Genomic DNA, 72,089 nt, shown 5'->3' on the forward strand with positions numbered 1-72,089 from the left:
AATTTATTAAACTCATTATATTCTGGTTGCTGAGCTAATGGCTCTGTGACATAGATATTATTTCTATTCTATCAATGAAGAAACAGTGCGCAGAAGGCACCAGTAATTTTCTAAACATCATACCTAGAAAATGACAAAGATAGGTCGGCTATCCCCAAAACCAGGTACAGAATTAAAAACTGTGCTGTGACATCCATTAACTATAGTCACACAAACAATAGCAGAATTAGGCATTGTGATGGATTATAGCACTCTGCCAATGCTTTTGCTGAATAATTGGTAAGAACTGCATGTTCCTTGCCCCATCTTCAAATCCCTTTTTTGATTTGAACCTTTTTTTTTTTTTAACTGCTGAATGGGATCAACGGACATAAAGAATTGGTTTTAACTTTTTTTAAATGAAGAGTTTGGCATACATAACTTAGATCTGACTCAGTTTTCCTTATTTTCACATTCCAAGTTAAAAAGTCCATTGATACTTAAACATGCCTAATGGAAAGTGAAAAACAAGTGATGTAACGGGAAAATGTCTAGAAAAGAGTCACTTCAATGATAAAAGTGCAAATGGATGTTCTCCAAAAGCAGATAAACTAGAAGACAAGATTCTGCTGCAGTCCTGAAAGGGGAAGGCTCTAAGCATGGGCAACACCTTTATCAAAATTAAAAAATCGTTTTGTAATATTTTGAAGTAAACATGAATGTGTTCCCCAAACCCCAGCACTCTCCCTGGGGGACATATCTTTTATACTTTATTTATAAATTCTACTTTTCCATAGCATATCCTTTACTCCATGATTATTGGAGACAGTTGTATCTATTTCTATTTCCCTATAAATGATTATAAATTTTCGAAGCCTCCTTGCCAACTTTGTATTTCTGGTTGCTCTTGCGCAGTACCATTCACTATGTATATCCTTAAAATTATTATTTAATAGAACTAAACTGTAAGTTTCAGATAAACATGGAGCATAGTTTTATGAGGTGGCTGATATATTTATGAATCTTGTTACCTTAAGAGGTGGTAATAGGTTTAAATCCTCAGCAGATACAGGAAATCTTTAGGCAGGTTAAATACTGGCACACCTATAATTTATTGTTAAGGAGTTAGTCATATGTGCAGAAATAAATTACTTTTGGAGGTGTGAACCTGAACAGTATGTCCTATCATCAAATGAATGTCTCTTGGCATATTGGACTGGATGATACTTGGTCTGACTTCATATGACATTATCTTCACTGATATTTTTACGAGTTGTACTAAATGAGTAAGGCAACTTCATGTGTTAATTTCCTTCAAGCATCCTGCAGGTCATAGTTATGAAATACTATCCTAATTGTCATTCTGGCTGATGTTACTTTGATCACCCTCAGGAGAGTGGCTTTTTGGTCAGATGAATACTTTTAGGAAGCCAATGTATTAACAAACTTTTACCTCTCTATTAACAGTGGGAATGGAGAATTCTGTTTTCCTTCCTACCGTATATCACCCTGAACCTCTTGGCTGTGATCTCTGGGTCTTCTAAGAGAGCCCTACCCATGCTGTTGACATAGATGGGTCCAAAAGAAGTCTCCAAGAATAGCTTGTGGATAGCGTCAGATTATGACTTGTGATAGTGGAAAGCTCTTACCACCTATCCCATTTTTTTCTTTGCTCTCACCTTCTCAGTATCCTGTAGAGATGTAAGTACCACAGCTACTAATAAAACAATTTGGCTTTTTTTTTTTTTTTAACAGATGGGGTGCTCCATCTGGTATAAACATGTAGAGGGATGCCCTTGGTGATAGTTAGTGGGAAATGTAGGAAGTAGAGACAAACTCCCCTCATAAACCATGAGCCAGCCCTTTGATAAGCTTCTCATTCAGTGTAGGCTGTGGCAGCTACTTAGGCCCTTGAACTTGGGCATGACCTAGGACTAGATTCTGGCTACGTATGTACCACAGCTCTGCTGTTCAAATGTAGCTACAGGTGCAAATGTGTATTATACAAATAATTCTCTTACACTAACTTAAAGTAGTAGCACAATCTCAATTGGAGTATTTGCACAGAATAAAGCTATGGCCCAGTAATATGCAAATAGTAGACACTCATGGAGTGAATGTTCAAACGGTGGCCAAAGCGTGGTCTGATTGTGTCTAGGTGAGCTGGTAATCGTAGAGGATATCAGGGATATGTTTTTCCCTTCACATCTAGAAGATGAGGGTGGAAATTGAGGTCAGAGGTGAGTTGGACATAACTTGTCTTCAAGGATGAGAAGAAGAATTCTCCTTGTTTACATTTATCACTTTTCCCCCCTACCCGACAGCTGTGTTAGATAATACAGGACAAGTTAAGTTGAGCATAGCTTCTCTACAGCTTCTATAATCTAGGAGACTCTGAAGCAAATAGTTTAGTGTGGGGTACTTTCCTAGTTGAAAAGGTATTTTGTAAATCTTAATCATTATTTTTTATTATTATCCTGTTGCTATTATTCTTGTTTCTGCAAGCTAGGCAATGTGCCATGCTTTTCTATGGGACAGATATCACTTCTCCCTAAACAGAATCCTTTGGCTATCCTCTGTAGTTAGCTATTTGATGAAAAGATTAAAGAATAAAGCTGTATCTGAGACCCATTCTGTAGCCTACATATATTTACATAAATTCCTTGAAAAGTAAATAAAAAAGAAGTACATGAATAAAATGGTGAAGACATGTGAGATCCAAAGCAACTACTTATTTGAAGGAAGGAAATCGACAGTCCTGTGTTGTTACAATTAAAGCAAGTACGCCGGTTCATTTACTATTTTCGGTGAATTTTAATTGAGTTGTGTCTCATTTTTATAAATGTTGTCAATCTTCATTTTCTCTGTCTCCCATGCAGCAACTTAAACACACACACAAATGCAGATCGACATACCAGCGTGTTTTGGGAGAGCACAGTCTGTAGATATGCCCCAGCACCAACTTCTATATAGTGACACATAGAACTATAAACACGAAAACACACAACCTTGAGAGAACACCCATAAGACTGAAAAAAAAAAGAGCCTTTTTTAAGGCATTTATTTTATAGACACAAAAGCTCAGCTAGTAATCAGTTTTGATAACTTTGGATGTCTGTTTCCCTGATGTAATGACTAGACGGAGGCAGTAACAATACTTCATTATGCTATTCAGAGTGTATGGCAGGATTCAGGCAGAGCTAGCCTCAAAACCTGGCCCACAGCTGAAGGCAGAGATGATGCATTAATCCACAGCAACACCCCCTCCCCGCCGGCCCCCCTCAGCATCCAGCCGCTAATACTGGATATCATTTTTCTTCATAAAACTGGTGGCACTTGAATCAAGGACATGACAGTGAAGGTTTGTTTAGTCTTTCAAGCAGGTGATCGCAGGATTGAACTTCCCAAGTGAGGAGCTGATGGAATACAAATAGTTAAGAACACGTTCGAAGGGGGAAAAATTGTCCAGCCCCATCTGTCAAACTGTGCGTATGACATCATCAGATATTCTGCACTTGTTTGCAGCTATTCAGGCCGGCCCGCCCTGCAGTCTCCGCTTTGTGTTCCAGTTTCCTTTACAGGGCCAGCGGGCTGGAAAATTACCACATGCTGTCACAGTTAGCTCAGCCAGGTCTTGTTATCATTGTTTCCAAGGAATCCATTCATTCCGTTATTTTACATATTGGGCAGACGTCCTGCCACTGAGGCTTGGGCTGCAGTAACTGGAAGGGCCAAACGTTAATGGGCCTCTATTGTTGGGGGAATGGCAGTGCAATACGTGGGAAAAAATACCCAGACAGCTCCCTGACACTGGTTTAGGACCTCTAGACTTAGGGGGTAGCCTGTGAAGATCTTTTATGTAAACAAGCCTTCAATAAACAATGAATATCTCCTGTGTCAATATTCATAACCCATCAATAAAAAAAAATATAAATCTTCGACTAGAAAGAAGCCCAAATGTATTATGGATGACGGAGCTTTTCCTTAAAGTAATCTATAGAATGTTGGCAAGACTCCTTCTAAACACTGCTAATTTATGGGGGGGGGGGCGGGGGAGGGAAGCATTGTTGGGGCTTTGAGGAAAGAAAAGCATTTGATTTGGGGCCGGCAGTATTCTCACTGCAATAGATAATAAAGTGTGTAAGTTTCGCGGCTTCCACTACCACGAGACAGAAATAAAGACAAGGGCCTTGGTGACACATTACATCTTCACCATGCTGGCAATTTAAAGAAAGCTAGTGAAAACATTAGAAAAGTTGCTTAGGATAAAGTCTAACTTTAAGGATGAATCATGTTATCTTGATTGATTAGAACAGAGATAAGTATAAAGTTTCCAGCATTGAGAAATCCCTAGCAATACAGAAATAGGAAAATCCATTCCTTGTGGAAAGATATACAGTGGAACTGTCGTCCTTGTTATTGTCTTTTTTTTTTTATGGGAAACAGTTTCCTGTTCCAAGATGAATCTGATCTTTTGACCGTATAGTTTATTGGAAATGGATTGTGAAGTGATATGGATGTTTCAATTCTTATTACTACCCTCAGAAGCTTCTTTCACCTGATTTTCTTTGCCTCAGACAAGAGAAGACTTGGTAACAAGACCTAGATACTCAAACTAGGACAGATATGGTAATGAGGGAAGTTCACTGGAATTTGCAAAAGCTGTAATTCAAGTCCTATCATTTAAACTGCCTCATGATTAGCTCGGCTGTTATTTTAGTTAGTTTGTTTTATTGATTCACCACCGAGCTCCAAATGGCCCTGTAGGAGTTTATATCAGAATCGTTCTTATCCCAAATCATTTCTGAAGAATTGGACATGGGGTTGAACCCTTCAAGTTGGAGGAAATGAGAGAGGGATGGAATTAGTCTGGTTCTGACAAACCCAATCTACACCATATTTAAGATAAAACAGGCTGTTTTAAGAAAGTTGCCCTATCTTAAAGTCAGTTTTGTCACTTTGTCTTCTTTATAAAACATGTTCTAATTTCAACTAAGATGATTTTTGTGTCTGGCAGCTAATTTTAAATGGTTTCCCTTTTCAGCTGACATTAAGAGCCGATTGAGATAAATTTATTTTCCATAAAAGTAATATATGTTAGGACTAGATTTCCTAAGCCTAGCCCTTCAAGCAATCACAATCATTTTGTAAACTGTTGATAATGTCATCTTTGAGAAAAAAGTTTTCTTCAGTGGATAACATGTTACATTAAGATAAATATTAAAATGTGGCAGTCTTCATTCAAATATATTTTAAGGAGTCTTATAAAACTTTGAAATTGGTATTTTTCAAAGAGTAAATAGCATCCTTTACAATCAATTATTTTATTCTTCCAATGTTTCTTTCAGCTCTTGGTTATTGTACCAGACTTCTGTAACATAAAACACAAGTTTTGACAAAGAAGTCTACTTTGACTTCAGAGTTACATTAGGCATACTACTACTTCTGAAACTCCCAAGTAATGCACTTATGCCCAGAATGAAAGTGAACTTTAGGTTTAACTCCAAATTATTTAATAAATAAGACTACTAAATGATATCACATTTAAGATGTGTGATAACTTCTTTCCATAAGCATTAAAAAACTGAGCAAATGCCCTACATTTATTACCATAGAGTAGATGTCAAGCTGTGTTGTTTAGCAATTAGTTTATTATTTAGTGATTAATAGTAACTTCCATATGAAAGCATATTATGAAGAGAAATATTACTAGTAGTAGCTTTTCTTAAAAAAACAGACACACAAAAAACACACAAAAACTAAATTGCTGCAGGTACCTCCTGCATTTAAAAACAAATTCATTTTTAGAATGAATAAAAAAATTCGTGTAATATATTGACTGAGAGAAATATTTTTCGTTTCCACCAGAGATGTCCTCATGCCCAATTTCTGCATCTTTGTCACCACCTGGTTCCTATGAAAATAATATTTCCAAGAAATCACACCAAAGTAACTTAAACTTTTTTTTCCAGATGGGCCTTCACATCATATTAGAAACTTTTTATAATATTAACAATTTTCTTTCATCTTATATTAGAATCATATAATTTTAGAATTTGAATTGCCTAACAAGATATGACCATGCAATCATTTCAGCAATTTTCATATCATATTAGTGAAAACAAATACTAATATAATAGGATGCTAACATGAAAAACCCTAATAGAACATGACAAAACTCTTCATTTTTTATTTATGCATTCTTGTTGTTCTTCTCCATTTCAACATTTTCTACTTTGGTTTATGGGAAAGTTGCATGGGCTTGCATGTTTTTGAATATCAATTAAGTGATATTGTAATGAAACAGTAATGCAAAAGTTAAGTGCTGTAAGACCAGTATACTTCTCTGGGTCATCAAATCTTTGTTTGAATGATAATGCTTACATTTGTGTTTGCTCTTTATTTCAATTAAGTTTAGAAATTGAACTATTTTCAGAAAGAAAATAAAAAACTTTATAGCTGAGTATGAAGATGCAAAGAGTTAAAGAAATAATGCAATTATCAAGATAATTTACTGCCTCTCCCCCACTCCAAGTATCCAGGTAATAGTAATAAAAATGAGCTTTTGCCTTGACTTTTGCAGATGATTGCTTTTACTTTTTTGCTATGATTCTCTTTCCTTATGCAGAGAACATTCATCCAGTCTTCCTTAAACTTAGTCCATTTGAACAGGTTTACTAGTAATGCCCAGTGAAGAAGCAAACTGTTAGGAAATGGTCAAATGTCTCATCCTGAGGGTCTACCAATAGAAATGAAGAGTGAAGACACTCCACTTTTCACTCTCTTTTGTTTGTTTTTTGATTCATCTTATTTGTATCAAGAAGAACTGCACTTGGATTAAATATAGCATTTTCTCAGGTGAGAAAATACCTTGTCCTAATAGTAAAATGCTTTGATCTTTTCAAATTCACTTTGCACACTAAAGATATCAACAGTATTCAACGGGCATAGCTAAAGGAAAAGAGAATGAACTCTATGGCGTTTGGCAGGAAACATGACCCTCTCATCACCCATTGCACCTCACTTATCTATATGGTGATCTACAAAATCAAACAGGAAAAGTTTTGGTCACCTAAGTGCCTGGAGTTTTTCTTTCCTGCCATATACCACACTCTAATGAAGTAGAGACATAGCTTATACATTTCAAGAAACAGGATTCACATAGGGTCAAAATTACCTTTGAAAAGCCCTTCCTATAGGAAGTTGCCACATTGGAGGATATATTTATTTATCTTGTCTTTAATAAATCCAGCACAACCTATTTGTCTTCTAGACTGCTATTATTAATTCAGTTCAAGATAAGATGAAGGCAGTGATTTGTATTTAGTGGCCAAACCTTCAAAACACTTAGATCATTCCATGGTGAGATGTTCACATTATGCGTGGCAGGTGGTAACTGAGATTTCATATTTTCTGGATCATGTTTATGTCAGGACATGTTATCAGTGAGAAGAATGGTGGACAGAGTTTAGATTTTTAGATTTTTTATGTTTCCCTTTTCCCCTCTGCCAACTCTTTATCTTCTTTTCCTTTTTTTTTTTTTTTTGGTCTGAATAAACATAGATGACAATGAGGAAGTTAAGTATGTCTATAATTGTCTCCACTGTAAGTACTTGGCTAACTTTCTATCTTACTTCATAGTGTAGTCTGTATGAACAGAGCACAAAACTAGGTTTATTTTATTCACTGATGTATTCTCAACACCTAGTTTGGTGCCTGCCATGAAGCAGGCATTCAGGAAATATTTAATAAACAAATAAACCACTCAACCATCTTAATGCTGGTAAAAGCTAAAACTAAAGCAGAAGTGATGTCACCAAGATGATGAAAGAAGTTGTTCTTGACTTCACATTCCCTCACAAGAAGGACAACGAGTATATATTCGAGAACAAGACACAACTGAGAGAATCCCAGAACATGAGGATGAGGCTAAAGCCCTCTTTGCACCTCAGAGACCAAGAAAGAGTATATTAGCAGAGTAAGAGAAGTGGCTACACATTGACCACTTTGCCCCTCCCCTAGGACCATGAAGCACCATGTGAAGAGGTCTCCTATGAGCCTCAGTTTCCTCTACTAACCTCCCTTAGCATTGTGGATTACTTTGTGGAAACCCCTACTATGATCCTGCACCATGGGAATTGCAGGAGAATCTTTGGGGCCCAGACCCTGGCAATCTGATTGTGACAGAGAACAAGGGAGGGGCTAGCACTAACCAGCATGTGGATCTTGGCAGACTGAGTTTATACCTGCAGAGGCCAAGTAGTAATCCTAACAACCAGTGGTTTGCATTACCTGCAGAGCCAAGTCAGGAGCACACTCTGACCAAGGAACTTGGTGGAGAGCAGATCTGCCTGATTTGGATCCTCAAATGAGGAAGTTTGCTGGCCCTAAGCCTAGTTTGCCAGCTCTCAGGCAAGGTACTGAGTCAGAGCCCCACCTGCTATGAGGAGTGTCTTCCAGCCCCATCTTATCAGAGGTCTTGTGATAACTCCTGGAAGTGGTGTGGCCCAGCAACACTCAAGCTTCAAATGAGTGAGCAGAACAGATTGCCCAGTGAGCAAAGCCAGTACAAGATGGTAGGCTTCTTGTGAGACAGTAATTCACAGACAAGACTGAGGGTAGCTCCTGGCCCTTTTTAAAGGACAGACTGGGAAATTGGGAGCCTGGAGTGATCCCTCCCTTTCCTGTTCAGGTAAGGGGGCTGAGACATAGCCTCACTCACTGTGCAGAGTGTTTTCCAACCTCCTCTGATCAGAAGGGCTGGTGAAAAACATCTGAAAACTGTGTGGCCCAGCAGCACTCAAGCTGCCGAGAGAAGGGCAGACAGACCCAATAGCTTTCAGAGCAAAGCCACTGGGCTTGTTTGACCAAGAAACTTGAGATGTGGGTTGGATTGAGTTAGAAGGGCAACAAAGAGCTTTACTGGTTTTAGAGCTGATTTTCCTACTGCACCTGGAGTGGGAATCTAATTTGTGGCCCCCCTCATTGCTGAATACAACCTTCAGCTTGTCTGATCAGTGAACCTAGTCACACAGGAAATTGCATAGTTTATTCAATAGTCCAATGTAAAGTGGTACAGAGAGCACAACCTATGGCTTCCCCTATCTGTAGAACAAAAACAGTGGCCTAACCTGATCAAGGTATTCAGTGCTCCCTCAGGCTTGAGTCAGGCTTCCAAACAATGAGCTGTACAGGCCCTAAGTCCCAGCCCACTGCCCTGCTGGAACAGGGAACCTAATTTATAGCCCAACTACTACTGAGTATAGCAACCAGTCCTGACCATCTAGTAAACCTGACTGAAAAATCCAGGCATCTGTGGAGCCTGTCCCCCAGTTTCACTTGGGTAGGGAATCAAGCCAACAGTTCTATCCAGCTGTTCTCAGCCAGTGGCACTCCTCCCCCCAGTGTATCCCCATTATTAGAGCTTGAATAGTTGCCTTGATCAAAAACAGATCATAACAGCAGGCTCCACCTTCCCAAAGACATTGCCAGCAGACACCTAGTAACCCAAAATGATGAGTGGTCTGCCAAAGCAAACCTGTAAAGTCTAGAAGTCTGCCAAAGCAAACCTGCAAAGTCATTACTCAAATGTGCAGATACCAACATATAAAATCTCGTATCATGAAAAAACAGGTAAATATGATCCTATCAAAGAAAACTAGTATAGGCTCAACAACTGACTCTAAAGATATGGAGATTTATGAACTGTCAGACAAAGAATTCAGAATAATCCTCTTTCTAAAAAATATTTTATTTATTGTTGAGAGAGAGAGAGAGAGAGAGAGAGAGAGGCAGAGACACAGGCAGAGGGAGAAGCAGGCTCTATGCAGGGAGCCCGATGTGGGACTTGATCCCAGGTCTCTAGGATCACACCCTGGGCTGAAGGCAGCACTAAACCACTGAGTCACCCAGACTGCCCCAGAATAATCCTTTTAAGGAAGTTTAGTGAATTACAAGAAAACACAAACTGGCAACTAAATGAAATTAGGAAAACTATACATGAACAAAATTAGGAGCTTGACAAGGAAATAGCAACTATCAAAAAATCCCCAAATCAACAAAAGTCCTAGAGTTGAAAAGTAGAACTGAACTGAACGATTCAATAGAGTTTCAAAAGGAGACTTGACCATACAGAAGGATCAACAATGCATAGGACAGGACATTAACAATTACTGTCTCAAAGAAGTAAAAAAGAAAAAAGAACAAAGAGTAAAGACATCCTATCCGGATTATGGGGTCACAATGAAAAGAAACAATACTTGCATTTTTGAAATTCCAGAAAGAAAACAGAAAGGGACAGAAACTATATTTAAAGCAATAATGGCTGAAAACTTCTCAAACATGAAGAGAGAATGGACATGCAGATCCAGGAGGCCCAAGTTATCCCAAACAGGTTGAACCTGTGTACAGCTACACCAAGACACATTATAAATTAAAATTTGAAAAGTGAAAGACCAGAAAAGAGAGAAGTTACATACAGGGGAATCCCATTGGATTATCAGCAGATTTCTCAACAGAAACTTAACAGGCAAGGAGAGAATGGAATGATATATTCAAACTATTAAAAAAAATAACTGTCAACCAAGAATTCAATGCTCAGCAAAGCTGTTCTTCAAAATGAAGGAGGGATAAAGGCTTTCCCAACAGAGAAAAGCTGAGAAGTTAATTACCAGCAGGCCTCCCTTATAAAAAATGCTAAAGGGAGTTTGTAGACTGGAAATAGGACATTAATAACATTATAAAAACACAAAAAGATGGTGTAAGTGTCATAGGCAATGGTAAATATATAGCCATAGATTCTGCAATTTGGTAGTAGTGGTGTATAACTCAAAATTCTAGTTAAAAGGTTAAAAAAAGGATGTAGCAAAAATAGCCATAAATTTAATAATCTGTTATTAGTTACATAATATAAAAAACATGTAAATTATAACAGCAAAAAATCTAAAATATGAGGGGGAGAAGAAATAAAAGTATGAAGTATACAAGTTCTGTTGAAATGAAGTTATCAGTTTAAAATAGGGTATTATAAATTTAAGATATTTTATAACAATTCTTTTTTTTTAATTTTTATTTACTTATGATAGTCACAGAGAGAGTGAGAGAGAGAGGCAGAGACACAGGCAGAGGGAGAAGCAGGCTCCATGCACCGGGAGCCCGATGTGGGATTCGATCCCGGGTCTCCAGGATCGCGCCCTGGGCCAAAGGCAGGCGCCAAACCGCTGCGCCACCCAGGGATCCCAATTTAAGATATTTTATGTAAGTATCATGGTAACCACAAGGGAAAAGCTTATAGTAATTACACAAAGAACATGACAAAGAAGTCAAAGCAAACTGATGCTAAAAGACATCAAAATACACACACACACACACACACACGCACACACGAGACAGGAGGATAAGAAACAAGGAAGAATGGATCTACAAAATAACCAGAAAGCAATGAGCCAAATGGCAGTCATTAAGTCCTTATCCATCAATAATACTTTAAATGCAACTAGATTAAATTGTCTAATCAAAAGACATAGAATGTGTGAATGGATGAAAAAGCAAGATCAAATCATATGCATATAAGAGACTCACTTTAGCCTTAAAGACACACTTTAGCCTTGAGAATGAAGGGATGGAAAAAGACATTTCAAGTGAATGATAACCAAAAAAGCAGGGGTAACTATACTTATATCAGACAAAATAGATTAAACTAAAAAGAGACAAGTCATTATATAGTGATAAAGAGGTCAATACATCAAAAAAGTTATAACAATTTTAAACATTTTGGCACCCAACATTGAAACACCTAAATATATAAAGCAAAAACTAACAGAACTAAAAGCAAAATAAACAGAAATACAATGATACCTGGGATTTAATATCTCATTTTCAACAATGGATTGATGATATAGACAGAGAATCAATAAAGAAAAAGCAGTTTTTAACACTATAGACCAAATAGACCTAATAGACATTATCTCCAAAGACAGCAAAATATACATTCTTCTCAAGCACACATGGAACATTTTCTAGGATAGACCACATGTTAGGCCACAAACTTTATATAATTCAAGAAGATTGAAATCATACCAGGTATCTTTTTTGCCCACAATGTCGTGAAACTAGAAATCAGTAAGAGGAAAACTGAAAATACATGAACACATGGAGATTAAATAACACTCTCTTGAATCAAAGAAGAAATTAAAGGGGAATTAATAACTTTCTTTTTTTAAGAAAGATTTTACTTATTTACGAGAGAGAGAGAGAAAGAAAGCACAAGCTGGAAGAAGGGGCAGAGGGAGAAGCAGACTCCCTACTGAGGAGGGAGCCTCATGTGAGTTTTGATCTCAGGACCCTAAGATCATGATCTGAGCCAAAGGCAGCTACTTTGACTGAGCCACCCAGGTGCCCCTCCCCCTTTTTAAATTAAAAAAGATTCTCAAGACAACAAAAATGGAAACAGCATACCAGAATTTATGGGATGCAGCAAAAGCTGTTCTGAAAGTGAAGTTCATTGCAATAAGTGCCTATAGTAAGAAACAAGAAAGTTCCCCCAAATGAATAACCTAACTCTATGCCTTGAAGGACCAACAAAAGAACAAACTGAGCCCAAAGTTAGCAGAAGAAACTAAATAATATATATATTAAAGTAGAAATAACTGAAATAGAGAAGAGAAAAATAATAGAAAAGATGAACTAAACTAAAATTAGTTTTTTGAAAAGATAAACAAAATTGAAAAACCCTTATCTAGACAAACCAAGGAAAAAGAGAAATTACTCAAATCAACAAAATTATAAATCAGAATAGAACAATTACTAGTAAGGAGATTGAATTAGTAATAATAAGAAAAAAAATCTCCAAATAAAGAAAAGATCAGAACCAGATGACTTGATTGGTGACCAAACATTTAAAGAAGAATTAACACCAATCATCTTCAAACTCTTTCAAAAAATAAAAAAGGAGGGAATACTCCCAAATTCATTTTAGAAGACCATTATCTTGATACTAAGACCAGAAAAATGACACTACTAGAAACAAAATAAAGCAAAACTATAGGCCAATATTCCTGATATATAAGGATATAAAAATTGTCAACAAAATACCAGCAAACCTAATTCAGCAGCACAGTAAAATGTCCATTCATCATGATCAAATGGGATTTATTCCTGGAATGCCAGGTTGGTTCAACATATGCAAATCAAATAATGTGATACATCCCATTAATAGGCTGAAAGAAATGATTCATATGATCATCTCAATAGATGCAGAAAAAAAGTGTTCAACCAAATTCAACATCCATTCATGATTAAAACTCAATAAATTAAAGAAAGGACACATCTTAACATAATAAAGGAAGGCCATAGCTAACAAACTCACAGCTTAACCATAGTCATAGCTAACAAGCCCACAGCCAAACTGTAACTAGAGCTAACAAGCCTACAGCTTAAACACCATAACAAGCTTGCAGCTAACATTATACTCAATGGATGAAAGCTTTTCCTCTAAGTTCAGGAACAAGACAGGATGAAAGCTTTTTCTCTGAGTTTAGACAAGTGTTCCCACTCTTGCCACTCTGTTCAACATACTACTGGACATCCTAGCTAGAGTAATAAGGTGAGAAAAAGAAATAATAAAAGATATCATAATTGAAAAGCAAGAAGTAACATTCTATTTGCAGATGACATTATTTTATTTATAGAAAATCATAAAGACTCAACCAGAAAGCTATTAAAGCTAATAAATGAATTTTGTAAGGTTGCAAGATACAAAACCTAACATACAAAAAACTGGAGCATTTCTATATACTAACAGTGGAATTTCTGAAAAGGAAATAAATTGATCTCTTATATAATATCATCCAAAAAATACTTAGGAATAAATTTAACAAAAGAGGTCAAAGATTTCTTCAATGAAAACTGTAAGACACTGATGAAAGAAATTATAGATAAAAATAAATGGGTAGAAGTATTCATACTGTTAAAATGTCAATACTACTGAGAGCCATCTATAGATTTATTTGAATTCTTATCAAGATTCCAATGGCATTTTTTATAAAAGTATAAAAATCAGTCCTAAAATTTAAATGGAATCACAAAACACCCCAAATAGCCAAAGAAATCCTGAGGAAGAACAAAGAAGGGTATCACACTTCCTGATTTCATGCTATACTATAAAGCTATAGTCATCAAAATTGTATTGAGCTAGCATAAAAATAGACATATACACCAATGGAAGTCCAAAATAAGCCCAAACAACTAATTGATAAGGGGGCCCAGAATACTCAAATGGAGAAAAAAAGACAGTTTCTTCAATAAACAGTGCTGGGATAATTATATATTTACATGTAAAAGAATGAAACTGGACCAACATTTTCACTCATGAAAGTTAACTTGAAGTGGGTTAAAAAGATTTAGATGAAAGACTTGAAAGCAGGAAATTCCTAGAAGAAAACATAGAAACAATGCTCCTTGACATGAGTCTAGGAAATGATTTTTTTGAGATGATGCTTAAAACACAGAAATAAAATAAAAAATAAACAAGAGGGATTGCATCAAACTAAAAAGCTTTTTCAGAGAAAATTAAAACATCAACAAAGTGAAAAGACAACTTATGGGATGGGAAAAATATTTGCCAACCATATATTTGATGAAAAACTTGTATACCTCAGTAGAAAAAAAAAAGGTAACCTAATTAAAAATGGGCAAAAGACATGAGTAGACATTTCTCCAAAAAAAGACATATGAAAGATTAACAGGTAAGTGGAAAGATGCACAACCTCAGTCATTAGGGAAATGCAAATTAAAACCACAATGAGATCTCACCTCAGGCCTTCAAAATGGCTATCATCAAAAAAATAAGAGGTAACAAATGCTAGTCTGGATGTGGAGAAAAAGAAACCTTTGTGCACTCTTGGAGGGATTGTAAATTGGTACAGCTACTGTGGAAAACAGAATGGAGAATCCTCAAAAAATAAAATGTAGACCATGATAAAATCCAACAATTGCACTTCTGGGAATATATCCCAAGGTAACAAAAGCACTAACTTTAAGAGATGCACTCCCATGTTCATAGCATCATTATTTATGATAGACAAGACATGGAAACCATAAGACTAGAAAAATTTAGTAAAAATTTTTATTAACTAGTAGGAAAGTGGTAAATCTGTTGAATATAGTTTTATTAGTTAGTAGGAAAATGGTAAATCTGTTGAATATGGTACATGAAATTAGCATAATAAAGTCTGACCATACTATAGGTCACAAAAATCGTTTAATTTTTTCATTCATCTGTATGTACTGAGAAAGAAAGTGGCCTATGGAAATGCTAGTAAGCTGGGATCTATCAAAGAAACTGTGTTATGTTAAAAGAACAAAGTTAATTATGCTTTTGGTTTATCACTTTTTTTTTTTTTGACGCTGTAAAGGTTAACATGGTTTGTTTTTCCTCTTCAAAAATCTTACTTGTGAAAGAACCAGAGATTACATGAGAGCTCTTATTTGAAAATTAAAAAAAAAGAAAAGCAGAAATGATGAAAGCAATATGGAATACTCTTGGTGCTATTGCTAATGTAGATCCAGTGGGCACAGGGGAGGCCACAGTACAATTCTGGCATTGAGAGAGGTTGGACTGGGAAACAGCTGATTTCTGTGCAGGTTGAGTCTGGAATTGGAATTGTGGTAGAAAATTCTCTGGTTCCTACCTTATGGCAAAGTACTCAATGTTTTTCCACACAGTCTTAACTGTGCTCATACATTCCAAGTGCTACTTTATTATTGTCTCTTCTTTTGTGAATATTCTGGAGTATGGTAGGAAGGGAATTGTAGGACCTGGGGGTCTCCCACAAATCAATTGAGTATATGATGCATTTCTCCTTTTCAGTTTTCAGAGGAATATATTTGGATAAAGTGCTCTATTGGGTGATAAGACATTGCCCATAAGATGTTGCCTTTTTACCCATTTGGGCTAGTTGACTCATACTCAAATGTATGCTCTCAATCACAGGGCATAGACCTTGCATTGGAGACATGACTTATGTCTTATGACTTAGAATTAGCAGTGAAATATTGGCAAAAGGCTTTTTTGTGATGTTTTAAGCCATGACCAGGGAGACATTCCAAAAATGGAATAGAAGTGAGAAATCTTGGGCTCACCATCATATAAATCTTTCAAAGAGCACATGAATGATTTGCATGTAATGTATTTGGTTTTCTAGAGAAAATACTTTTCTTTTTTTCTTTTTCCATGATGGCAATACTGTTCTCAGGGAACAAGCAACATAATAGTAGGCTTAACTGTTCCCCTTTTCACTTTCAGGGGAGAGCCATAGTAATTTGCCTCTGCTCCATTTTGTCTCCACTTTGGGAATCCTGGAGTCATCTTTCTACAAATATCTTGACTGTGATAGCTCTAAGAAGTTCCATATTCTAGGCAAGTTCTTTTTGCCTCCCGAGATTATCTTGGTGAGTAGGGCAGGGATAAGGGGGTGGGGATACAAGAAGCAGAAAGTCTCGTGGTAGAAATTCTTCATTTTGTTGGAGCATCATGAAAAATAAAATACCTGGTTAGGGTGGCCATATTTGGAAATTGTAGCTATGTGTAGGCAGAAAGTAATACTCTCTTAAAACATCAGGTGAAAGAGAGGCAGGAAAATGAGGTAATTAGGAGGATAACTTCAGATTAAGCTGTATTTATGTTTAAGCTTTTTCATTTCATACTTGTCTGACTTTTCGGAAGATACTTACCTCCTGTATTCTGAGGTTCTTTGTAAAATGGAGATAATATATTACTTGCCTTTTCAAATGATTGAGAAGATGAAACAAGATAATGCATCTAAAGGGTTTGGACAGTTCTCGTCTCATCAAGTATTGATGCTAGAAGCCTAGAAGCCTGCTTTAGACCACCCCTTATTTCCCTCTCCATTGAAGAAAAGGTAGTTTTGTGAATGATACTGCATATGTGAATACAAAATCTCTTAACTAGCACCAGGGGATATATTTTGGCACTTAGCTATTTTAAGAAATGGAAATTTTAGAATTGTTTCTGGACTATCTTTTAAGGTTTCAGAAATTGCATAGATTTCTTAATTTGCAGTTGTTTTAATTATTGTTCAATTGCCTTTCAAACAAATAAGTTTATAAAAAATGCCCAATTACTTAGCTTATTCAAGTCTTTTCGGAATAGATTTTAAATGAATAAATAAGACTATTCAAAATAAAAAAGCAGATGACTATATCTTTACTGATAGTATTATATTTGATAATCTGTAAATATTAAAGGAATGTGTATTACTTATACATTATGTCCTTAGCAATACATTTTGAATGTTCATTCATTAAACACTGTGCTGTGCTTATAATATTATTCAACCTTTATTTTTAAATATATCTTTAAAGGTCTTTTTTACCTTATAAAAATCATTTTCCCTTCTAATTTTCTTCTATATCTTTTCTCAAAGGTATTTATGTGATTCACATAGTCTTCCTAGTCAGATCATTTAGGGATAAAGAAATCAAACAAATTACTTTATACTCTTGAAGTAGTTCCATATATGTCCCTTATTATTACCAAGGTCTTGCCAAATTGAGTAATCTGTTAAAAGAAACACAGTTTGTACTTGGCAGAGTAGTAGCCAGGACTAGGACCTAGATCCCTTCCTCTTTCTCCACTGTTTGTATTATCCATCCTCCTTTCCTTAGGTAACAGAATTCTAGTGGGCCTGGTAGGAATGTTGTTTCTAAGACAGAAGCCCTGGGGGCTGCCCATCTCTCACAGGATTTTTTAGGTAGAGGATGACTTGAGATGTGCTGCTTCTTTGGCTCGTAGCAGAGTTCTTAAATTTTTGTCCTCACATTTCTATCCTGGTACCATACAAAGTTAGATTCTATAATGCTCAGAATGTATTTGAAAATTTTATTGTCTCATTATAATATACCTGGCAAAATTATCTAACATATCACAAAAGCTATTGATTTTGTTTAGAATATTGCAAGGAACTCACACTTTAAAAAAAATTCTTTTCTTGGATGCAAAGAAATTACCCTTTGTTTGGTGTTTGTTCATCTGTTTGTTCATCTGTGTTATTTTGTTTGTATTTTCGTTGTTCATTAAGCATAGAACTGCAATGGTGGGTTTACCTGATAATTTTACAAAGCCTAACATGACTTAAAATTTTAGTTCTATGAGTAAGAATTTTTGAATTAGTTTCAGTCTGAAGAGAACTAGAAACCCTTATTAGGGCTGACTCTTTTATCCAGAGGACAGTTAACTCTTGGAACATGCTTCTTTAGACAGAATTTAACTACTTGAAGAGATGCAGGTCTGGCTCTGAGGCTATCTCAAGATATCATTGTTAGCTTCCCATTTAGGTTTAACCATTTGGGATTGATTTGGGATTGGACTATTTCTTCTGGTTAGAGCAGGGGTTTTGTTGTGTAAAGATTCACTGAAACATTTCCTAAAAAATGTGCATGCGTGGGGGATCCCTGGGTGGCGCAGTGGTTTGGCGCCTGCCTTTGGCCCAGGGCGCGATCCTGGAGACCCGGGATCGAATCCCACGTCGGGCTCCCGGTGCATGGAGCCTTCTTCTCCCTCTGCCTGTGTCTCTGCCTCATTCTCTCTCTCTCTCTGTGACTATCACAAATAAATAAAAATTAAAAAAAAATGTGCATGCGTGTACCCACTACCAGAAATTGCTTATAGTGGTTCTAAGTTGGGCTCTGGAAATGTGTATCTTAAACATTTCCTCTATGTAATTTTGATTAATGCAAACTCTTACCAATTGCCTTAGAGAACTCCAATGACCCACCATAATCTGTCTGCTGTCCTTGTGGCTGAGCCACAAATTGGAATCAAAGATAAATTCCGGATAAATTTCCCATTCTTTGCAAAGAAAATAACAGCTTCTCCTCTCTGGAGGAATTCCTAAGTTTCCTTTTTTGGGGGACAGCATGAGGAAGAGCTAGGCAATGGCTAGTGAAGTGGAGTGAAAATCTTTCATGTTTCAAGTTCAGTTCAACTTTTGACTCAGCCATTGATTTGCTTGCTGATCAAGATTGGATGAGTTACTTGACTCTTTAGCTGAATCTAATGCTCATCTTAAGAATGGTGATAGTGTCAATGTAGGACAGGTTTAGAATAATGGATGTACATAATTGTGTCTGACACATAGCATGCACTCAAGTTTAGATTTTGCTTTCTCTTGGAAATGTAATATAACTTTTTAAAGTTTTAATTTTAATTCCAGTTTGTTAACATACAATGTTACATTAGTTTCAGGTGTATAATATAGTAATTTAACAGTTCCATATACACTCTGTGCTCATCAGAACAAATGCACTCCTTAATCCCTATCACCTATCTAACCCATCCTTCCACCTACCTCCTCTCTGGTAACCATCAGATTGTACTCTATAATGAAAAGTCTGTTTCTTGCTTTGACTCCTTCATTTTCTTCCTTTGCTTGTTTATTTCTTAAATTCCATGGATGAGTGAAATCATAAGGTAGTAATTTTGCTTAGCATCATACTCTCTAGCTCCACTCCTGTCATTGTAAATGGCAAGATTTCACTCTTTTTCATGGCTGAATAATGTTCCACATCTTTTTTATCCATTTATGAGCTGATGGACACTTGGGCTGCTTCTGTTTCTTAGCTATTGTAAATAATGCTGCTATAAATTTAGGGGTGCATGTATCCCTTTGAATTAGTGTTTTTGTATACCCACTAGTATGATTGCTGCATCATAAAGTAGTTCTGTTTTAAACTTTTTGAGGCACCCCACCCTGTTTTCCACAGTGACTATACCAGTTTGCATTCCCACCAACAGTGTACAAGGTTTCTTTTTATTCCCCATGTCCTCACCAATACCTGTTGTTCTTTGTGTTTTTGATTTTAGCCATTCTGACAAATATGAGGTGATATCTCATTATGGTTTTGATTTGCATTTCCCTAATGATGAGTGATATTGAGCATCTTTTCATGCATCTGTTGGCCACTTTATGTTTGCTTTGGAGAAATATCTGTTCATGTTTTCTGCCCTTTTTTTAATCGGATTGGTTTTTGGGTGTTGAGTTTTATAAGTTCTTTATATATTTTGGATAGTAGCCCTTTACTGGATATGTCAGAAAATGTCATACTAATATTAATTTGTCTAAGAGTGACAAAAGAAGAACTAAAAGCATACCTAGCTTAATGATTTTCAAATACCTTGAATATGCTAATATTACAGTGCAAGTGCTTTAGCATCTGAACATTTATATCATTTCCTGACAAAGGAAATTCTCAACTTTTAATATTTGTGGGCCCTGCTCTGGGGCTCCCAGGGAAGCTATACTCTAACATTTATTTATTTATTTTTTAATTTATTTTATTTTATTTATTTATGATAGGCACACAGTGAGAGAGAGAGAGAGAGAGAGGCAGAGACATAGGCAGAGGGAGAAGCAGGCTCCATGCACCGGGAGCCTGACGTGGGATTCGATTCCGGGTCTCCAGGATCGTGCCCTTGGCCAAAGGCAGGTGCTAAACTGCTGCGCCACCCAGGGATCCCTACTCTAACATTTATTAAGGTCAGAGTGACACAGCAAAACCTCAAAGCATGGGCTCTTTTTCTGCCTTGAGCACACACTGTACATTCTTCTTTGTACAAAACAAAACCAAAAAGGAGTATTCTTAACATAAAGATAAGAAAAACAAAAAATCTCTCTTGTTCCTATAAGATTAGTCATACAGTCTTGCACATACTAGCAACATGAGAAAAAACATGGAATAAAGTACATAAAATAAAGTCTGTAACTTTCTGGAATGTCCTTCATCATGAAAACTTTGATAACCCTCTGCCAAATATTCCCTCCCTGAAGCACTTTCTTCTTTGTGAAGACTGTGTATCCCAGGTAGCTGTCCCTACTTGGGCTCCAGTAAAAAGCCTCTTCCTTTCTCTTTCAAATAAAAAAAAAAAAAAAAGGTTTGTTCATTTTGCTGCCGCTTCAGTCTGAGTGCTTCCACCCAGGGCCTCATGGATGTGATCATGACTACTTCATATATAGTATCAGCAGCTGTCATAATTTAGAACTTCCTCTTTTTAATCCTTGTAAGAAATTGGCTTTTTACTAGGTAAACATTTCAGTGTGATATGGTGTGAATGTGGAGTTTTATTACAGACAAGATAATGCCCAGGCTGTGATCTTTTTGAAGGATAATCTGCAATCTGGGTACTTTTCTGGGTATTATGTGATATTTGCCTTAAAAATTAAACAACGAAAATCCAAAGAAAAACTATTGACTAACATGACTATCTTTTTATTTTTTTTCCTTTGTGGGCAAATACCCAGTTCCATGGCATTATACACTCCTCCCTCCTCTTTTTTTTTTTTTTTTTTTTTGGCTCTAAAACTCTTAATTTGGATTTTTATAGAGATGTTGGAGGTTTGGGCAATAATATTTGAGCTCAAACATCACACAAATACATTGTTAGGATTTTTTGAGATTGAATGATCTCAAGTGACTTTCTGTCTAACTTCACCGTAATTGCTTAGTTCTTTTGCTTTGGAGAGACTATTTCTGGCCATATATGTTCATAATTCTTGGCTAATCTTAGAACAGAATAGGCCAGTGTATTTTCCAAAGGCCTATCTTGATTTAGGTAGACTATATTCAGTATACATATGGCTACATTTCATTTAAACAAAACATAAGGAGTGGTTTCTATATATCGTACCTGTTTGTTCTGTTCTGGTGCTGACTGATTCATATAGATACATGTTTCTGTCTATATATTTTTTTAAAGGTTGCACATTTTTTTTAAAGATTTTATTTATTCATTGAGAGACAGCAAGAGCATGATGGAGGGGAGGGGCAGAGGGAAAGGGACAAACAGACTCTTTATTGAGCAGGGAGCCCATCGTGGGGCTAGATCTCAGGACCCTGGGATCATGATCTGAACTGAAGGCAGATGATTATTCAGCCATTCAGGTGACCCTATTTCTGTCTATATTATCAGTTTAGTAAAAAACAGTATACTCATCCTTCTCATTCTAAGTCAAATATTATAGACATTCGTCAACATGCCGGGGTAGAATGGGATGCACAGGGGATACTCAAAATAACAAATGTGACTTTGTGTTTTCTGGAATCATTCTTGAGTAACAATTTTGCTCCAGATTGGAGAACCCATTACTTTTATTTTAAAATAAATACGTGTATAGTAAAGTAAGGGCCAAAATTCATATAAGATTTTATGCTGAAGTGTTGAGATATTTAGAAAATGTTACCAAATGATAGTCCTCTTTGAGTAACATTTAGAGGCCATCAGGAGTTTAAATTCACATTTCCTGGTGGGAAAATTGGAGACCAAGGGTCTTCCTGAATGAATTCAGGGATCTTTGGGAAGCCCATTATCCTTTGCTCATTTGCATAATGCTTTGATACCTCTTGAGAAATATCTCTGGGAAAGGTAATGATTCAAGCCACCAGCATCGTATAACTTTCTTTTTTTTATTTTATTATTATTTTTTTAAATAATACATTTATTTTTTATTGGTATTCAATTTGCCAACATACAGAATAACACCCAGTGCTCATCCCATCAAGTGCCCCCCTCAGTGCCTGCCACCCAGTCACCCCCACACTCACCCCCTCCCCTTCCACCACCCCTAGTTCGTTTCCCAGAGTTAGGAGTCTTCCATGTTCTGTCTCCCTTTCTGATATTTCCTACCCATTTCTTCTCCCTTCCCCTCTATTCCCTTTCACTATTATTTATATTCCCTAAATGAATGAGACCATATAATGTTTGTCCTTCTCCGATTGACTCATTTCACTCAGCATAATACCCTCCAGTTCCATCCACATTGAAGCAAATGGCGGGTATTTGTCATTTCTAATGGCTGAGTAATATTCCATTGTATACATAGACCACATCTTCTTTATCCATTCATCTTTCAATGTCTGAACGCTATCAGAATTGTTTTCCATGTGAGGAGAGGGGTAGGAACTAGCTTCTCTCTCTCTCTCTCTCATATACACACACACACACACACACACACACACACACACACACACGTACCAAGGACTAACCGTAAGAAAAAGCTTTTCGTCATTATGTTATCATAGGTACATAAATAATCATCTTAGTTATTTCTTTAACCTCATACTGTGGTATGTGATTTGCCTTTTGGTGTATTTAGCTTTATTAGGATTATACTCTGTTTTAAAATTCTGTTAATCACACTATGCTGTAGGAAAAAAATTTAATTTCATAATGCAAGCCTTGTGTTAAGTTCATAAACAACTGCCTAAACCTTTAACCCTTAAACATCATCTGAAAGATATAATTTCTTTCATTCCTAAATTTGTATAGGTTTGTATGTTATAATTTAATTACAAAGTTGTTTATGTTATGGTTTCTTATATCTTCTCTGATAGATTCTACCATTATCTATTATATTTAATCCTAGTAGTTAAAATTGTTTTGTCTTTTTTTTCTCTTAGTTTCCCATATACTTATTAGTAAAATTAATAAATTGTAAAATTAAACCTTTCCTATTCTGTAATATATAATTCAGGTGGTTGAAATCATACCTTTTTGGCCTATTGTAGTTATTTTCATTTAATTTCTTTTATCTATTTTTTACTCTACTTCCTGCTAATCTACAGGAGCCATAAACACTACATGGCTGGGTGAATATGATGTTCTTAAAGAGAAAAATTATCAATGGTCTGTTATCTGGGGGCGGGAAAGACATTGTTTTGCTCTGTGCTTCATACTTTCCAGATATAAAACTGAGATAGCAGTAACTTGTTTGGAACCTAATTCAATTGTAGAATGAGAATGAACATATATATATATATATAAAGTTCACAGAATTGCAAAGTTGCGAGATATATTATTGTTTAATCATTTATCTGCAAAGTACTTTTCACTTCTTGATTCTGAGGAATAGAATGCTGTCTTTATGCATTTAGTTTAAAATTGTTCTTATTTTCTTGAAAATACAAGAAGTGATTAATATGAATTAATTTGGACTTTATAAATTTTACAAATTTAATATATAAAGTGACAATCCTGAGGTTTGTGAAAGAAGTGCAATAGGTATATGTATTATTCTCTTTTAATTAAGAAAACTGAACAAATTTCTTGAATGGTTCCTACCATTCAAGGGGTATTCTTGTTTCTCACCTAGATTATTCTCATTTGTGATTCTCATTTGTGTCCTGAGGTATGTTATTCTCATCTAAACCTTTCATAGTGTCATTTATTGTGAGTCCTTGGAGATAGAGCTCTTACAATATTCTTTTACTTTTTTCTTTTCATTTACCTAAGGTTTTCTTCTGCTCAACATTTTAATGATTTTTGTCATTGATTAAAAGCCAGTATTGTTGGGGCACCTCTGTTGGTTAAGTGTCTAACTCTTGATTTCCACTCAGGTCATGATCTCAGGGTTGTGGGTTGAACCCTGCATCAGGCTCCACACCTGTATCACTGGGGGAGTCTGCTTGATATTCTCCTTCTCCCTCTCTCTTTGCCCCTCCCCACCATGCATGCACATCCCCCCCCCCCCAAATAAATAAATAGGGGTGCCTGGGTGGCTCAGTTATTGAGCGTCCGACTGTTGGTTTTGGCTTGGGTCATAATCTCAGGCTCATGAGATTGAGCCCCAAGTCAAGCTCTGTACTCAATGAGTAATCTGCTTGAGGTTCTCTCCTTCTCTCTCTGCCCCTTCCCCACCAATTACAAATAAATAAATATTTAAAAATAAATAAATAACTCTTTTAAAACAACAGTATTGTCTTCAGGTGAACTGTTAAATTTTTATCCTATTTCAATTTAAGAATTGTTATGATTCAGGGTTTGGATGAGTTTGTCTTCTTGACACAAATCTCTGATATAGAATGTATCATAAGAACTTTATTTCTGATGCTGAGGAAAAATTCCTCTGCAGAAGATCAGATTAGGATGTTTTTTATCTAGGTTGGACTTTTTTGTTTGTGTTTGTTATTTTGATTATTTCTCATGTATCCATTAAAAGAACATTGTTTAGAATTTATGGATGTATATACATAGATATCTTTAAATGTATGTTTAAAATGTAATTTTAACTGCTAATTCTCCATCATGTTTGAGTAATAGGAACTAGCAAAAGTCACATATTATGATAGTGTGAGAGCTATGTATTCTTTCTGCTTACAGGGACCTGAAGGAGCTAAGAGAATAGCCCCAAACTGCTACTCCAGAAACTGCAACAGACACAAGGTGCTCAACCTTTAGATCTAAGAATCATAATTTTTTTTAAGATTAAAAAAAAAATTCATGGCAGACACAGGCAGAGGGAGAAGCAGGCTCCATGCATGGAGCCCAAAGTGGGACTCGATCCCAGGTCTCCAGGATCAGGCCTTGGGCTGAAGGTGGTACTAAACTGCTGAGCCACCCGGGCTGCCCTAAGAATAATTTTTAATGAAAAACTTAGACCTCTACATTTCATCCACAGTACATGGCATTAAGTAGTTACTTTTCCTTTGGAGGACCACTATAATAATATCTAAAAATTTGTAGGGATATGAGCCACATTTGAGAGCTTTAAAAAGCACCCAGAGTACTTTTTTTTTTTTCATACTGCAACATTTTACTAAGGAATATTTAAATGAGATTTTTGGAAAATAAAAAAATTTAAAGCCTTTAAAGGTTTTTTTTTCTTCCTGATCCTGACAAGCAGGGAAGGGAGCTGAAAGCTATAGTGCAGTTAGTACAGAGGTATGACTCATCTGTTGAATGCAAGAAAGGCACTTAACTTTTTAATTTCGGTTCTTATGATATGATCCTATTATGTTCTCTGAAATCTGAGCTCTAGTGACTGTGACAAAGGATATCAAACCTACAGCCTTTTTTTGGTCACTTTAGTCTCTCCCAAATCTACAGTGTAGTAACCACTGTTTCATTCGTCCTCCTGTTAAGGGATTACCTTAATTAAAAGCATTTCAGACACAACCCAGACCCTTACATCAGGCCTAAGAGATCACTGGAATAAAAGAGCAGGAGGTATAGTGACCTTATGTTGCAGGTGGATTCTTTCTGACAAAGAATTTTAATTTTTCTTGATCCCTGCTATAGCTTCTGATGCTGGGAATCTTGGTGCTCTATTGGTGCCTGGAATTCACTGTGGACTTTAGAAGTACAGTCCTGCTTCAAATTTTCATCTCTGTTTATTTATGAGGAAATAGTTTGGAACTGATTTTATGCAGTTCCCAACTTCATGGGGAAAATGTAGTTGCTTTGGGGTTTCTGTATTAGAGTCAATATCTTTTTATTTTTGTAACTATGTTCTTCTGGCATTTTTCAGTGAACATTTCTGTATCACATTGTCATGATTTTACTTATAGGACATTTGCTCATTATTAATTAGGAAGGCATTTTATGGAAATATACTCTTTTATCTGACAGAAGAACCACATAGCTTTGGTATAGGTAATTTTCAACACTTGAGTACTTGGAGATTCTATTCAAAATTTCAACGAAAACTTCTAGGAAAAAAGATTCTATGAAAACATTTCTAGGAAAAACTATGCTTTTCCAGCCAACAATTGTTAATATAACAGAAAGAAACATGGGATTCTTCCTGTAAAGGGAGAAAATTTTCTGAAAAAATGAATTATTTGACTAGTCTGTTTTCCTGTTCAAATTTGAAAGAAAATATTGTGAATTTTAAAAATAGATGTACAGAAAATTAAACTGTTTGACATGACCAGTACAAGACAAACCTGTGAATTAGAAATTTTAATTTTATTTGGCAACATTTCTGTCCTTTTTTTTTTTTTTTAAGATTTTATGTATCCATTCATGCAAGACACACAGAGAAAGAGAGAGAGAGAGAGAGAGGCAGAGACACAGGCAGAGGGAGAAGCAGGCTCCATGCAGGGAGCCTGACTTGGGCCTCGATTCTGGGACTCCAGGATCACGCCCTGGGCTGAAGGCGGTGCTAAACCGCTGAGCCACCCCGGCTGCCTCTCTGTCTGTCCTTATATGCCTTTTTCTTCTTGGCAATATGTTCCTCTTCCAATTATCTTCTAGGCAAATTCATGCCAAGGTTTTACTTTCTTTCTAATTTGTCTCTATCCTTCAAAATTTACCTGTATATATCTTTTTGCTTCTCAGTCAGCAAAAAAAAATAACAAGGTTTTATCAGCAGGTAATGGCTTAATGTAATAACTCTATTGAGAACTTTACACTTTCTGAGGACTTCTAGAGATAAGCATTCTAAAAATTAATTCAAATAAATTAAAAGGTAATGATGGAATTAAAAGTACCAAGGAATATATATTTTTGTCCTGACAGAATTTTTGTAAGCATCTTTCAAATTACATCTTCTGCTACTTACTTTTGTATGATAACTATTCTGATAATATTAAACACATTGAATTCATATAACAGAAATGGTTCACTTGTTATTTGAAAATGGAATTCGTTAATTATTGGAGTGGTTTATATTTCTAAAGTAGTTTCATATGCATTTTCTCATGTAATTATCTCAATAACCATATGAGGAAGAACACATATTTTCATCTTTATATAAATGAGAGAATTGAAGCCTTATAGAAGTTAATAGATTTGCTCAAGGTGGCCAACCATTGTATGTTAAAAATAGGAAGAGAAGCAAAGTCTTTGGTTTCTTGGACAGGTAATTGTTCCATCATTATTAGTTAAAAGATACAAGTTATTGAAATTCAGTCAAATATCCTTCCCTTTACCCAGTATATATATGCTGTAATTGCTTTGATCCATGGGAGGTAACAGACAGGTAAAGATATGACTTTGCCCAAAAGGAGATCCAGTCCTGTATGGGAAGGTTAAAGCGTCCAAACAGATTACAGTGATACAAAGTAGAAAGTTAAAAGTGCCACAATTAAGGAAAATAAAATACTGAATGAGTCTAGAAAATTCTATAGCTTAGAAGGGAATATTATAGCCTTCATGAAGGAATGTGCATCTAGGCATGACTTTGTAGGATGTCTAAGATAGAGGCACATAGAGATAAAAGAGGAAGAGAATATGCAAAAGCAAAGACAAGATTGAGAGCAAAGATACAGAGAGGGAAAAGGGTATATGATATAGAACTTGTCTGCATTTTGCTTGCTTCAGTGCAATACCCTTTTTTCTGTTAACATTACCCTAATAATTATTTATGTGTTTTCAGGGAGAATCACAGAGGGCCTGGTGCTCAGGCTTGGTTAGAGTTACTGTGTTCCAGGGTTGTGTTCTGGACTATGTTTTCAAATATGTTTGCTTAGCAAACAGCTGTGGGAAGAGAGATATGGATCCTGAGCAAAGGAAAATAATCTTTACTGCCCATTTTAAAATACTCAAGTTCCTTAAACTCAAGGTTCCTCTCCTATAACACAACATAATGCCTATGGAGGCATCTCCTTGAGCTTGTCTGTGCCAGACCTGTGGGATCTGGGGGCAAGGCAGCTTTGCAGAAATATGCTGATGTTCATGCTGATGGCTGTGCCATGAGTAATCAAGTCTATTGTCTTTGCTTCAGGAGTCTTATGTCTTCTCTCAGTATCAGGGGACTGAGGCAGGTTAACTTGTTAGTTTATAGCAGGATAAAATTTCATCCTCTTATTTTCTGATGCTTTCCAGATAAATAAGCCAACAGAAATTTTTAGAAGGATATGGAGAGAGAGAGAGAGAGAGATTTGTCACAATATATTTTTTCTAAGGTCTGGAAATTAAATTGAGCCTGAGTCCAGATGTTACTATACTTTTCAGTTACATGAGCCAAATCATTTCCTTTCTTGCTTAAGCTTTCTTAATTTCCTGCCACTCACAACCAAAGAATCCTGAGTAATCTTGTTATATGTGAACCATCAAAATAATTTATTTTAACTGAAAATATAAGATGTGGGAGTGGGACTACATAAAAGATTAGATTGAAAATGGACTTCTGGAAGAGCTGTGGATTTGACTTACAAATTATTCTTAGAAAGAATTAAAAGAATGGGATCTTCCCGTTAGACTGAAATTTTTTTTGTATATATTTAATTCTTGAATATATATAAAACTTTGTTCCAGTGTGTTCTATGTACATATTCAAGTAGTGAAAAAGATTATATAGTCTTTATTATTACCTTTGAGAAGACAAGAAATTGACCCATAAGCAAATTCAAGTCAGGGACCTACCTGAAACTTTGTTGAGGCCTGAGAGTAAACCATAGTTTTTGTGATTGCTTTTAGAGATTCTGTGTCTTCTTTGGCATATTTCACTTGAAATGATATCATCAGGCTAGTAAATAAAAACATAAAAATGCACATTAATTGCATATAATAATAGAATATTTGATATATACATTTTAAGTAAAAGGATAGTCTTCAGACATTTTTAGAATTTATTTATTTATTTTAGAGAGAAAGAGACAGCATGAACAAGTGAGCCACGGGTAGGGTCAAAGAGGAAGCAGGAAGGAATCCGAAGCAGATCCTGTGCCGAGTGTAGGGCCCTATGTGGGGCTCGATTTCATGACCCTGAGATCACCACCTGTACCAAAAACAGGGGTCCAAAGCTTAACTGACTGAGCCACCCATGCGCCCCCCAATGATAATCTTTAAACTTAAGGGTTTCATTTTTTTTAAAGTATGGGACAAGATATATGTTATAATTTTACCAGCATTTTTACTGGAAATCTGGGTAAGACATAAATCTTCTTAGTCTTAGATTTCTTATGAGTAAAATAGGATAATTAATCCTATCTTTATAGAGTGACCAAGGATTAAGTGAACTATACTATTTGTGAATGTATTTAGAAAGTACTTAGAAGAAATATGGGAGGTACTTTATCATATTTCTGTACCTTTCTTTTGGTGAGGTGCAAATATTAGAGGTGTTTTTTGAAATGCTCAAAATGATAAGAGGTGATTTTAAAAAAATAAAGGCTTAATCTTTTTAGAAAAGCTCTGAAATTCTTCAGATAAATTCATCTGAAAGATTGATACATAACGTATGAAAAAAGAGTACAATATGCATATAAGAATCAATAGATTAGTGTAATAGGTTAGATCATCTTAAAACAAAATGCTAATATGTAAACTAATTTATAAAATGAAACAGATAAGAAAGAGATTTAATTCAATACATGTTAGAAGAATTGGCTCCTTGGGGGAAAATCATTGTATCATTTATTAACATAAGTTTCATTTGGATCTAGAAAAAAACTCTTAACTCTTAAAACTCTTAAAAAAACTTAAAAATCTCTTAGCAAGGGATTTTTTTTAAGCATAAGAGCAATGGAAAAAACCATAAGGGTAAATATTAAGTAATTTGACCTCATAAAACCATAATGCTTATGTATGTCAAAATATAAATAAAAAGCAAATAATGAACTGGGAAAATATTTACAACAAATATGAAAAAAGTAGAATTATTGCAGATGATTGAAAAATAACCACTTGGTGGAAAAATGAATAAAGTTCATATACAGCCATGTAATAGAGAAAGAAAAACAAAGGGCCTAGGAACATGGAAAAAAATTCAGCCTCACTAGTAATCAATAAAATACTAGTAAAGTGAGATTACCTTCATTATTACTGGAAATTTTACAGAGATCTGGATTGCTGATATTTGTGTAAACTGATATAAATGTTCTATAAAAAAATCTGTTAATATACGTTAAGAAACTTAAAAATGTTTATTACTTCCCAGATCCTAATCCTACATCTAAATCTAATTCTACCCATAGCCATTGCTACAATATCCATACCTGCTTTTAGCTCACTATTCAAATAAAATAATCATAATTCTCATTCAATTTACTGTATGTTTGTTATAGCATGATTTATAAGAGAAAAGTAGACAATGAAAATAATATAAAAGTAGCAAAATAATTGAATATTATGCCACCATTAAAAACACATAGGTAAAAAGTGTTATGCCACCATTAAAAACTAAGATTTCAAGAATCATTTGGGGAAATATTCATGATATAATATTAAATAAAATACAAAAGCAAACATAACACAGACAAGTACACAGTCTGGTACCTATTATGATGGACCAAATGCATTTAAAAAGAAGGAGATAATTGCACCAATAATGAGATCATGCTTATTTCAAAATGGTAACTTCATAGGTGTTTTTAATTTTATACTTTTGTGTATTTTCCAAATCTTTTTTTAACACTACAATATGTTTCTATAAGTAGAAAAATAATCACTATTTGAAAAATAAAGTCCTCAAATGAAAAATAAACATAACATTCTTCTCTGGGATCAAATCAGCCCTACTATAAAGCTTCATACTTCTCAAATTTCAGAGCATCTAATAAGGTAAGAAAAATTAATTTGATTTTATGGTACAAAGGTTCAAAAATGAGATGCACACTACATGTTTGTGATATGAATATTTCTAATACTGGAGCCACCAACCGAGGGTACACTATTTTGCATATTTTAGCTCTTTTTTCCTAGCATTACGTGACCTTATGCTTGATTTGCATAATTTAAATGACTCCTTTGAGTGGCATGTAGTTGCATAATTATTCTTTTAATTACTGTTATTAACCTGTTTGTGTAATAGCAGATAATTTGAATAGATCATTTTCATCTTTCAATTTTTGCAGCTTCATATGCAATATAGATAGACTATATCAAAATGACAAAATTATGTGAATAGACATGAAGAGAACTGGAGAAAGATCTTTAGGATCATAGACTTGTCTTTTTTCTGAAAAGCACAAGAAAGAATCTACATTATATTTCTAAAAAAATTTTTTTTAAGTATCTGTTACATCTTGTGTAATTGTGGCAAACCATTTGCAACAAAAAATAGAATGTATATTAAATTGTTTTGAATAATTTTATTTATTATTTATTTATTATTTCATTTATTTATGCATGAGAGACATAGAGAGAGAGAGAGAGAGAGAGACAGGCAGAGGGAGAAGCAGGCTCCATGCAGGGAACCCAACATGCGACTCAATCCCGGGTCTCCAGGATCCCACCCAGGGCTGAAGGTGGCACTAAACCGCTGGGCCACCGGGGCTGCCCTCAAAAAAAAAAAAAAAGGTTTTGTAATATAATGAATATGAGAAGAAAATCATGTATTGATAACATATATAGGGTCAATTCTAGACAACTATAAAAATCATATTTAAAGTCAGATGAATTTTGATGCTATTTTCATTTTCTGGAGTTTTTAGAAAGCAAACTAATTTGTTACTTGTAAGAATCTTTAATATTTAAATGACCTAACAACCTTTTCCACTCTTAGATTTATTAACACAAATAATAAAACTCTTAGAATTATAGGGCATGTCAGATCCTTTAAATTTCCTAATTTATCTTCCAAATAGATTAGGCACAAGGATTGTGGAGGTGATGCAGATGTCTGATATACCATGAGGCATAGAACATGGTTCTATAACTTGGGATCAGATGGGACTGGGTGGCTAAGGCTGGGATATTACAGCTGTCACCTCTTATAATTAACCAACATTTCTTTAAATTTCCCTGCATTCTGATCTGCCATAATTGAAGTCAATTTTGTTTTCTTTGTACATATGTCTGTCAGGTGTTGTGAGGACAATCGAGAGATAGAAGGCAGGGTCCCGTCCCTCTTGTAAAGAGCTTACACTTCCATCAGGGGAGGCCAGCCATTGTGTATTTCTCTTGCCCCCAAATAACAACAGGGCAAAGTTGTATGCTCTCAAGCATCAAAATATATCATATAGACAATAGATTGTCCCAAAGGCAGGTCACAAGATGCTACATTCAGAAGGCAAAGAACAAATTGAGGGGTTTTTATCAAGGTAGAAGGGTCAGAGTTTGCCAGGACCAATGAGCATTCAGAATCAAGATACAGAAGTGACAACAGACTTAGAATCAATTATACTGAACAGTAAAATTACCCACTTGAGCCAGAAAATCTTTCTAGAAGTATCCCTTTCTCTCTTACTTCCTAATTCCAATAAGTTACCAAATCTGTCAGTCCTGCCTCTCTAACATCTCTCCCATCTGTCCCCCTACACCTACCATCCTTGCAGCTCTTGCCTTAATTCAGTGCCCCATTAACTCTCAGTTCAGCTATTGGAATAGTCTTCAAACTGATTTCCTTGCTTACTGCTATCCTATATTCTGCTGTCAGTATGATCATTCTGAGGTGCCAATTATGACCGTGTTAATCCCTTGCTTAAACTCTGATCTCTTCACGATAGCTCTGAGGTTGAAGTATCTGAAATTACGGATATTGAACTGTTTTTTTTTTTTATATAGGTTTTGACCTATAAAAAAAGCAATTTCATAATGTAGCTGCTTAAAATCTGTATCAGAAGATTTTGGGCTTCCAGTAACAGAATATCCAACTAAAAATGGATTAAAAATAAAAACATTAATTATCTCATGCAAAGAATACTTACGTTACCTTCAAGGTTGTGTTCCATATTCTCTTTTTTCAAGAATTTCTCGTTTTCTTTTCTCTAGGTAGAGTTGAAAATAGCACTTATTATTAAGGATTATTATTCAACTGATCATAACCTTTAGTATCTTCCTCTCTAATAATCACAAGTTCTTTGGGGGAAGGAGCCATGTCTTACTTATCTCCATACTTTCAGAGTTTTGCACAGTGCCTTGTGGTGTAAAAGAATGAATGACTAGGTAGACAAACAAATAATTGAGTAAATAAAATGTGGTCAGATCTTATATCCTAATTGTATAGATATAATACAAGTGTTCCTGTTATTTGCCTGGTGCTATGGGTTGCATAGTGAAGATTTTTAGAACAGCATATTCGTTTTTCAGATTATGCCAAATGAATAGTGATAAATGATATTGTTGCCAAAACAACAATTCTTGTTTTCAGGTTTGACAGTATAAGCACAAATTAAATTCAACATCATGATATTGATTGTGTTACTTGTCTTCCAGAAGCAGTCAATGCAAATCAGTAGTTTTTACAAAAACATATTATTCTACTCCATCCCATATAAATATTGTAACCATATAAACTTAATACTCCCAAACAATGTGGTTTAAAGTGAACTTGGATTCATTTTTTAGTGCTAAAGTTTAGCAAAATATTTATTAGTGTTTCCAGAAAGTACTTATCAAAATTTAAAAATTAAGGATTAATTTATTCATTTTAAATAATCTCTACACCCAATGCAGGGCTCAAACTCACGACTCCAAGATCAAGAATTACATGTTCCTCTGACTGTGCCAGCTAGGTGCCGCCCCAAAAGAAAGAACTTTTGAAGTTGCTGGCTACTATTCCCTGCAATATTTGTTAATAAAAAAAAGCAAGACTTGCTTCATTCAAAGAAACTTATCTAAAGACATTAAAATACTGCATGTTATAAGAAAATTAAGTGAAATATGTAAAATATCTCAATAGCAGTTCCTCCCCTATCTTGAGGGAGAAGTTCCAAGACACATAGTGGATGTCTGAAACTGTGGATAATATCAACCTCTTATGTTTTGTCCTATAATCCATACTTATAACAAAGTTTTTTTTAATAATTTTTTTTATTGGTGTTCAATTTGCCAACATACAGAGTAACACCCTGTGCTCACCCCATCAACTGCCCCCCTCAGTGAACAAAGTTTAATTTATAAGTTAGGCACAGTAAGAAATTAACAACAACAATAATAAAATAGGGCAATCATAATGGTCTACTATAATAACAGTTATATGAATGTGGTCTCTCAAAATATCTTCTTGTACTGTACTCACCCTTCTTATAATGCTGTGATTTGATAAAATACCTACATAATAAGGTGAGGGAAATGAATGACATAGGCATTGTGGCTTAGCATTAGGGTACAAATGGCCTCCCGAAGATAGGAGGATCATCTGCTTCTAGATTGGTTGATTGCGGGTAGCTGAAATCATGAAAGCAAAAGGTAAGGGGGGACTACTTTTTACATCACCAAGAGATTTTGCTGAGGTTCTCGTAACTTGTACTTAAACGAAAATCCTCTATTTGGAATTCCATATAATAAAGTTATGATTCCTAAAATTGATTGTTATTTCTAACACTCAGGGAAGTATATAGTGGAGTCAGAGCTGTCTGGCCTCCCTTATAATTCCACCTTTCCAACTTCTTTGAGAGTCATACCTTTTTTTTTTTCCAGTTGAGAATTTTTCAGAGGTGAGCACTGAAAAGAATATAACCAAGTCTTGCATTATGTAATAGAACACACAGTTAGAAATTTTATGTGGGCTACAAAAACAAACAAACAAACAAACAAACAATAAATCTGAGTACAAACTTAACACTAGGATATTCCAAGGTGACTTGTCATCATAAAATGGAAGAACATGTGCATATACATGCATATCCACATTATAAGTAAGAGTACCAATCTGCAACTTCACTGTGAAAGATGGCCCAACAATTAAGTATCCCATTTCTATCTCTTACTGATGATTTTATTTTCAGATACATTAGATAAATTCAGTCGTTTTAGTATGGCAAATTGGAGAAACCCTTGGTTTTGAGAACATCTCTACTATTGGGATGACACCATGACTGGGGATGTATCTATGAGAGGAGAAAGATATACAGATACTTGCTAGAATTCTATCAGCACTTTTATATACCATTCAGATCAGAATCAGGAGAGATAATGTTAAGCCAGACCAAGAGGGACTAAAACCAGAATCTCTCCTGAATTCAAAGTCTTAAGGGATTGGATATCTGCTGCCTGATCAGGACTAAGGAACATGGACATATCATATGTCATTGGATATATGAACCTAGGACGTAGATCAGAGACAGCATTAGGCAGATGTGGAATACATAGGAGTTCCATTGAGCAAGTCTGGAGTCATGTCTAAGATTCAAGTTGTCAACCCAGGTAGAGAAGGAGGTTCTAGGGAGCAGCAGCAATCATAAAATTCATTCAGAGAGAGACTGGAGCCAAACTTACAATGAGATCAGCCATAGGATGACTTCATGGAAAGTGATCTTCAGAGCTGGGGTCCCTTTTTCCTCCTAAGCCTAGCTAGAATTAGTTCCATTGTGACCTCCTGAGGAGCCTATAGGTGGGAGAACCAAAGGAATGCAGAGGCTGTTTCTTTCAGTTATAGTTAGTTTCTGAGGCAATACCACCTGGGCTGATTGCCAGTCGACAGAGTCACCCCCATGTCTTGACTCTATTTGCCCCAGTCAGAATCTCTGGCTGCATCCCCTTCAACTCCTTACTGCACCCTCTCCCCTAAACACATTTTCCTGGATTTCTCACTACATCTTTATGAGAATGCTTCTCGAATTTTTATGGAAATGGATAAGGAATTTTCTTCTCTCTTGCACAAGAAAACGTTAACGCTGTTCCTCTGTCAGCAATCTATCTGTCCACGTCTCACCTCCAAATGACTCTAACCCACTATCTTACAGCTTTATACCACAGATTGACTAGGCTCGCTAGTATGTCCATCTTGCTATTTGGTTCTCATGCCTCCTTGCTTTCCAGATAATCTGCCATTTCTGTTCTTTCTCTACAACAAATGTTCTTAATGTGAGTTCTATGAACCCATACAATTCAGATGATCTTTTAATCTCTTGAAATTATAATTAAAATTTTGGATATGTTTCCGAATGTGAATTTTTCTGAAAAGAGTCCATGATTTTCATTGGGTTTTCAGTGGGGTTGGTGACATAAAATAGTTAAGAACCATTAATTTATGACAATTTTATTCATTGGCTTCCTGTCATTCCCTTTGTAATAGAACAATAGTACCACTACCACAATTATTAATGAAATTTGTACAGCACTTTGCAACCTACAATATTCTTTAAAATATTCTTTTGTGTCCATACTTCCATTTGAAACTCATGACTTTCCACAAGGGAGGGCAGGTCTTATTATATCCATTTTATAGATGAGGAAAATCAGACTCAGGGAGGTTAAGAAACATCCAGCTAAGTATATGACAGAGCTTGGAACAGTGCCCAAGTATCTTGGTTTGAAAGTAAAGAGATGGCTCTTTGCATGGCCAAACCGTTTAGCATCTACCTGGAATTTTTCCTTCTCTGGGCTGCATTTTTTACTCTTTAATGCTGCCCTCAGTACTATGGAATAAGGTTGGTGTGCATTTTATCCAGTTTTCTTCTGTTTCCAAATGGACTGCTACATAATGTGATTTTTCCACAGTGCCTTGAATCTCCTCCAGTATATTTAGAAGCAAAATGATTCACTGATTTAAAACATAAGAGAGGAATCAGTAGTTCAAGAAACTAAATGTGTCCCTGGTTTAGATTTGCTGAGTTACCTTAGGCAAAGCACTTAACCTTTCTTTCTCAATTAATCTGTGAAATAGAGTTAAAATATTATCTTATACCAGTAAAATAACAGTTAATAATTCATTGAACGCTGAGAGATTTACACATGCTATGTAAATAAAAATGTTTCTGATGCTATTTTGAGCAGGTCAGTGTTTCCTGGGCTAAATTAATAATAAAAAAAAAGTCTTGTGAGTACAAGATTGAATGTGTAATTCATTTCCTGATTAGACGTTTATAAAAGAAATACACATTTTTTTCTGCATTTCTTGTTGATTATTTCTCCCACTAAATTTACTGTCTCATCAAAGCAGTGTTTGTTCATTTGTAGAATCATTTAGCATGTATTGGACTATGGGGACCTGAGATGGAACTTTTCCCATTTAAGAAAATAGCCACTCTGTATTTAGATTCCTGTAGGGGACACTTTAGGAGACTGATGTTGTTATATCATGCTTACAAATACCTCATCTGGGTTTGGAGTCTCTGATATATCTGCTCATTCAAGATAGCAGCACTTAGCAATTCAACAAGATGTAAGTTGGCTAATAAACAAAGCCAGTATTCTCTGGGGGTTTGAACAACACTTCCTGTGTTTGACTCTGGTTGCCCTGAAGTTGTTTTAAGCCCAGCCGTGCTGATGATGTTTCCCCTGGTGCACTGAACAGCTCATGCAATGTCAAAGGGCATTGACCTTTTCACTTGTAGAACAAAAAAGACTGGAAACAAATTATGCTCTGAGAACCAGTCAAAGGATAACAATAAAAAAAAGAAGAAGAAAAGAAAAAGAGAAGAAAAAAATTGGCTGACCCAAAAAACAAGAGATGAACACAAAATTCTGAGCCTTAGAGCGTATCTTCAGAGCAATAGCTCTTTAACCAACTTTTCTTTAAAGTGTAATATGAGCATTTGCTTCAGTTTACTCTGAACCCCCCCCACCCACCCCCTTGGCTCCCTTTGCAGAACATGATGCACTAACTACTGTTGTCTCTACTCCCCCCATCCAACTGACTCTATTCCAGTTTATGAGCTGTCCACCACCAAGCTGAGGCTTCCAGAAAGAATGATTCATCTTCAAGTTTTGCTCAGGCTTCTAAGAGTATATTTAGTGTGAAGAACTGGAGGATGCAGCATATCCAAACACATGGTAGGGTACAGAATTTGAGTGGGAGGAAGAGGACAAGGCTAAAATAGAACTGTAATAAGCCAAAGAATTGGAGGCCTGGTTTAGCCTTTTCAGCTATGTAGCTTCAGCAACACCTACAGTTCCCTGCCAAGAATGGCACGCCATATTAGTGCAGTGAAAACGAGGCCTCCCTGGTGGTTTCCTTGGGAAAGAAGAAAAACAATGTAAAAACATACTTAATGAAAAATAATCAAAAATAAAGTGAACAAATGATGCTGAGCTTTGCTCTTATTTCAAGCTGATAGAAAAACAATTTCTCCTTTTGTTAGTGAAATTAGACACCACTTGCCCAGGATCTACTGGTGCAGATACTTGTGTTGGGTGGGCTAATCACAGTCCTGTGATTTATGTTTATGGTTTATGTTGGATATTCCATAGTAAACCCAAGTTGAATATGACACAATTGTGGGGGCCACTCTCCTCTTCCTTCTCCCAACTACTCAAAGTCAGTAATGAAGACTCAGTTAGGATCTCATGTTTAGAATGCTAGTTGGTTCATCAGTGTTCTGCTCCTGAATCAGTATTTGAAAGACATGATTACAAAAGCTAATAATCAGGGAGTCCCTGTGACAGCACACTCCACAGTGTGACTAAGGTGGCTTGCTTTTGTTTGAACAGACACTCCCTTGGGGTCTTTAACAGCACTTACACGTTTCTACTTTCCTTGCTTTGTGGCTCTTTGTTTGTGTTTCTCTTTTCTGTGGCTTTCCCTCTATTTCTCTTGCCCACCTATTTCACTTTTCTCCGTGTCTTTTTTTCTTCTATCTTTTCGATCTTTCTTGTTTCTCTTCAACCTTTATTTGTTTTCCTTAACTGATAATGATATTCAACTAAAGACCAGATTAAAATAACTGCTGTAAATCTCTACAGAAAGGTTCATATTTTCTCTTCTTTAATAATCCATAATCAGTAAAATCAGTGTTTTACCTTGTTTTAAAAAACACTTGAAACATTGTTTTTGTGTATGAAAACATTGATTTCTTTCTTTCTCTTAGTAAAGAGAAAAAAAGGAAAAATTCTTTAATCTTAATATAAAAGTAAAATGGATTTTACTGCAGTTGCCCAAACAACCAGAAGAAGCTTGTTTCTAGCTAGTTTTTTTTGAAAATGATTTAAAAAAATTTATTCTTCAAACTGACTCATGGAGAGAGATAGTATTTGATTTACTTTATGGATAAAGCTATCAGGTTTCAGAAATTTTAATTGTCATTTCAACCATACTTGATAAATAAGTCTTGTATTATTTTAATTTTCATATCTTTTCTTGTTGGTCTAATGTATGACAAATTATATTTAGTTAAATCTTTAATATATATATAGCAACAAAATCACCAATTTCTTTCTATATATTTCATATATATATACATATATTACATATAGATATATTTATATCCTTTTATCCAATAATTCCACTTCTGGTAATGTGTCTTAAAGCAATACTTCTAAATATATATTTTTAAAAGATGTTATTTATTTATTCATGACAGACATGGGGTGGGGTGGGGGGGCAGAGACATAAGTAAACGGAGAAGCAGGCTCCATGCAGGAAGCCTGATGTAGGACTCAATCCTGGGACTCCAGGATCATGCCCTAAGCCAAAGGCATAGATGCTCAACCACTGAGCCACCCAGGCGTCCCTTAAAGCAATACTTCTAACTTTAGGGACAGGGATATACATGTTGTGATGTTTTTCAGAATTATATCTATATTTTTTGAAAAGGAAACAAATCAATACTTGATTATAGATAAATGATTAAGTAAAACTTCGTTATTTACTTAATCTACTCAAAAGCATTTTATTTAGACATAAAAATGGTAGTTTTGAAAAAGAAATAATAACATAGGTAAATACTTTCAATATGATGTTACAGCGATGCCACTTACGCATAGGAAACATCCTTGAAGGAAAAACACAAAATTATCAAAAATACTCATATTAGAACTGTTTTTCATAAAATTTTGTGTTGTCAAGTGTTTATTAATGTTCACGTATAACCTTTTCAAAAGATCTATACCAATCACCATCCTCAGTTCCTCTAGGAGAACTTCATCGTATGTAGTTATTTTTAAGAAATCTTAATGCTCTCCTTTGGGCTAATGATCTAGAGGAACATTGCATCAAAGTCTTGCAAACTTTAAAAATATTGAAAGATAATATCACTAAATTACTTTACACTCTAAGGGAAAAATTGTATTTGAACATATGACCTCTCTTGATGACCATTATTTTGCATTGTTGCAGTAGAAAGTTGCTCCTCACTTCCACCAAGTAAAAACACTGTGTTCTAAATATATTTAAAGAATTTTGAAAATCCAGTTCTTATAGCCAGATTCATACACAAATAAAAGATGTTTTGCAGTTTGATACCACCATAAGAAAAGGAAAAAAGTGAAACGCAAACACAAAAAGTGAAATGCAAAAATTGTTATGCTTCTTACAAAACTTAATTTTATTCTTAAAAATTCCACTTTACTTTTCTCTTTAGGCAATATTTAATATCTGAAGTTCGTACTAGACACAGACAAAAAACATACCTGAACAATTGTGATTATGAGTGTTGTGTTAACAACTACTGCTGTTCTATCAAAACTGTGAACAGAGAATGGATATTAATTAATGGGAGACATTACCAGGCGGGAAAAGTTGGGAGAGTATTCAATAAGCTGTCAAAACAGGAGCCGAATTCTATAGAACGGGTGTTCACATATCTGACAAAAATCGATCCTGAAACTTTGCTTTTCCATTTTTGCTTAGAAACAACATTATCCAGACTCTCACCTACTAATCTTTCAATAGCTTAGAATAATGGTGTTTATAGCATGATAATCAAATTTATTTTAGTACCTTTGAGATCAACAAAGCCACTGTGAATTGTGGCATAAAAGGGATATACAGGTATATATTTAAATCCTTGCCTGAGCGTGTCTTTATTTTTATCTTGTAGGATTAAAGATTTCAGCATGTTAGAGCATAGTTTGGTAAATATATTGTGTCAAGTACTTCAGTTAAATAAAGGCCATATAAATCTTCAGAAAGTAAACTGGTTTTTAAATTATAATTTCAAGTATATAAATTCTATCTTATCATGTGTATTTAAAATTCCTTTGGGAAAACCAGATGGCATGGTGACATGTAAACCATAAATAAAATGTCTAAGGTCAGTAAATTAGTGATACGTATTTTCAGTGAATATTATGAGAGATTACTTTGAGGAAAAGACAAAAAATTTAATAGACGAATATCCTGATTTTCTAAAGTTCTTATCTCACAATGAAATACAACCCAAGGAGAAGCTCCCATCCCCTCCCATACCATTTGGACATTTTATACAGTATCATTGTTATTCCTGGCAAAGGACTGTAAATGTCTTTGATCTGATAGACACGTAAAGGCAGATTCATTGAAAAAAGTCTTTCTCCTTTCCTTGACCCCATACCTGAAGTTCCAACATTAGTTATTTTGTTATGTTAAAAGCATTGACAGTCATCTGTTAAATGCTTGTCAGAACACTAGAACAACAAGAGAAATAAGAGAAAATATGCATGACCAATAACTCTATGAAAAGATGCTTCCTTACTAGTAACTGAAACATACACATTTCCAGCAAAAATCATTGTGCCAATATTTACAACAATGAAAACCTGAATATAGTCTAAATGTCCACCAATATGTTGAAGTATGTTATATACATTTTAAGAACTACTCTGCTACTGCTGGAATAAGTTTTATACTTATCGACACATAGAACTATGGCACATGATTGAGTTCTTATGTAAAATGATACCATTTCTGCAAAAGTGTATACCTATGTCTATAAATTTCTGTAAATGTGTATAGGTTTGATGTATCTCTGGATAACTGGTTAGCTTGGTGATTTTTTTTTTTGGCCTTTTCTATACTATTCAAAATTTAAATTACTCTAGATCATTTTACTAAAAAATGCTATGAAACTAATGTATGCCATTTGTAAATAACATGTTTTTAAGAGTGAGCTAGCCATTAAGTCTCCAAATGGACCTAGCTAAAGTTCAGCAGATCAGTTTTGCATTTACTGATGGCCTACATGCATCAATACTCTATTAGGCCTTTGTATAAAAGAATAAAACATAGTCTGTTCCAACTTTCCAGGTGTTTATGGTTTAGTGAATGAAATATACTTGTAAACAAATCATTACAAATCCATGCCATATGATTGCACATGATAATAGAAAAATGAAAAGGACAGAAAGGATATTGGAGAAGAATAATCACCTGCCTGTGGGATGGCAGCTGGAGGTTACGGAGAACCTGAGCAGAAGAAGTAAAGTGTGAGCAAAGGTTAAAAAGAAAGGATAAGACGTTGTCAGGAGGATGAGGAGGCAAGTAGTGTGAGAGGGAGAAGGACAAGAAGAGAAAAGAAAGCATGAAAGAGCATTAGGTATGGCACAGACATAATGGTGAGAACTTAAAGCTTTCAGTTTATGTATGGTGGGTATGGACCAAGACCTCCAGTGGATGCCTGAAACTATGGAGAGTACTAAACTCTGTACATCATGTTTTTTTCTCATACGTATGTACTTATGATAGAGTTTGATTTATAAATTAATCACAGTAAGAGATTAACAATAACAAACAGTAAAATAGAACAAGTGTAACAATATACTATAATAAAAGTTATGTGATGTGGTCTCTTTCAAAATATCTAACTATACTGTACTTAATCTGGTTCATGTGATCATGAGAGATGATAAAACACCTACATGATGAGATGATGTGAAGTGAATGACGTAGGCATTGTGACATTGTATTAGGCTACTACTGACCTTCTGAAGGTTTGTCAGAAGGAGAATCATATATTTCAGGACCTTGGTTGACCATAGGTTACCGAAAGTATAGTAAATGAACCTGCATATTGGTGGGGTAGGGGGCAGGGTGGACTACTGTGGTTGAAAATGAGGCTGGACACGCAGGCTGGAGAGAGACATACAAAATGTTTCCCAGGATCAGATGTTGGTTCTAACCCATTTTTGGAAGCTTATCTAATTACTGGACACATTTGTAATTTTCGTCAATTATGTCACTGTTTTATAATTTAGATGTTATGGCTTTATGGGAGTGTCTTATACTCGATTTTGTTCTTTATGGAGAGCTGCTATATGAATTCAACAGTTACCTGGCTATTCCACTGGCTCTACTCCTGGTAGATTTTGATTGATAAACTTATGCTAGTAAAATAAACAGCAACTGAGATCTACAACATTGTTCTTGCAGACACTCAGTTAGCTGTACATGTCTAGTGCTTTAAATGCTTGCAAGCTGTCATTTAGTTGGAGCAGTCATCAGCCAAGTCGGGCAGAGGAGATTGCAGCCTGAAAGCTGTCGATTTCTACATCAGTGGTCACTAAGACAAGCACTGCCGTCTGTACCATAATTCTTCATTATTAAGTCACAGATCCTTGTTCTTCTTCTCATACAATGTTATTGCAACACATATCACATAAGGAGCTGCTCAGAACTTCCATTGAAGTGGGAATTAGAAGGCTGGCCTATAGTGAAGATACTTGAAAATTACAAGTGGAAAGAAAATTAGGCTGATGTACAACTAACTTCAGAAACTAATCAGTAGTAAAAACACTTTTAGACGCAATTTCTCTCCGCACACAGACATCATTCAGCAGCTTTCTTCTCTCAGCCCATCAGTATCTTTGAATTGATTGTGATTTCACTGGCCATGCTTCTTGGAGCAGATCCTTGACAGGGGTAGCTAATTGTACCACCTGGAGGAGTGATCCTGGCACTCAAAGTTCCACTAGACTTATACCTGATTTTGAAATCATTTTATCTATGATCTATTCAGAGGATTTCACAAAACTGCTGTCCCATAGTAAGAGGGTGCTGGGAAGAACAAGTGATAGAACTGATTGTGAAACACTTGGCAACACAAAGTGCAATGTACAAACAACCTAATAATCATAATATTCTGAAGTCCCTAGAAGCGGGAGGCCAATACTATACATTAGAAATTTGAAACAATACGCAACCAGTTCAGCAATTAAAAGTATTTAATGTAAATTGTGTTTTAAAATTCACTGAAATAATGGTCATATATGTGTATATTAGGAAATGCAAGAAATTTATTTTTCATTTTAATACTTCTTTTTAAAAAGAAGATTTATTAATTTATTTGAGAGAGAAAAAGAGAGAGAGAGAGAGCTTGAGTGCAGGGAGGGGCAGAGGAAGAGGGAGATAGAGAATCTGAAGCACACTCTCCGCGCAGGGCGAAGTCTCATGTGAGACTTGATCCCGTGACTCTGAGATCACAACCTGAGCTGAAATCAGGTTGGTCAGTCAACTGACTGAGCCACCCAGGTGCCCCTATTTTTCATTTTAAAACATAAAAATGAAGGAAACATAAACAGAATAATGCAATAATTAGCAACTCTCAATAATTGTTCAACTATTTAATTGACTCTTAAATTTTACATAGAATGTCAATTAGGTCAGTTTATTTAGTGATTTTAGGGATGTGTGGATTGGGCTCCAGGTTTTGGCCCTAACTTGGTCTGACAGGATAGCCTGGAGATCAAACTCGTAGCTTCAGAGACAGGCAGCCTGTGTTCAAGTCTCTCTCCTGACTTGTTAGATGTTTGCCCTTGGGCCAATCGTATGACCTCTGTGAGCTGTCTATTAAACGGAGGTGATAGTAGCTTCTACTCTGTGGGATCATGATGAAGAAAAACACATTTAAAGCACTGGCACATAGTAAGTACTCTGGAGGTGTTAGATACTTTCATTCTTACTTACAAGCTACATCTCCTTGGCCAAAACTAGAATCATTTATCATTCATAAGGTCCACTTCTTTATCTATGAAGCATGGAGACTAGACAAGAAGACCAAAGGTAATAAGTGGATATTGACAAAAATATTCAATATTTAAATCTATTCTGTAAGCACTTCAAGCTAAAGCCCTTTTCTGGAGGTTCACAGCCTCCATCCACAGTATAGGGAAGGCTCAGAGAAGCCCTTCAGTAAAGAACTTCCAAGTTTTTTTAACCTAACATTTTACACTGTGTTTAAACACAAAATACTTCTGTTTTTCAAAACACCTATTAAAATATCTTAGAATAGTTTAAGACAAACTTGATTAGACAGTTTCTGTAGTCTCATTCTGATCTATGAGCAGATATTTAAGAGCAATTACACTTTTTATTTGGAAATAATTTGAACTTACAGGGGAAAGAAAAGCAGGAATAGAATTAAATCAAAGGAAACTCATAAAATTTTTGTTGAGAATTCACCCTTATGAACATTTTGCCCTGTTTGTTTTAGCATTTGCTCATTCTCTCTCTCTCTCTCTCTCTTTCTCTCTCTCTCTCTGTGACATGACTCTTTTTCCCTAAATAAATTTGTGTATATTTGAACAAGAATATTCTCTCACATATCCATGGTGCAATGATTCAACTTCAGAAAATTTAACACTGATACAGTACTTTAATTATTGTCCATTTTCTGATTTTTAAAGTTGATCCCATAATGTCCTCCATTATAAACATTTCCCTCCATTATAGAAGCTAGATCAGGTAATGCATTTTATTATCATTCTCTTTAGCCTTCTTAATCTGTAACATTTTCACAGCCTTTCTCTGATTTTAATGACACAGATATTTCCCTTATTTTTAAAATAGAGCATTTCTCAATTTGGGCTTGTCCAACTATTTTTTCATGAAACTTCAGATTCAGTGTATTCATTCTTGGCTGGAACATTGCATAGGTAATGTGTCCTTCGGAGGGTATCACATCAGAAATGTGTGATGCTCATTTATTACTGATTCGCAATAGCATTTTTGTTCATATGTTCAAAGTGTTATTGATTTCTCCAATCTATAATTGCTATATTTTTTCTTCCTTATCATTAATAACCGGTCTTCAGGGACATAAATTAAGACCATGCAAATATCTTGCTCCTTGTCAAAGTTCCCCTCTAGATTTAGCATCTATTGATAATTTTTGTTTGACTCCATTTTTTCTATACTGGTTGCAAAAGCTGATTTTCCAATGTGAGGACTCTTTCCACATTTATTGGCATTCAACCTTAAGCAAGAGCCTTTCCTTTTTATTTAACTGTTTATTGTTTAATTATTGATATGGACTCATGGATTCCTATTTTTTTCAACAGTTTTAAAACTCAGTATTATTTTTAATTTTTTAAAATATTTATTTATTTGAGAGAGAGCAAGCCTGAGTAGGGGGGAGAGGCAAAGGGGGAGGGGGAGAGAGAATCTCAAGCAGGCTCTCCACTGAGCATGGAGCTGGATGTGGGGCTCCATCTCACAACCCTGAGATCATGACCTGAGTTGAAATCAATAGGAGGGCACTTAACCAGATGAGCCACCCAGGAGCCCCCAAAATTCATTGTTGTACTAATCATTTTAGTCAACAAATTATCCCAGATCTGGTGAGTGAGGAGTCCCTTCAAATAGGCTTTTTATCCTTGTGACATAACCTATCATTTTCCTGACACTTTATGGCATAACAAAATATTCCAGGCTTATCTTGTATGTTCTTGGCCCTAACCCTGGAATTAGCTACTCTTCTGAGGAGTTCTGGTTTATGAGAGACTTATATGTGCTTATTGTGTTTTGGGTGTCATTGTTTCTTGTCCTTATGAAAGGATCTTTTTTTCTATCCAAATATCATGACATTAGATAGACAGATAGATGTATCATCTAATTTTTTTGATCAACTCTGAGATAAATATCTGGCAGTAGGGTGATAAAAATTTAATGATAATCTGGTCTAATTCTTAACTGATACAAGAATTTGATCCACAAATATATTGAACCTCTAATATAATGGATTTAATATCACCAAATCTTGTAGGAAATTTGCATTTGTAGTTTGGTCCTTATGATAAATATACAAAAATTTCCTATTGATTTATTCTCCACTTATACATTCAATTTTCCTCACCTTCCTCAGGCTGTTAAGATATTTTAAACAGCTTAATGAGTACAAAATCTCAATATATTTTTTGGAAGTTTGCACAAGACATAAATCAATTTTATGTAGGATAACAACAAAAAAGAATGCAATTTATTATATATATATAGAAATGTCTTGTGAAACCAAAGAGCAGCAGTACACTCATGCATCACGAAATGTGATCCAGAGACTGTTAGGACCCTCTCATTTTGGCTTCTTTTTAATTGTATGTCCAGTTTTTCTTACTTCTACAAATATGTCTTTCATAATCTTGAATTTATAGCTTGTGGGTTTTGCAACAGGTAGAAATAATCTGACTAATAATCTCTAAATCCTAATTTCATAATTAGGGTAAGGGATCTGATTGGTTGAACCCAGGTCAGATGTCCACCCTCTACCCAATCAACCCTGGTCGTGGACTATAAGCATGGCTGGCATAGGGTTCATTTCTGTGAATTGTTGAAAGCTATTTTAAGATAAATTAGGAGTCCTTGTGAATTGGGCAGAGAACTACAAAAAAGAGATATATTCATTCATATGTCATGTTCAGTATGGAATCTTCCTAAAAATATAAATGAAAGGAAGTGTGCCAGGTGAGGACTATAAGAGAAGACATAAGTACATTCAAAATATGGAAAATTGATTTTCTTTAACAAGGGTAAAGGAGTATAAAAGAGCCATGTAAATAGGCTATTAGAACCCCTTTCAAAATATGTATGTGGATTGACAATGTGAGGAAAAGTTAGAAGCCCAGTGAATTTTACTTTGCTTTTCCCCTACTTACTACAGGTGAGACAATGAATTCTGTAAACTTTACAGTGATAAATGTATCATTATTATAGCTATTAGGACAACCAGGTATGTGGACATCGCTGACATTTTACTTACTAGTGAATTCTTTTGTATCCCTTAGAGGGATCAGCATCAGAGATGCCAGCCATTGGAGAGTTTACGTGGGATTGGTCTTGTACAGGGTGAAGGTATGGTCCCAGGAAGTATGGTCATCATTCACACTACTGGAGAACTAGGTAACAGCAGAAAGTAGTAAAAGTAGTCGTTTTCATATGGATAGCACTTTATAGAACACTTACATGCATATTATTTTATGGGATTTTCACTCACAAAACCCAGGTGGTGAAATCTGAGGGCAATGGCTCTACTGAGTATTGAGTTTTTAGAGAGTTTTTAGAGAGTAAAAACTAAAGCCTGGAGAAATTGTGCCAAGTAGTTGAACCATGATTCATATGTTGGTCTCCTATGATTCATATGTTGGTCTCCTGACTCCACTGCCCCTTGTTCAATCCCCACGGTACTCAAAAGCAACAAGGAAGAGTTAGATCCTGGCCTTGTGTTTGATTGTATCTGTCCTGGTCCTGAGGTTGTGGTTGACTGGCAATTATGCAACCCATGCATGAACAAACAGGAGCATGCTGGATTTTTATTCTCGATGTCTAAGTTGAAGGAACACTCCCAGATTCTCTCAATGGGTAAAGACTTGGCCCTGCATCTATGGCATTAAAAAAACAGTTTGTTAGCCTTGTAAGATCACCTATTTTTTATTTGTACACAATAAATATTTAACTTTCTTTTTCTTCCTTCCCCCCCCCCCTTTTTTTTTTTTTACTAAAAAGACATCAAAGTTGAAATTGGTATAAAATTCAGAACAGGAATGCAAAAAGAGCTGAAATTATTGAGTACATTTCAACAAGGAGTCTTTTCGAATGAGAGGATTGCTTCCTGAACGCTGCATGAGAGAGAACAAGGTCAGAAAGATGCCCAGGAAATGGTGTTGCCACTTGCTGAATTTGTGCTCTGGAGTTACCCTCTTGCTCAAATGCTTGGTTTCCCTGGCAGAGAAAGGCATCTTCTCTTCTTTGGATGCCCTGGCACTCTCTCTTTTGTGCAGGTTGTGTTTGTAGCAGGCACTTAGCAACATGTTTTCCACCCCATGTTTTTCAACCACTGCTGTGTGCTTCCCACACTGATTTTGACTTTCATCTTTGAAGCCTACCCATACTGTTTGCTGGATTTTAAATGCTGGCGTGGTTGGATGACAATCCCCAGAAAGATATGTACTACATTTCAAGCTTTTATGCTACAGTTTTGACATGCCATTGGATGTCAAACATAGACCAGTATGACTTCCAACTCAAACTCCTTCAATGTTTCAAGTGGAAAGAAGGTGGAAAGTGGTACCCAGGGAATTGTACTTTATGATTAAAATCCCTGCACCAACTTTCTTCATATCAAAAGAGGAGGGAGGGGGAAGGACAGGTGCAGTCGTACACAAACATACTTTTTTTGAAACAATCCAATGAAAAGTTATGCTAGCTGTCAAGGCATGTTAAATCCCAAGTATCTGCCAGCAATCTGTGAGACCACACTGTTCAAAATTGGCGAGACTCCTCAAACTCATTTAAAATAAAGAGGTCATGTCTCAATCAAATGCAACTTATTTCTTGCTAGTCTAAGTGTTGAATTTGCTTTGCTGCATTTTCTGATACTGTTGAGTGAGTCAGGAGACCTCTAGCAGTTCAGCAGCAGGGAGGGGAGAAGTCTTTTTCAATGTAATGGCCGTATTTTAGTTAACATGTTGTCAGTCTTTAATGACTAGTGGTGTAACAGCTGGTTTTGATGTAATTTCTTTTGAGACCACTAGATTACAAGCAGTTTATTGCATTCTTCCTCTCAGACCGCTCCCTGGATACAACCTAAAGTCAAAAGGTTAAAGGTCTAAAGCCATAATCTAAAGGATTTGTCATCATTTAACAGGTCACTTGTTGCTATGTACTATGCAAACTAAAAATTTTTTAGTTAGCCAGCCATTTTGTGATTATGTATATATATATACATATATATGCAAATTTTTTTCTATTTCAGGAAGAGGGAATTGAGAATATCCATTGGAGATAAATTCTGAGAAATCAAACAGTATATTTTAAATGTGTATATATGTATTAGTTTTTATAAGGGTGAAATAATATATGAAAAAATTAATTTAACTTTTTTTTCTGAAAGTGTCTGAATTGAGAAATTAACTTATGCAGAAACATGTTAAGATGATAACACATCTTTGAAAGAGCTGTAGGTAACATATCCAAAACTAAAAGTGAGGCAGACAAAAGAATGGGGTCAGACAACTCAGGGAGGTGCTAAAGGTCATGTAGCCCTATTGTTGGTTCTTTGCAGATTTGTAGCTTTTCAATCTGTCAGAGTCTGACAGTTCAGCTATGCTGCACCAGCCAAGGGCCTTCTTTGTTTAAGGAAGGAGCTATTCTTTGAAGAATGAGCTTGGTAAAACAGGAAAACAGAAAATGCAGAAAAGACCATATGAAACCGAAGCTTTTTTCCTTACAGATAGCAATGGTGGGTAATGAAGGGAGTTTTGTTGAGCATACATACCTATGTAGATTTCTAAAAGAAGTTGAGCCAATTTCCATTCTGTTTGACTACATGCTAATTTATGATTTTAAAAAAATCATGTTTTTATACTCTCACTAAACACTGTAAACACATTTTTGGAAATGTTCTTAGGTGGTTTGGAGTCTTTTGAACTCATGGCTCATCCATAGCATTGTTGTTCTGGACTCTGCTTCAAGATGGTGATACATTGTGCCATTCAGTCAAACCCATTTTCTGTGTATCTGTTGCCCTCTAGGGACTCCAACATGAAAAGAAACATCCAATGTAGCCATTTGGCAGAAATTATTATACCCTTGGGTTTTCCTTCCCATCACCCATTCAAATTTAATCTCAACTTTTACTCTTGTAAAACTTGTATTTAACATTTCTGTGATCTGAGTAAAATTAGTTAAAGAAATCAACCTGAATTACTCTTTCAAACTCTACATATATGGCAAGTATTACAGTTTGGTAATCCTGATGATTTTCTATTTGGTTCTGTTAATGTGTTGGAAATAGAAAAATAGTAGAGCTTCTGAATCACTCCATCTACTCTGAAATTTAAGAATCTTCATTTTCATGGTAGACAGCAATCTACTTCTAATAATCTTGTATAAAGATAGTATGGTAATGCATATTATTGCCTGAGAAATAATTATGGAATAAAAAAGGAATTCACTAGAGTAGTAAGAGAAAAGAGCTTTCTGAATGTAAAGAGTTAGTTTTATATTTAGAAGTTCAGACTAAGTTGTATATCTAAAATGTTTAGTTGAAAGTCACATTCATGCTAAACCCATAGTTTCTTTTTTTTTTTAAACCCATAGTTTCTTTCACAGAAAAAGGAATAGCTCATATTAACCAGCCACGTTTTAGACTATGTTTTAGAATCTAAACCACGTCTTCTTGGCCACAGCTGACTACACAGGTGGCTGACCCAATAATCAACAGGCCAAACAACTGCCTAGGAGGTAGCCTGGGTTGAAAAAGTATTCTGAAATGGAAAATACCTAAACTGATCTGATGCTCACTTTTAGAAATATTTGGGAAATATGGAGAGTATCTCCTAGCTAATCATAATGATCATGATGTCAAAGTGTAGATCTAGAGTTATAATGAAGGGGAAGCTTGGAGATGGAGAAAAGATGCAGAGTTAACCCAGATGGTAAGGAGAGAGGAGAACACAGAAAAGCAAAAGATTGAGACAGAACCATGTTATTCAATGGTCAGCACTGAAATAGAATTCCATAGAGTCTGGCTGCCATGATCCCTAGAGCTGATACAGATCTGGGATGACCTTGTGGTCCAGCCTCCTTGAGAGCAGGCTGTGTGTCATTCCTTCCATCACTTGTGGTAACTTAATTGCACCTAAAAGAGCCAGACTTCATTCCATATAACACAATCTCTGTGGTCAGGGTCTCAAAGAATTTTCTGATTAATCAAGTAAAGGAAGGCTTTCTCTCATATAAAAATTGTCTGCAAGTTTAGAATAAAATTGTCTTCAGTCAGTACTTGTGAGCCTAGCTAGTTGGCATGGATGGCTCTGGTGTTAGAGCAGATAGTAGTCTTTATTATCCCCTTCTCCAATTTCCATTTCTTTTCTGCCAACAATATGTGAAGAAAACTCCCTTGTCCCCTCAACACAGGTTTTTAAGTTCTTAGAGCCTGTTTCCTCAGTGGTATTGAGGAAACTCAGTTGAAGAGAGGTTAATAAAAATGGGTGTTGCATGTGAAACAATTTTTTTTTTGTAATATAAGAAATCACCCAAATAGGAAGAATTTTAGTCTGTTTCTAGATTATTGACTGGATCACCATTCCCTGGGAGTGGGAGCCTTAAACTCTTTACTTCCTTCATCTCTTGGAACTACAGTTGTTTTACCTCCTGATCTCTGTTTCTAAGAAAGTTTCCTTAATTCTCCTTTTGTTATTAAAAATTCGTTAGTCTCCTTGTTGTTCTGTTGAGTTTTGCTTCATATGTTTTGATGCTATTGTTAAGCACATGCAAATTCATTGTTAAATTGAATGATCTTAAATCTTATGAGCAAATGTGTTTATTCTTATATGATAACTCTATTCTTAATCCTGCTTTTTACTTAAGGTCTATTTTGTCTAACATGTATATTGTGACACCAGCTTCCTTAGACTAATATTTTCTTTGGAGTACACTCTTTTCCAACTCTTTTTCTATCATTCACTTTCAAACTTCCTGTGCCATCAGGGATGTAAGGCAGGCTAGCACTGGGGTTAAGAACATGGCCTCTAAAACAAGACTGACAATTACTTCTAGCTTTGTATCTTGGGCTAGTTATACAACCTCTCTATGCTTCAGTTTTTTCATCTGCAAAATAGGAATACTTCATAGGTTTACTGTGATTATTAAATATGTACTAAGTATGTTAGAATGGGACCATCACTTAGAACTTTGTTTTAGTAAGTACTCAACAAATACTAGTTAATTTATTCTTACTCTAATAATAGTAGATGGGTAACCACAAATTTGGGCAACAGACCACTTAACTTTGAGTCCCTTTCCGCCTCTTCTTAATATCTACCTCAGGGTAGGTATTATCTAGTGTGGTGTACAAAAAAGGTCACTGGTTCATGCTAACTGCTTATGGTTAGATTTTTGGGGTTTTTTTTAGATTTTATTTATTTGCGAGAGAGAGAGAAAGAGAGAGAGCCAGCCAGAGAGAGAGCACATGAGCAGGGAGGAAAGAGAGAAGCAGACTCCCCGCTGAGCAGTGTGCCTGATGTGGGGCTTGATCCCAGGACCTGGGATCATGACCTGAGCCAAAGGCAGACACTCAGACACTTAACCGATTGAGCTACTCAGAATCAGATTCTTTATTTATCCATTCTGAGAATATCTGATTAACACTTATTTGTATTATAGCTATAAATATATTTTCTCTTTACCATATTCTTTTAAAATTTGTTTCCCCCTTTTCTCCTGTTCTTCCTCTCTACATTCTCTTTTCTCTTTTGGTAAGTTGGATATTTGCATTCTGATCCTTTTTTTAAAAATTGTATAGTTGTAAAATAACATACAAATGTGCTATATTTAACAAAGTATATAGTTAATATTTTTCACTTTTGCCAATAGGACCTTTGCATGCTTTAACTCTGCTTCCTCATTTTTCCTGGGTTCCATGTTGTTATTGTCCATTCTTGTCCCTAAATCTATAAACTATATATTGTATTATTTTATAGACAGTACTTTTTCTGGCATGTATTCATGTTTCCCTGTATTTTGCTCATACTGCTTCCTTCTGGTTTTGATTTCCCACTTAAAAATAGCTTATAGTATTTAGAATCTAAGAATGGTAAATTCTCTCAGTCTTTAAAAATAGGAAATATCTTCATTTTGCCCACTTGAGTGACAGGTTTAGATTAGCAGCCATTTTCTCTTGCTCTTTAAAGATATTATTCCATTGTTTTCTAACATGTATCATAACTGATAAATCAACTCTCATTATAAATGTCATTCATATGTGCATAATCTTTTTTACTCTAATTGCTTTTAAAAATTTCCATTTCTCTTTGAAGTTTTAAGTACGTGTGTGTGTGTGTGTGTGTGTGTGTGTGTGTGTGTGTGTTTTGTTATATCTGGGACTAATTGCACTTCCTTATTCCAAGTATTTATGGTTTTCATATATTTTTGAAACCCTTAGCCATAATCTTTGAATGTTACCTTTCTTTTGTTTTCTCTGTTCTCTTCTTCTAGAATTTCTTTGAGATATATATTGGGCTTCCTTGGTCTATGCTCCATGCCTCTTAATCTGTTTTCAATCTCTTTCACTCTGTCCTATATTTTGGGTAATTTCCTTGGATCTGTATACTTTGGTTCACATATTCTCCCTTTAGTTATCAGCTTTCAACCTATCAATTGAGTTTTTAACTTAAGTGGCTATTTTTCATTTCTGGAAGTTCACTTTGAATCTTTTTCAGTTTCAGCTGACCTTCATAGAGTATTCTTTTATTACACTTTCTTTTTTTTTTTTTTTTTTTAAGATGTATTGTTTTAAACCTACTTGTTTTGTGGTCTCTTTCAGATTATTTTATTATCTCAAAGTCTTGAAGGGGGCTACTCTTCCTATTTTGACTCTACCTACTTTTTCTCATGGTAAATCATATGCTGTATGATTTGTAGCTTTTGATTGTACACTTCAACTCTGGTTTTTTAAAGATTTTATTTATTTGAGAAAGAGATAGCATGACTAGGGGGGTGGTGTCAGGGAGAGGCAGAGGGAGAGGGGGAAGCAGGTTCCCTAGTGAGCAGGGAGCCTGATGTGGGGTTCCATCCCAGGACCCTGAGGTCATGAACTGAGCTGAAGGCAGATGCTTAACTGACCAAGGCACTCAGGCACTCCCAGCTGTGGTTGTTGTTTAAGGGTAAGTTTCTGTGCTCTTGATCTTAGAAATGTCCAAATTTAGTATATTTGTGTTAGCTTCTCCTAGGTACCCCAGAGTTTTTAATTGGTCTTTAACTAGATCTTACCCTAATCTTGTCGTGGGATTTCATAATAATTCAAGAAGCATAATTCAGATTTTAAACCCATGTGTGGGGAAGAATTAGAGACACTATTTTTTAAAAGATTTATTTGTTTATTTTAGAGAGAGAAAGAGCAGAGGTAGGGACAGAGGTAAAAGGAGAGAGAATCTCAAGCGGACTCTGTGCTAAGCCTGGAGCCTGATGCTGGGCTGAGTCTCACGACCCTATAATCACAACCTGAATTGAACCAAGAGTTGGATGCTTAATCAACTGTGCCACCCAGGCACCCTGAGATACTATTTCTTTCTCTTTTTTTTGTAAAGATTTTATTTATTATTCATGAGAGACATAGAGAGAGGCAGAGACATAGGCAGAGGGAGAAGCAGGCTTCCTGTGGGTAGCCTGATATGGGACTTGATCCCAGGATCACGACCTGAGCCAAAGGCAGACACTCAACCCCTGAGCCACCCAGGTATCCTGAGATACTATTTCTTGTGGCATTTTTTTTTGTTTTGTTTTTACTTTCCTAGATCAATAGGTAGAGTTTTATTACTTCCTTTCCCTAGAATGGAGTTGTTTCAGCATACCAGGTTTATGCAACACATTCAGTTTCAGCACCACATTTCAAGTGAGTCCAAGGCTGCATGTCTTGAAACTCTGAGTATTAAGCCCAGAGTACTTAACAATAAGTTTATAATAAATATCTCCCTGATCTAGCATGGTGCTTACTGACAAGGACACATCTGTCTTTAAGTTTTTTCTTCATTCCTGGTGTCTGAGAACTTAACTTCTTTCTTTAGAGCACACTCATGTATTTTAAAATTATTTTAAAACATTTTATGCAGCAATTGTGTGTTTATAACTGGATGAGACTGTAGTTTTCTTTAGCTCAGTATATCCGTGTAGGAAAACTGTAAAATGAAAGAGTCCACCAATATTAGGATTGGTAAATTGGTTTCAGAATGTATGCTATTACCTGATAATTGGTAGTGGTCATCTAGAGCATTGAGTCACCTGTGATGTGAAACCGATTGGGAACAGTAACAAACGTTCTGGTCAATTTGTCTTATCTTAAGAAGGTTTGAGATGGTGAGTATTAACATGCATGTCTTGCATTTACTCACAAGGGTCAAATAATTTCTAAGTATTTTATAGCGTTAAGGTCCTATGATATCTTAGTGTATAAGTGTGTATCTTTTAAATCTTTGATTAATTTTTAAAAATCAATGAAATATTCTTGATATTTTTAGTTAAAAAATGATTGAGAACATTCTATGATTTTACTATATAGTGTCTTTGTCTTTACAAATATTACCTGCTCAGATCTTTTTCTATACACAACCCACCAACATAAAGACATTTCAAGAAACAAAAAACATTAAGATACGAATATCCGCAAACAAAAACCAAGTAATTTAAGCATACGATCTTGTCTTTTGTTCAAAGAAGTATGCAAGTTCCTCCAGCACATCTCACAAGTGAACCACCAAAACCTGGACTTTCATGGCTTCTTTTGTCATTTTTAAATATGCCAGCCTTCTTTGCCCTACTATTTTTTCCCTTTCAATTCGTCAGACTCTCATGGTTTCCTCTAGTACATTTTACACAAATGTATTACTCAGACCACTGTTGCAAATGAATCAGAATCAACTTCCTGTTTCTGAATAATTCTGTACAGAAGTACCAGGAAGAAGGGTGTGGCACAAAGTAGCCCATATCCTGCATTTCAAAGGGTGTAATAAAACCGCTCTTTTTTCTTCCCTTAAGATTTATTACCTGTATACCATCATCATTCATCATATAATAAGTATCCATTGGACACCTGGAAGAATAGTTGCTATGGCAAATCTCTTCATTTGAAGATTAATACTTGAAAGCATTTTTTTATGGCTTGATAGGAAAAGGGGAAATAGATGAGTAAGGAAGTGGAAAGAGAGTTGGGAAATCTTTCTAATCTTGTTTTCCAGGTTTGTATGAATCAAAGCATTTCATATTGGGAACTCATTTGTTTAATAGTGTACTAGCTAGTTTTTGGCTTCATCAGACTCAGACAGGACTAGTGGTACACTGACAGATGTTTACAATGTCTCTTTGTAACATTCATCTATTTTTTTAAAAAGATTTTGTTTTTATTTATTCATGAGAGACACACAGAGAGAGCGAGGCAGAGACAGGCAGAGGGGGAAGCAGGCTCCATGCAGAGAGCCCGATGAAGGACTCAATCCCAGAATCCCGGAATTACGCCCTGAGCCGAAGGCAGATGCTCAACCTCTGAGCTACCCAGGCATCTCGCATTCATCTATTATTGAGCTACTTTCCATCCATGCTCAACTTCATGATAGCAATATGATGTTACTGAACATGAAGTTTGGAAAAGATGCATAAAGTCCATTCTCATGAGCTTGTAAAAACTGGCTTGTAAAAACTGGCACTCCAGTGGATAGAACACAGACTTTTAGAGAAAAGGGATTTTATGTAACCTATTATATGTAAGTGTAATAAATTTGATACATGGTCCTTATTAAAAGTTGGTTATTTAAGACCTTAAAGTTTCTCTACCAAACAAAGTATCAATTTCTAGCAATTTATAGTGATAAAAGTAAAGACTATGATATAGAAGAAATTAAATAGATGGATATATCCAAACCCTATCATTAGCCTTTAGTTGTTTTTGTATTATATCAAATTTTTACTTAAAACATCAAACAGCAAAAGAAAGCATATCACCTTTTCCTGTTTTTATCATCCATAGCAATGCCTAAAAGTCACACATAATCCACAATTTGAAAAATAAGCACTTACTAAAGCAAATCTGCAAAAAAAAACTTGGAAAAAAATGTAAAATAATTTATTTCAGGGATGCCTGGGTGGCTCAGCAGTTGAGTGCCTACCTTCAGCTCAGGGCATGATCCTGGAGTCTGGGGATCGAGTCCCACGTTGGGCTCCCTGCATGGAGCCTGTTTCTCCCTTTGCCTGTGTCTCTGCTTTTCTCTCCATGTCTTTCATGAATAAATAAAAATTTTTTTAAAAAATTATTTCATTGGGGAAAATAAGTATATTTGATCCCATTTGTGCATAATATAATTTGTTCCAAAAGTTCAAATAATATAGGTTAATTTCATTCATTCATTTGACAGTATTTTTTGAGGGCCTACTATGTGCTAGGTGCTATTCAAGATACTAGGACACAGAAGTGAACAGAACAGACATGTGGTTTACATCTTTACCCTCATGTGGTTTACATTAGGAGGAGAAAACAATAAAAAAAATCAGTAAGCAAAAAATATAATATGAAAAATTGGGATCATTGCTATGGAGATAAAGTAAGGTAGAGAAATATTATTAATTTAAGATTAAAATTGAAAATGGGTAAATAGAGAAATTGCTGCCCCCATAGGGAGAAATCACCCAAGGTTTTGACCTTTACCTTGTCTTAGTCTATGAGGAACTCTACTGACCATGTCCCCAAAGCTAGTTCTGAAAAACGGTAAATTTCTAAAGCCCTTGAGCAGGGATTTCTTTAATCTGAAACTATAGAAGAAAGAAAACACATCTAATGATGTATTTAAGAGATAGAGCCTGTAAGGGGACATACTATAATGAGATGGGAGAGAAGTTTTCTTTGTCTTCACTGAGAAAGTCCCGGGGAGGAGAAGGTCCACAGTAACAAAGGAGAGAAAAAGTCTATATTTTCCCTTGGTTTCTTATTTTTTTGTTAATTTAAGAAATAAAAAGGTTAAACATAGAAGATTTTGTGTCAAGGTTTTGAGATAATAAATTCAAAATCACTCTTTAAAGTTAAGACATATTGCTACTAACTGTGAAGAGCATCTTCCACTTATAAAAAACTTCAGAGATTTCCAGTATAACTACTATAGAGAGTCAAAACAGCAGAGGAAGGGCATGAGTACACATAAAATAGAGAAATGGGCAGAAAGCTTGGCAATATTTTGGTGAAATGTGATTACTATAACCTCTTTAAACCTACTTCTATACTTAAAAATCATTGAAGATGGAAAGTTACTACATTTATAAAGTTTACTTAATTTCAATTATATAATATGTCATGAATAGGCAAAATAAAACATATGTTTCAATGACTGAGTCCTGTCTTTTGGTTTTGAATGCAAGAGCTTTAGTATCACCTCCACAGGCTGGTAAATGCTAAGATGGGGGTGGAGTGGATATTTGTCAAAATTCAGGATATGGCAAAGGGGATGGATTTGATCTTGGTAATTCAGGGCCTGGGAATTCAAGTTGACCTCAGAGTGTGTGCTTGGGCAAATTTTATTTAAATAAATGAAAAATTGGCACATGAGATTTAGAAAGGGTTTAAGCTTGCCTCATATGCAGTCTATGGAGAGGGAGAATCCAATTTGATAACAACGTTCAAGAGAGAAAATTTTACCAAAAAAATCACAAAGGGCCTTTTGCTCTCTAAAAAGAGTTCTTTTGGCAAAGTGCCTGCTTTCACATAAGACTCCTGCTTAGATGTTTTCTTTATACAATTTACATTTTCTGCTCCCTCCCCCCTATTTCACAAGTTTAACTTAAAAGCGCTTCTACAGCATTATTTATATTTTATCTTATTCTCATTATGGCAGGTCCTAAAATAAAATATACAAATGTTTCTTGGTTTTGCATTTATTTTTTTAATACTGCAGAATGCTGAATACTGTGGATGTGGTCATACATGAAAAATTCCGTGAAAGGAGAAACATTGCAAATACACAGGAATTTTGAAAGATGCACTGGTGATATTTGTAAATTATTAATTTTAGATGTTTTATGATAAAATACATCAACTGCTATTAAATTATATGCTCCCTTCTATAAATTGCTTTAAAGAAGAGAAAAACTGAGATAACCCCTAAGATCACAGATATCTAACCAAAAACTTGCTGTAATTTGCATGGTTACACTTTATCTCAGAATTCTCAGTAAAATAAGTAAAGAAATCAATAGTTCCCTAATTGGTGGAAACTCTTGGTGTGGTTGTATAAAGTTCATTACTGTTCAGACATTTAATAAGCAAATGTCCTCTCAGCAACTCCAAATGGCTTCAGTTCCTATTGAACACAATTCTCTTTTCAAACCATTGATGTGAAATGATTCTATTGACACTAGCTATTGAAGAAAACCTTTAGTTGGAGGGAACTATGTCCAACATTTATCTCTATTGGTGGAATTTTTTCATTTTATTTATTCTTCTTTTATTTTTTTACGTGAGAAGGATAAAACAAAGTCAGATCAAACACATCTATAGAACAAAGCAACAGGGCTCACACCAATGTACAGGGATGGGAAGATTCTGCTCTCGTTCGCTCTGAAAAGCCCTGATGCATTTTCCCATACACAGGCGTAACAGTGGATGTCTCTGCCACTTTTGCACAATGCCTAAGAAATGTGTTTCTCACTTAACTTGCAGTTTCCATGCTTTTTTGGAACATATCTCTTGAACTTCTCTTTCTTTCTTAGTTCCTTTTTTTTTTAATAGAAGGTAAATTTAGAAATGAGCATGAGTTATAGTCACTTATTAGATGGAGGAGTACCTTTCATTCTTCCAGGTGAGTATTTGAAAAATGGTCTGCAACTAAATTGCTTGGACTGACTGTTTTTATTCCAAGTTAAGTTGTGATACCAATTGAGTAAAGACAGAAAAGTCCTTCTGAGCATGGCAGGTTTCTCTTTCTTATGGTATTTGAAGTCAATGCTTACTACACATCTACCATCCACTGGTCCTTTAATCAGTGTCCAGCCTGAGAATAGCCCCAGGATGATGCCCTAGACCAGGCCATGGGCAGCACCTCTTTGTCCCTCTCACAAGGATGGGACATGATTCCACAGGATTAGCCAACAATTATATGCTCTGAACTGACCAATTCAGTCAATTTACTGTGCAAAGTAAATTGATCCTTCAGAACAAAGGGTTCTGTCAGCAGGGAGCTACCTGAGAAAGCAGCATGCCTATGTAAACAGTTCTGTCCTTGTCCCAGTGTGGAGTGGCCCTGCGCCATATGGTGCCACTATGAACTTATTAGCTGACGGATTAACTGATCTCCGCATTTGGGATCCCCAGTTTCCAGCTGTGAGAATGATTGATGGGCTAACTACTGCTCCAGTCTTGGAAGTTATTTCCTCCATTTAACAGAGTCAAGAAGACAGAAAATTGCCCCCTTTGTAAATGCTAATCTCACCACTCCTTCGAACACCCAACATAGCAATTTATTCAAGGCAAAGTCTTAAAATTGGTATAGTGCACATCAAATGCATACTAATTAGCAATTTCTTTTGAAGGCTCCATCACTTATTAAGGGTCTCCTTTTCCATATGTTCATCATGCCCCACTTCACCCTTTAATTACAAAACAGCACTTTCAACTAATTGTGAGAAGGTATATTGTGTCCGGAATCTGTATTAAACACTATACCTTCTGAGGCCTAATTTAGGGTCACATCGAAGGCAGACAGATAAGCAGGCAAAAAAGCTCACAACTGTCGTCTGCAATTTTAGGCATATTTGGGCGTTGTTCAGAAGGAGCATTTTATCTAAGATGGCAGCTATGACATGCATCCATGGCCATTACAACAAGCACTGGGTAGAAGGAATGGGATTAATCTTAGGTTAATAATTGGGATCTTTTCTAGTTTGAGAGGAACTCACATGAGCCCAAAAGATAGATGATAATATTATTGGCAACCTAGCAAGTTCTTCACCTATAAAGGGGCCACACAATTTTATAAGGCTAATAATTTGTTATTGGATTAAATGCCTAGTTATTAAAGTATATACACCATAATTGCACCATAGAAATGGGAATTTTACAAAATACACCCAAATGGTAGTTAAAATAAATTCTCACCTCTTTTGAAATGTCGATGTTTTCCTTTATTAAAAAGTCGGAGACTTCAAGCTAGTCAGGTAACTCTATCCCTGATCCCAATAAGACTGTCACTTACAGTCTATTATTGTCAATTTTGTTGCATTATTGGATGATAAAGAACTGGTCAGTTCCTTTCTCTGGCCCTTGCTTTCCACAGAGTTTTTTAGACAATTTAGTAGAAATCTCCTCCTCAAAGAAAGAATTGGTAAGAGTTTGGGGTTCTGGTACACTTAGTATGCCAAGTAGGGACTGAACCAAAGAAACCTTTGTTTTTTTTTTGTTTTTTTTTTTTTTTTTTTCCAAAGAAACCTTTGGATTAGAGATGGGGAAACGGTGGGTAAGTGATCCACATTTTTAAAGAGAAGTTCATTTTTAGAATTGAGGACTTGTAGAGAGTGTCTCCATGGAAGCAAAATCCCACAAAACTCTAGTGAACCTAACATCATCAGATAACAGTAGAACACTATAAATACTCCAAGGAACCAATCAGATACATCTATTTTTAAGACTGCTTTGAGGCCGTTTTCAAAACCATCCCTAAATTTGCAGCTGGTAAAAGTAAGGGATGTGAAGAATGTGAATGGCAAAATACGGATAGTCTCTGGTTTTGTTCTCTAGAAAATAATTGTGAAGTCTCTCCAGTAGTCTCTTTGTTGTTTGCTGTGTTCAGCCACATGTCCTTGTTCAAACCAAAATTACTCCCCTTTATGATGTATAGCCAACACTTTAATTTCCAAGCTCTCAGATTCAGAATTACCTTGCTTCAGGTTGTGCTCAGGCGGATTCCAACCGAGATCTGTCTAGGATTTTGATCCTGGATTTTTTGTTTTGTTTTGTTTTAGCTGTGTGACCCCAGGTAGATTTTGACCTGTGTCTCTGCTTCCTCGTTTGAGACACATGAGGGGAAACATACCTCATCTCAAAGGTTTGAGTTAAATATGATGTGCAGACACGTGAGCACGCTGATGTGATATGGAGCAAATGTGGGGGCTAAAATGTTCCTTTTCTTTTCCTTCCTTTCATTCACCTCATCACTTTGGCAACTTGATTTTATCAATTCTTAGTACCACACTCACCACTTAGGTTCCTTTGGTGGGAAGAGAGCTTGGATATTTCTCTTCCTTAAAGCTAAGTAAGAGCTTAAAGAAACTCACAAAAATAGAAGGAAAATGAAAAATACTATAATATCTTCTTTCAAGCAATACAAAATATACTAAATATTAATGTAGTGTGGGGTCAATCATTTATTTTAAAATGGCTTTCTGAAATTTGGTTGCTCTTTCTTCTAATAAACAGTTGAATTTCCATATTGAGATTGTGATGTGTGCAAAGAGAACAATTCATGCGAATACTGGAGTTAGAGAGACGATCACCATATTTATGAAAAAGTGGTGTCAAAGGAGCTTGAAGAAGTCATCTGTGTAAACCTGGCAAATAATTGCCAGATAAGAATTATCTCAGCTTTTTTTTTTTTTTTCTGCCTTTTGTGGGTCTAACAATCTTAGCACGTTTATGTTGAATTGGGATTATATAGACAGCCAAATAGGCTTTCCCAAGTATCTTATAATTCATTAGATAGTTGCTTTAGGTTAGCTTTGGGGGTCTGACATAATAAAGGTTTATGTTATAGAAATATTATAATATTTTAAAAATTAGATTGGACATACCTTTTTGTGGTATGAAGATTATAAACTACAATATGTACTTTGAAATAAAATAGATAAATTTTGTTTCTGATTATCCATGCTAATTTAGAGGTTTACTGAAAATAGTGTATAGCAGATAAATGATTTATATTTGTTTAGAAAATAGAGACTACTATTTTTCTATCCGATTTATCTTATTCTCCCAGCCTTCTCCTTCCCATTTCAGGCAGTTCTTTCTTTCTTTTTTCTTTTTTAAGATTTTATTTATTTATTCACGAGAGACACACAGAGAGACAGGCAGAGACATAGGCAGAGAGAGAAGCAGGCCCTGGGCTGAAGGCAGACGCCCTCCCACTGAGCCACCCAGGCATCCCTTGGACAGTTCTCTTAGGCAAATGTCAGCAAGCCTAAATTCCACCTCTGTATCAAATTATTCAAGAATGATCAGATGTTTAATAGTGATAAAAATGCCACCAGATTTTAAAAAGTTGCTCTTTGTACTTGCTGTTTATTTTTGCCCCTACAATAAACCATGAATGATACATTATTCAGGGTAAAAGAACCACCCCTCCAGTGTCAGTAAAATGTAATCCCTTGGAACACCTCACTCCCAACACTTACCCTGACCAATTTTTGAATTGCTAATGACCTGAGGGGTAAGGACCCTCTTATATACACCAGTGTATGTATCTCTGGTCTTTGAAAAATAGCAAATATTCAGTAAATGTGGTTGAACACAGGAGATAGTCATGGTCTATGAAAAGCACAGCTATTTGTGGTGTCAAATAGGATCCAGGGTGCCCAAGAGCATCTGTCATATACACCAGTCCAACATTAGTCTGGACTATATATTCTAAGTTTTTAAATCATAACTTTTAGAGAGTGGAAGCCACAACTCACACCTCTTCTTATCATCTGAAACATCTACCCCACAAATATTGGGTTGCATAATATCACTGATTCTCTATGGGCTTCTTCACAAAATTTTTATCTGATCCTCTGTCACTCCACTTTAATGTGTAAATATGGGTAGGTAGATGGCAGGAGTGGGGTGGGTAAATAGGTAATCAGATGAGGAACCCTTCCCTCCAAAGACTGATTGAACTTGGAAATTTTGTTGATGAGTGTATATCAATTCATTTGATATTATAAAAAGGAACAGAAGCTCTGAGATTAGCTTAGTTTTATCTCTTATTAGTTCACAAAAGTTATACTTCACATTTTCTAAAGGTACACATTTGGAACCAGCATTAACTCTTTAGTTTTGCAAGATTTTTTCAAGTACTTGAGACTTTGAATTTTAAGTTCAAATGTTGCTACTGCATTTTGTTTGCTTTATGTCACAAATATCCTCAAGGTTAAAGTGTTATGTTAAATGACATATGTATTTACAGTATAGAATGTAGAGTAGCTAGGTCAACATCAGAGATTACTCAGTATTAAAAACTGTTACAAGTTTATATACTGAAGTTTTCTTGAAAGAAGAGAATCAGTGTCAGTATTACTTTGTATTTCCTATAAATGTATCAGCCATATCTGGGGAAAGGATGCCAGACAATGGCCATGAGAGAATTAAATGTTTACCTCATATATGCCATAATGTGGATAATATACAGATACACAACAAGCAGTTGACCGAATCTATAATTCCTCCTCAACCACAAATATGGAAATGCTTTATTAAGCAGGGTGAACAGTACTGTGTTGTTGGCACTTGGCATTATTTTCATAACAAAAAAATAAGTGGTCTCTAAGAATTGCCAAATCAGAAGGGTGCCTCAATTTATCAATAAATACACTATCAGTGAAAAAGGTTACATAAGGGATGAAACATATATAAGAGTCCAGCATTTTAAATTTGGTGCAAAAATTTAAATTTACTGCTAAAATTTCTGAAAATGAATGCAAAATTGCTTAAGGAAGTGATTAGTACTATTAGAAGTATACTAGAAACTATTCCAATGCTCAGGAGTGGATGAAAACCAGCATTTCTAACTAGACATTTTATAGATAGTTTTGTCTTCTCTTTTGAAAGAACATTGCACTTCTTCTCCCCTTTCAAATATTTGTTATGACAGTAATCCCCATTCAAATGAATAGAGATATTTTTCATTCATTTGGATCAAAACCAGTATTGAAACATTTTTAGACTAACTCTGTGCACATTTCTTTTAGACTAGAGATTGAGGAAAGAAGCATGAAAATTGTATACTTTTATTTTTTATTCAGAACTGTCTTGAAAGACTTCAAATACTTTTTTTTTCCCTTTTACATAATGGCAGCTGGACTAACAGCCCATATGCCAAGTCAAAATCTGTAGCAATTTGAAATGACTGAGATTTTAAACCTCAGAAATGACTGTTTATAATGGAAACTCAGACATAATAGTCCATGATGGAAATTCAGTCACCATAGTCAGGAGGATGGTGGTGCTGCAATAAGGAAATGTAATTAAATTGTCTATATCAGGAAGATAGTTGACTAATCATTCTTAGGGAGCCTTATGTGCTATCGTTTTTAAAATTAATTCTATTCTTAATCATGCTTAGGTATTTTATTTTCAGCTATAACTTTGTGCTGATCAAACTTGCTTCTGATTTCTCTTAATTACTAGTGCTGTAAAGATGTTGCATCTTTTCCAAGCTTCCTTATAACTGACTTTCAAATCAATTGAGGCATCTCAAAAGCATTTCTAAAATACCAGATGCTCTGTCAGCTGCACAGAACAATGTGCTAATAATTATATTTCTCTGTCTTACAGCAGATCAAAGGCAGAGATGAGGTGACATGCACCTAAGATATTCAAACTCTGGCTTGAAGGTCAATTGGATCTGCCGACATATGTTGCTGATTTTGTAACATGAAAGCAGACTAAAAAGAACAGATCAGTGAAATGAATGTACTCCGTATTCTTAATTTCAGTCCAATCCAAATGTTTACAGAATAGTTTGAGGAGATTTGCGGTTTCTTGTTATCAGTCTTATTAAAGCTTGGCAAACCTTTAATAACAAGTCTATCAACAACCCACCAGGGATTTGATTTTAGTCTTAGAGAGCTTGAATTTTTATGTTTGTTGAACAATTTTTAATTGGATGCACCAAGACCTTTCCTGATCAGTTGCCCACATTGCTTCATGGAAGTGTAGCCTGCAAACTCAGCTTGAAAAGGCAATGGCAGCTGGGGAGAAATAACACTTTGTGTAAGCCGAGAAGAGGGCAGGCAGACAGGCAAGTGGCAAGATTCCTTTCAAAGTAGCTTTAACATGAGTGCTTTAAGCTGTACAGAAAAAGTAAACTTGACTAATCACTACCTTGCATTTGTGTTATGTTTCTGTGGTTTAACTTAAAACATTGGAACATGGAGACAAGTGTCATTCAAAAGCTAGAGCACCTCAGCCTAACCATAACTGAGGGCCAGATTCGTGTCTGTCAACTACACAGCATGTTGGAAACTGCACATTAGAAAAAAGAGAAGAACAATATGGCAGCAGTTTTCCCTCTACAGTGAATTCTACATCAGTGCCAGATTAATTTTATCATGTTATTCAAATGTCAAAACCTTTATGGGTTTCCCTTTGCTCTTAGAGTAAAATATCAACTCCCACATTTGCGTTCCAAAGCCCTCCCAAATATGACCCCACACACTACATATCCCAGTTCTACATGACAGTCAGAGTTCTGAAGCCAGAATATCTGAGTTCAAATTCCAGTCCCATCAGTTACTGGGCTGTGTCACCTCACACAAGTTACTTAATCTCCATTTGCCTCTGTTTTCCTGTCTGTAAAATGGGAATTAAAATAGTGCCTATGCTATGTGGTTGTTATGAAGATTAAACGAATTAATGAAGATTAAATGTGAATGCTCCTAGAACCATGCCTAGTGTCTGGTGAGAATAGCCCCATATAAATGCTGAAGTAGGTAAAGGATGGTCCACTAAACTACAGTGCAAGTTAGCTCCTTTCCTTCTCTGACTCTCAACTCATGGTCTTCTGCCCACTTAAAATTCTTTATAAGGTTGGAAATGGAAGTAGTCAAGAATCAGAAAGCTAACTAGCACGGAAAGCTCTGGGGCAGGGATTAAAGTGTCCTTCTAGAATAGTCTGCTCTAAATTCTCCTAGCCCTTTTCAGCCTCTATAGCTTCGCTTATTTGGTTCTCCTCTGGTATGCCTTTCCCCCTCCTATTTACTCAAAACTACTCATTCAGAGTCAGGACCAAATTCTCCCTGGTGCCTCTCAGAATGTTTTGGACTTACTGGTTTTCTTTGTTTTATGTACTATATCTTTTATATTTACTATTTTGGGGTCTCTAATCATTCACTGATTTATTTTGTAAATTAATACTTGCTTACATATTAATCTCATCTCCTTCAAATATATGAATAGCTTATCAAGGTCAGGGACAGGTATTTCTTTTGTGTCTTCCATAGAGCTGAGCCTAAAGTAAGTGCTCAATAAATTCTATTGAATAGGATTTAATAAAGTCACTTAATGCCTTTCCTTTCATTCCCCCTTTGCAAAACTAGTAACAGCAACTTAAAAGAAAAAAGATTAAGAGGAAAAATACTGAAAAATTTCAGAGATAAAGATCAAAAACTATAACCACCATAGTCAAGGTAGATTTTCATGAGCTGAAATGAAAAAGATGGCCCTTTCTCTGAGTCATTTTCCAATTTGCTTCACATATTTAAAATACATTTATAAGCAAGGAAACTGGACACAAAGAATCCCACGTTACGTTAAGACAGAGGTAGTGCCACAACCTCTGTCTTTTGGTACTCCACCAAGAGGAACTTAAATCTACCACAGCGTGGATTAAGTTGAGAAAAGGATTATCCAGAGAGATTCAGCCTACAGACTTGTTAGTCTAGGTGGAGTTAGAAATTAGATAGGCAATTAGATTGTCCCCCAATTCTGTGAGTGAATGCTATTAGGAAACCCCATTATCATTTGGAATTCAGCATTTTAGATATGTCTCTGGGTGTTTAGCCCTTGATGAAAACAGCAATTTCAATCTTGAATTTTGATACCAGACTACTTGTCACATTCTTAGTGTTCTTATTTCTTGGATATTCACAGTTTATGCCAATTATATTTCTGTTAAATTTGTCCAAGTTTCACTTGTCATCCACTAGTCATCCTTGGCTATCTTGTCAACTTTTTAGTGTATATTTAACCAAGAAGAATTGAATTATAGGCAGTATCATTTTGATTCCAGTAAAGCTAAATCTTAGAAACTAACCTTTGGCAGTCACATATGTATATTTAATTTCAGTATAGATCACATGTAAATGCTTGACCTCTGATTCCACTCTCTGAGTTTTGAAATAAATCTGAGGCTCTTTGTAGGAATATTCAACAGCCTCCTTAGTTGAATTTTTGTTGACTACTCTCAACATGTAAAAATCTCCCTTATCTTATTTTCCTTGACTCTACCCTATGTAGGTTCTCTGCTTGTGTCTTCCATTACCCCTTTTCCAAAACTTAGTTCTTAGCCCTCCATTCTATTTTCCTTTTAACTTATCATATTTTATCTCAGTTACATGAGTGGTTTTAATTCCTGTCTTTACATGGGTGATTCTGAAATTTATACCTCTGCCTTCAAAATTACTTCAAAATTCCCAATAGCGCTCCTCCAAAGGCCTGTTAGACGATCTTGGATGATTTCCCCTTACCTGAAATCTAATGTATTTTGAACTGAACCCATAATGTCCCTGAAATTATCTCTGCCTCTTAATTTTCTTACATTCATCCTCCCATTTATTAGGAAACAAACTTCAGAGTCTCCCTTGAGTCCTCTCCTTTCCTGACCACATGTAATACAGCCTGCTTGATCTTGATATCTCCAAAGTCCATTACTTCCTTCTGGCACAATCTTTTCCATTTATCATTTGGATTGACACCGTAGCTCAGTGCCCCGATTTTCACATAATAATTACTTGTCAAATTAGTGAATGGATAGCTTCCCTGTCTCAATTTCTTTTTCTTTTTAAGATTTTTTTATTCATTTATTTATTAGAGAGAGAGAGAGAGAGGCAGAGACACAGGCAGAGGGAGAAGCAGGCTCCATGCAGGGAGCCCGACGTGGGACTCGATCTCCCCTCTCCAGGATCCCACCCCGGGCTGAAGGTGGTGCTAAACCGCTGAGCCACTGGGGCTGCCCCCTGTCTCAATTTCTTAAGCCTTTCAATACATTCAAGATTAATTGTTCCTTTAAAACTGTGTATTCATCATGTCACTCTCATATTGGAAAACCTACAATAGAGTTTTCCAATCCTGACTTCCAATCCTCCCAATCACCTGGGGAGTCTTTAGAATGTCCTATGCCCAGCCTCACCCAGACAACTGAAACAGACTTTTGGGGGTGGGGGAGAGCCAAACATTGAGGGCTGATACTGGAAGAATTTGACAAGTGACATGACAAAAAACTAACAAATCAGAGCTGCAAAGCACTTTGCTGACCAACCAGGATGGACACCGACCGCAAAAAAAGACAGAATGGCCCTAAATACCAGCAAATTTTCAGCTTTCCCAGTGTCCATACTTTTCAAGATCTCAAATAAGTTATAGTAAGGAGCCACTGATTTACAAAATAAACTCTATATTCCTGATTCCAGTCATCAAGGCTCTTCATAATATGACCAAATCTCCTTTTCGAATATTATTGCCTCTATCTTTTTTTTAAAAAAATTAATTAATTGATTAATTAATTTGAGAGAGAGAGAGAGAGAGAGAGAGGAGGGGCAGCAGGAGAGGAAGGAGAGAATCACCAGCAGACTCCCCGGTGAGTGTGGAGCCTCATACTGGTGCTTGATTTCACAGCCCTGAGATCATGACCTGAGGTGAAATCAAGAATCAGAACTTAACCTGCTAAGCCACCCAAGCACTCCTGTTGCCTCTGTATTTTATCTGAAAAAAAAATCTGCTTTAATCATTTGCTCATGTGCACTAAATATGCCTTCTTGCACATTGACATATCCTTCCTTTTCCTCATAGAGTGGGTTGACTATGACAGTACAATTTCGCCTCACTTCATTTTAATAAAGGAGTTTATGGGGAGTAGAACAAACGTAATGTAGAACATTAACACTCTCAACCAATCACATAGTAATTTACAGTGTTTATAAACTTTTTAGGACATCTATGTTTGTTTACTAGTAATGGCACGGAATTCCAGTGAACCATGAAAAGTTATAATAGTGGGATAAAAAAGGAGCAGAAATGGAATTTTCAAGTCTTGTCTGTGGAAGAAAAAAATTACTGAAGGAAAGAGTGTAACCATATGTGTCTATTAAACACTATACTCCCAAACTTCTTAAAAGCACCTGTTTTACTAATTTCTGACTTGCATTTGATGAAGTAATACTTCCTTCTTTTACATAATATGAAGGCATGTTGACCAAAAATAAAAAAAAATGACTGAAGCAGGTTGAGAAAAGAATAATCTCCAAGAACAATGTAAAGTAATTACATTATTCTTACTTCATGGAGCTCCTTCCCCCCAAAGCATTTGTAGTGTTCTTGGCCACTTCTCATATCCAGCATCTACAACAAAAATGCTGAAAAGTAAAGAATATGATTTAAAAACCCATAAAGTGTTATCTGATATACATTTCATTCATAGAAGGATGCAGAGGACACATAAAGGGCACTGATATAAGGATGACTAGTCACTGTCAGCTGGACTCTTGGCTACCTGAGCCATAATTCCCATATTGAAGTAAGAGGAAATTTTAGGTCACTGAATACATCACACTTAATCTCAGAAACAGAGACCTGGTTCAGACTATATTTAAATCCAGAGCATTCTTGCAAATTCAGAGGCCTATTAAGAGGATAAGGTGATTTTATGATGTTTTACAACAACCTGGGGTGGAGTTTTCAACTGACTCCTAAGATATTTGATGAATTGTGTTGAGTGAGGGTACTCGGAGACATCTGTTTGACTCCAGAGGATTCTTTGAATCTCTCTTTTTCCACATTGCATCCAAAGTCTTTTGGTAGAAAAAAACAAAACAAAACAAAGTCTTTTGGTAGTCAATTATATTTATGCAGTTATTCTAAAATGTAGGGATCAAGCCAAGAGTTTCCAAAACACAAGCTTCAATTGGTAAAATGGTAGGCAGAATAATGGTCCCCCACAAAGATGTCCATGTTCTAATCTTTGTAACCTGTGAATCTGTATATCACATGGCAAAATACGATTAGAATTAAGGACCTAAAGATGGGTAGATTACCCTGGATTATATGGGTGGGGCCAATATAATCACATAAATCCCCATCATCTTATCTCA

Source organism: Canis lupus, chromosome 3 (assembly GCF_011100685.1).
Source record: "Canis lupus familiaris isolate Mischka breed German Shepherd chromosome 3, alternate assembly UU_Cfam_GSD_1.0, whole genome shotgun sequence".
Taxonomy (NCBI): domain Eukaryota; kingdom Metazoa; phylum Chordata; class Mammalia; order Carnivora; family Canidae; genus Canis; species Canis lupus.